The 72,089-nt window shown below is 44.4% G+C and overlaps 2 protein-coding genes across 5 annotated transcripts; one reads left to right on the top strand and one right to left on the bottom strand.

Annotated features, from left to right (window-relative positions):
• Positions 1–14,703: 14,703 nt before the first annotated feature.
• On the bottom strand, positions 14,704–53,215 carry TRMT61A (tRNA methyltransferase 61A). 4 transcript variants are annotated; one of them, XM_065593663.1, is made up of 4 exons: positions 52,812–53,215; positions 43,056–43,420; positions 26,870–27,136; positions 14,704–16,141 (listed from the first exon to the last, which is right to left on the bottom strand). In XM_065593663.1, the coding sequence occupies exons 2-4, from the start codon at positions 43,384–43,386 to the stop codon at positions 15,813–15,815; spliced, it is 927 nt and encodes a 308-aa protein (XP_065449735.1). In that variant the 5' UTR covers positions 43,387–43,420; positions 52,812–53,215; the 3' UTR covers positions 14,704–15,812. The 4 variants fall into 4 exon arrangements, with proteins under 4 accessions (XP_065449735.1, XP_042714174.1, XP_005285893.1 ...); XM_042858240.2 differs by lacking the exon at positions 52,812–53,215 and adding an exon at positions 46,190–46,232; XM_005285836.5 differs by lacking the exon at positions 52,812–53,215 and adding an exon at positions 45,398–45,655.
• On the top strand, positions 52,010–63,297 carry CKB (creatine kinase B). Its single transcript, XM_005285838.4, is given in 9 exon segments — positions 52,010–52,147; positions 53,779–53,994; positions 55,133–55,287; positions 56,781–56,913; positions 57,815–57,986; positions 59,785–59,908; positions 60,882–60,951; positions 60,954–61,070; positions 62,931–63,297. Coding segments are annotated over 8 exon segments (1,143 nt in total). The 5' UTR covers positions 52,010–52,147; positions 53,779–53,801; the 3' UTR covers positions 63,110–63,297.
• Positions 63,298–72,089: the final 8,792 nt, after the last annotated feature.

Genomic DNA, 72,089 nt, shown 5'->3' with positions numbered 1-72,089 from the left:
AAGAGGGGAAACTGAGGCACCTAGCGGCTAAACGACTGGCCCCTGGTGTCAGCGGCAGAATCAGGAATAGAACCCAGGCGAGTAACTGCCTTGACTGTGCTATAGTCACTTCTTCTGTAACACCAGTCATCTCAGAGGGCTGATCTCCTTTTCTAACAGCACAAGCTCATTTAGAAGATAAATACAGGGTAGAAAATAAGCCAAGCATAATTTGAATGTTTATGGATGCAGCTGAGTGAGCCCAGTGCTTTTCAAAGAGTTTTAAATGCTCAGGAAATCAAATAATAATGAAAAACCTCCCATCCTACAAGTGGGCAAATGTGCTGCTAAGAAGCACTACAATTTTGGTTCACAACAACATATTCTCTATTAGAGCAGCATGCCAGCCAACAGCCCTGGGACTTGATTTTCATAGATACCAAGGGTCTATTACCCTATTCTGGCATTGTCAATGGGCTTTAAAATGGCACTACCAGAGCCTTAGTGTAAATGGGAGCTGGGCCCACAGATTAGTTACATTAATTCATCTCTGAGCGTCATTAGGAAGTTTAAAATGGCAAGTGGGATGGGGACCTGAGAAGTTCTATCTTGGTACTAAGAGCCGGAATGGTTGTAGTACCTTGAGCAGCCCCACTGATTATGGCTACTCAGGGAATTAGGGTCTACAGCAGTGGTTCTCAACCCTTTTGGCCTCAGGACCCATTTATAAATATTTATGTCCTGTCACGACCCAATAAATAGTCTGGGGGTGGAGGCCTTGGGGTGATTTCAATCGGGTCCTGCCCAGCTCTCACCCCACAATGGCAGCTCCTTTGCTCTGGGACTGGCTGGCCTTGGCTTTCTGCTCCAGGCGTTGCAACCTGTGGGGTTGGAGCGCTGCTCAGGTTTGGCCCCATCCCCTTGACTGGTCCAAATTCATGTGAGTGGAGTTATGAGCTGGCTCATGGGGTTGCAGTGCCGCTCACTCAATTTGGTCTACCTGGAATCCTGTCATCATGATGGCTGGGTTAAACCCGCGTGGCGCTGGGACCCCATGGGTTACAGTGCCTGGAGCAGGGAGACGAGTCCAGCCAGCCTCGTGGGACAAGAGCCACAGGAGCTGCCACTTGACCCTTTGAAATATTCTGGTGGCCCAGTTTTGGGTGCAGAGGACATAGCAATCTGGCTTTATAGAGATGTCAACATTGTATGCTTCTTTTGGTGGTGTACAGAGGACATATACGCATAGCCCCCGCCCCAGCAAGGATATAAATAGCTGGGCAGACAGTAAGGTGTGTAAAGACATGCCTGAAGGGTGTGGATATGTAGAGGAGTACATAATTTAGGGCATGTCTACACTTGCCATTTAAAGTGTTCTTCCTGTTTTCAGAGCTTTTAGCCTCTGCAGAATATCCCACAGTGCCTAGTGACCATTCTGGACAGCAGCTTTGCGGCGCTGACGCCAGGTAAACAGACATCCACCCCTCCCCCTGTAAAGCCCCAGGAACTTTGAAACTCCCCTTCCTGTTTTCTCGGGCAGTCTATGGATTAGAGGGCTTGAAATTCTCTCTTCTCAGCATATCATCCTGTATTAGAGGTGGAGCTGGCAGCATCTCTGTATAATAATAAATAATTATATACAATAATAATAATAAAGAATGAAGGTTGCCTGACAATTGAAGCTCTGGGCTGTGCTGGATTTGGGCACTTGAACTGAGAGCAGGGAGCCTCTCTCTCTTGTGCTCTCAGTGGACCCCCCTGGTGGGCTCAGGCTGTGTGGAGGAGGAAGATGCCTGTTTTGAATGCAGAGGGGCCAAGAGCTGGACCTATTGGGATGTGGGGAGAGAGCAGATTGGGACAAGGAGCCTGGGGCAGGGAGGGAGAGGCCAGCAACTGGCATTGGAGATTAGCAGTGGGAGGAGAGGGAAACTGGGACAGGGAGTTGGGGTGTTAAAGTAGTATGGATTGGATGAATGGACTATAAGGTGGATAGAAAGCTGGCTAGATCGTTGGGCTCAATGGGTAGTGATCAATGCTCCATGTCTAGTTGGCATCTGGTATCAAGCGGAGTGCCCCAGGGATCGGTCTTGGGTCCGGTTTTGTTCAACATCTTCATTAATTATCTGGATGATGGGATGAATTGCACATTCAGCAAGTTCATGGATAACACTAAACTGGGAGGAGAGGTAGATATGCTGGAGGGTAGGGAAACGGTTCAGAGTGACCTAGACAAATTGGAGGACTGGGCCAAAAGAAATCTGATGAAGTTCAACAAGGACAAGTGCAGAGTCCTGCACTTAGGACGGAAGAATCCTATGCACTGCTACAGGCTGGGAGCTGACTGGCTAAGTGGCAGTTGTGCAGAAAAGGACCCGGGGATTACAGTGGACAAGAAGCTGGATATAAGTCAACAGTGTCTCCTTGTTGCCAAGAAGGCTAATGGCAAATTGGGCTGCATTAGTAGGAGCATTGCCAGCAGATCAAGATAAGTGATTATTCCCCTCTATTCGGCACTTGTTAGGTCACATCTGGAGTATTGCATTCAGTTTTGGTCCCCCAACTACAGAAAGGATGTGCACAAATTAGAGAGAATCTAGCGGAGGGCAACGAAAATGATTAGGGGGCTGGGACACATGACGTATGAGGAGAGGCTGAGGGAACTGGGCTTGTTTAGTTTGCAGAAGAGAAGAGTGAGGGGGGATTTGATAGCAGCCTTCAACTACGTGAAGGGGGGTTCCAAAGAGGGTGGATCTAGACTGTTCTCAGTGGTACCAGATGACAGAACAAGGAGTAATAGTCTCAAGTTGCAGTGAGGGAGGTCTAGGATGGATATTAGGAGACACTATTTCACTAGGAGGGTGGTGAAGCACTGAAATGGGTTACCGAAGGAGGTGATAGAATCTCCATCCTTAGAGGTTTGTAAGGCCCGGCTTGACAAAGCCCTGGCTGGGATGATTTAGTTAGGGTTGGTCCTGCTTTGAGCAGGGGGTTGGACTAGATGACCTCCTGAGGTCTCTTCCAACCCTAATCTTCTATGATTCATGTGTGGGGTGGGTGTAGGGTAGACTGGGACAGGAAGCCTGGGGCAAAGATGGGAGGGAGTGGGACTGGGAGCAGTAGTTGGGTGGAGATAGATTGGATGAAGAACCTGGGAATGGCAACTGGGATGGGGAGCCAGCAAGGATGTGGGGGAGGAACAGTGACCGGAGGCCAAACTGAGGGAGAGACCCAAATCAGATGAGGAGCCAGGAGGGGGGAAACTGGGACTGGTTGGGCAAGAAGACAAGGGCAAAGGAACTGAAGGCGGGGGTAAGAGCTGAGAATGGCTGGGCAAGGAAACTGGGACTAGGAATGGATGGCACTGGGACTGGTACAAGGAGTCTGGCTATGAGGAGAACCAGGACTTGCTGGGCAAAGAGACTGGGAAGATAAGCCTGAGGAGCGGTGACTGGAACTGGGTAGGCAAGGATAACAGGACTGGGATGAGGAGACAGCCTGGGGAAGAGACAAGAGAGGGACAACTTGGAGGGGATGGGCACAGAAAGCATCGTGTTCGCAGGGGCAATAGCGTAGCTAGCGGGGGTGCAGGGGAAGCAGCCGCTTCCCCTCAACACATTTTCCAAAAGCGGCACCTTAGTTAGGGGTTACCATGGCGCCAGCAGGCAAGGGGGGGCAGCACATCCGGAGGAGCCATGGGGAGGGGGCGGCACGGCTGGAGGAGCCATGGGGGATGCTCTGGGGTGTGTGAGGGGAAGCGGGCGGGTCCCAGGGAAGAACAGAGGCGAGCGGGGATGTCAGCCTAGCCGGGAGACTCTGGCTCTTTGCCGCCCAGCCTGAGCCGGGCAAGCGGGGGATGAGTTCGGGGCAGCCGGTGCTCAGCCTGGAGCGCAGAGACTCCCCCAAACTGCCCCGCTGCCCAAAGGGCTCGGACCCGCCAGGAGCTGCGTTCCCGGCCAGCCGTGAGGGGTCAGAACCTCTGAGCAGAGCCGGGCCCTGTAACCCTGATCCAGGCTGTAACCCCCTCTGTTCCCTGCACACACACGGGACTGGAACTGATGGGGGGGCTGCCGCACCCCAGGCTTGAAGGGGGGGCGCAGCATGGCCGCAGTGCGGCTGGAGGAGCCATGGGGGGGGGGCACGAGGGCGGCACAGCACGGCTGGAGGAGCCATGGGGGGGGCGCGGCACGGCGCGGCTGGAGGAGCCAGCCAAGGGGGGGAGGCGCAGAGCGGCTGGAGGAGGAGCCAAAGGGGGGCGCCTTTTTAATGTTTGCTCCCCCTGCTCTTAGAACCTGGCTACGCCACTGCGCAGGGGGGATGGGCAGAAGAATCGGTTCCCTTGAAAGCATACTCCCCTCCAGAGCCTGGAATGGAATCCAAGATTCCTGAGTCTCACCATTCCTCTGCTGTCTGCAAATACCTGTGAACCCCACTGGCAAAGCATCCCCTGCCCCCAAAGCTGCTCCACACAGAGAAGGACAATTTACTGCTGCTATCAGTTACCCTGCTAACTCAAGTGGCAGAGATCTGTGCACAGGATCTAAAGGTTCCAACCCTGCAGATGACTCCTCTGGCTGACAATATGGTGTCACATGATGGATTTTATGTTTTTTTCAGTTTGCTTTAGGGTTCGAATAGTGTGCAGTAAATAAGGCAGGGGGCACACACTGAACAACGAGGAGCAAGCAAAATATTGAATAGCTGCTCACGAAATGAGCGCCATCCATTCTGTGCATTGAATGTGGCAGGGGTCCAGTGGAAATAATTGTATGTGATCATGTAATTAAAGCCTGTCTCATAATATGTACACGCAAAGGGACCGAATTAAGGTTGCCCAGGCAACCTTCATTCTGGCATTTCCTCACTTTTGAATGCTTGATTTTGCAATCTGAATAATGTTCTTTTAACATAATTTTTAGTGTTTAATTTAATAGAGCTTTTGTTACGTGCCATAAAATAAATGGTGGGGGCGGTGGAATGGGAGTGGGAGAAGGAAGCTGCAGACTGCGTGAGGTTTCAAATCACTAAAAGTTTATTTGGTATTTTTCTGCTTCATTATTTTTACCTGAGGAAATTAAGTGCTGTCTATAAAAGTAAAACAAAATATGACCATCTGCTGTTGGCTTTATTATATTGGTCACAGAGTGTAGCTGAAACCAGGACCATGTCTCATCTGGCAGATGCTGTGAATTTAGCTTTACATGGAAAAAGAGTGGAAGCTATATATAGTCACTGATCCTTCTAATTCCTGGGGAATATTATTTTTGTAGCTCCAGTAAAACATCACATCACATAAGCTTCTTTAACTCATCTCTTCTGCTACAAGACCAGCCATGAACAGCTGATTTTTGGGGGGGCATATGTATTTATGGGCTTAGGAAAGAACATAAAATAAAAACATTTTCTGCTGCAAAGAAGAGATTGCCATAAATATTTTAATCCTGTGTTAAATTAATTCAGCTAATTAATGAATGTGACTATTGAGTAAAATGAATTAGAGTTTTAGAAAATCATGATGCATTGATATGGTTGTGTGTGCTGCTTTGGTAATGAGTCATGACACAGTGAAAATTGTCTAATTACATAGTTTCATTCGGATACTATAGGAGCTTGTGGGCAAAGCCATCCCTATTGTGGGCGAGTGGGAATAACTTTGCTTTAGAGGATGAGAATACTTGGTGGATATTAGAAAGTTGTAATTATTTAGGAAGGAGCATAATTGTTAGTGCACAGCCTTGGGACCCAGGACTCCTGGGTTCTGTTTCTGACCTCGCAAGTGACTCATGGTCTTGCACAACTAGCACTCCTGTGCTTCAGTTTTCCCTACCCTTAAAATGAGTATATAATATTATAAGTGTCTGTTGCACAGGGGTGCTGTGAGACTGAGACTACTGTTTCCAAAGGAGCCTATGAGAATTAGGTGCCCAACTGCCAGTGAAAGTTAATAGGAGTTGTGCTCCTGACTTTTTTCAGCTCCTCTGAAAATCTCCACCTCAATTCATATTTGTGAAACGCTTTCAGATCCTTGAGTAAAAAACACATGATATGAAGGACACAATATTATCCATGTATAACTATCTGTTTTAGGATTTCATTTCACCTCATCCCTTTACCTGTGCACCACCCAAAATATCAAGGTCTTATGACAGCTACAAACATTTCCATCTAAGGCCCTGATCAGGCAAACCCTTATCTAGAGGATTAAATGTTTGCAGGATCAAGCCCAAACTGTACTAGAAATTACAGCATGTTTCATTATGGATCAGAAATAAGCTGTGTGACAGAGAGATCTTTATCTTATTGAAATACCACATTTGGTTCTATTCAGGAGGAATGTTGCTTGATAATTCCCCGTTTACAGTTACATTGAGACCTGTCAGTTGACCAGTTTTTAATCCATGTAATGTGTGCCATGTTAATTTTATATCCTTCTAGGTTTTTTTTTAAATGAAAATGTTGTATGATACCAAGTCAAATGCCTTACAAAAGTCTAAGTATAGTATGTCGATACTATTACCTTTATCAAACAAACTTGCAATCTCATTAAAAAAAGATGAAGTTAATTTTCCATAAGCCCATGTTTATTTGCATTAATTACACTACCATCCTTTAATTCTTTATTAAAGGAGTCCCATATCAGCTGGTCCATTGTTTTGCCCAGGATCAATGTCAGACTGACAGGCCTATAATTGCCCAGGTCATCCCACTTGCCCTTTTAAAAATTGTACATTAGCTTTCTTTCAGTCTTCTGCAACTTCCCCAGTACTCCAAGACTTATTGAAAAATCAACATTTGTCCAGCAAACTTCTCAGCCAGTTCTTTTAAAATACTTAGATGCAAGTTATCTGGACCTACTGATTTTCAAAATGTTTAACTTTATTAGCTGCTGTTTAACATCCTCCAGAGATACCAGTGGAATGGAAGGAGTGTTATCATCTGATGAGACTATGTCATGTTTTTCCCAAAATATATAACAGAAATATTTGGTGAATACTTGTGCATTTTCTGCATTATTATTGATAATTACACCATTTCCATCTAGTAATGAACCAATAACATTGTCAGGATTCATTTTTACCCTAATATATTTTAAAATGTCCTTGTTGTCCATAACTCTGTGGCCATACATTTCTCCTTGTGTGCTTTTGCTTCCCTTATCAATTTTCTACAATTCCTAACTTCTGATGTATATTCATTATTATCCATTTCCCCTTTCTTCTATTTATTATATATAATTTTTATAGTTACCTTCACTTTCTCTCTAAACCAGTTTTTTAAACTGTACAGCCTTCTTCCTCAATTGTGGCTTTTTGGGCATCTAGTAAAGTGTTCTTAAATAATTCCCAATTATCATTCACATTTTTCTGATTAAAATCTTCCTTCCAGCTTATCTGGCTCATTTGTTCATCCTTCTCACCCTCCAACCCCAGCCATTGCTCAGCTCATGTCTCCACAGCTGATGTACTCTGAGGCATTCTGCTCTTCATGCAGTCTTCAAGATCCCCCAACTCTAACACAGCAGCAAACAGAGCTTCAGGGATCTGGACTCACTTTCACTTTGGTGTCTACTCATTCACAGAACAGCGCATCTGATAAAAGAACTAATCCAGGGGTTCTCAAACTGGGGGTCGGGACCCCTCAGGGGGTCACAAGGTTATTACATAGGGGGTTGCGAGCTGTCAACCTCCACCCCAAATCCCGCTTTGCCTCCAGCATTTATAATGGTGTTAAATATATAAAAAAGTATTTTTAACTTATGGGGGGGGAGCGCACTCAGAGGCTTGCTGTGTGAAAGGGGTCACCAGTAAAAAAGTTTGAGAGCCACTGAGCTAATTGAAAGGGTGGAAAAAATACAGCGTGGCAGCCAACTTTGAGTACACAGGAAAAGAAAAGAGCCAACAAGTGGGATTGCCATGAATATTTACTTTTGCTGCTGAGTTACAGGGAGGAGACAGTGGAAGACACAGTGTGCCTTACTCATTCCTGAAAGGGAATATCTGAAACAGTGCAATAAGTCTTAAGCAACCATACAGTGAACGAGCAAATGCCGATTGCTTAAGGAATAGCTTCATAAGCCACAGTAAACATGGATACCAGGGTTCACCCAGAAGCACTGAGGAAACAAACACTCTAATTGTCAATGAGTCCTTCTCTACCCCTTCTCGAAAAAGTCTAGACTCTGAACATCCTGGCATATTATACTTTGCTCAGCCACCCTTTGTACAAGCTCAGGAACCTGCCATGATGATCCACTAAGACCTGCATCACCAGTGGGTCCTGTTAATATAGTCCTGAACTTCTTGGGGGAACACACAACAAGCACATAGGTTCCATCAGTAGCTCCTGCGCAGCTCAAGAATACAAACCCTCACTGGTCTCTGGCAAGTTTGCTCCTTTGATAACGCACCTCTATGCAGCACACTAGGTATTTCCATGCATGTCTCCATGGCAGCTGCTCCCATTGTGGCTTTCCCTACCCTCAACTGATGCCTTACTCACCAATAGCTATCTGAGGCAGGCAGTTTCCACAGGCCAATCACCACTATTTCCTATGGGGACGGGAGCTTTCTTCCTTGTAAGCCTGATGCTACAATGACAAGGCTCATTCACTGGAGGATAGAAGAAAAAGTCTCCTTACCTGTACTGAAGTTATGCAGCAGCTACCGCTCAGCTGACACCTCCATGACAACTCAGGCCTATCAGCCGATGCTTGTGATTTAGACCCAGAGGCGATGCTCCATCCGGTGAATATAATCCTTGATCAACACACCTTGTTTGGTGGTGAGAGTGAGGAAGAAGGGTACCTGATCATTGCAGCAATAACTAGGATCTGCTGGCATTGATTGCTGCCAGAACATCCTCCATCACCTTGCTGCAGCCACCTAGGTGGCTCAAAACTTTTCGAAATCCCCAGCACAAACTTTTATTGCTGACCAAGAACATTCATCCAGATCTCTCTTTTGAGAAAATGAGTAGGAAACAGCATGGCCACCAAGGTGCTCATGTAAGTTTCCTAGGCTGTATGGAGCTTTTGAAATCTCCCATAGGTCACTGTGTTAGGAAGACCTATGTAACACGATCTATGGGATAGGTAGTACAGGGCAGCACAACTGCTATAATGTAGCACAGAGTTAAGGTGGCTGCTGGGAAAACCTGGAACCAAAAGAACATAGCAAGGGTAGACAATGCACCAGTGATGCTCTCCCACTGGTTCAACCCTAGTACAGACAGCTTGAAAGTCAAAATTGTAGAGGAAATCTTGGGGACAATTTACAGTAGTCATCTGAGAAAGAGACATGCCCATTGCATGTGGTTCTTGATGAATGTTTCATTGTAACCATAAACCACCATCAGTGCAGCTGGGATTAGACAACATGGTGTATAAACACTTAATGCCTGTCTACACTATGTCACATCTGGGTCATGGGTAGCTAGACCTAATAGTCAGAGCCAGAATCCACTGTCACAAGACAGGAATCAGCTGGGTCAGGATACCAGCATGTAAGTAGCAGGAAACAAATTGGAGGTCAGAACCATGAATCACATGCCAGGAGTCATGCAGGGTCACGAAATCAAGCCAGGAAAGGACAAAATCCAGAACAATGTGGAACCCAGTTGTTCAGACAGCTTCCTGTTCCTGCTGCTGGCTTAAGTAAGGCCAACAGGCCAATCAGCTACTCTAGAGCTCTGCCAATAGGATTGCAGGGGTGGAGCCACAAACTGGGGCTAGGCTTCATAGGTCCCAGATAAGCAAGCATCAGCAGGCTGCCAGATGGAGGGTTGGAGCTGCTCCTACAGACCCAGGTTTGAGACCTACAAGTTATGACACACTATATATTTCCAGCATTTCTACCACTGGTAGAGAATCACAGCTATCAAGTTTGGTAGTGCAGACATGGTCTAGTCTAGGGTTTAAAGGTGTGTTGATCACAGAAATGTAGGACTGGAATAGACCTTAATAGGTCACCTAGTCCAGTCCCCAGCACTGAGGCAGGACTAAGTATTATTTAGACCATCCCTGACAGGTGTCTAACTTGTTTTTACAAACCTCCAATGATGGAGATTCCACAACCTCCCTAAGTAATTTGTTCTGGTGTTTAACCACCCTTATAGTTAGGAAGTTTTTCCTAGTGTCTAACTGAAATCTCCATTGTTGCAATTTAAGCCCATTACTTGTCCCGTCCTCAGGGATTAAGGAGAACAATTTATCACCTTCCCCTTTATAACAACCTTTTACATACTAGAAGACTGTTATCCTGTCCCCACTCAGTCTTCAATTCTGTAGACTAAACAAACCCATTTTTTCAATCTTTCCTTGTAGATAATGTTTTCTAGATCTTTAATAATTTTTATTGCTCTCCTATGAACTTTCTCATTTGTCAACATCTTTCCTGAAATGTGGTGGCCAGAACTGGACACAATAATCCATTGCTGAGTAGAGTGGAAGAATTATGCCCACCCCCTTTTTTTGTTACGACAGTATTATATTGTTGGCCGATATTTAGTTTATGATCCACTATAACCCCCAGATCCTTTTCTTCAGTACTCCTTCCTAGGCAGTAATTTCTCATTTAGTATTTGTGCAACTGATTATTCTTCTTTATGTGTAGTACTTTGCATTTGTCCTGATAGAATCTCATCCTATTTATTTCAGACCATTTCTCCAATTTGTCAAGGTCATTTTCAATTCTAGTCCAGTCCTTCAAAATGCTTGCAACCCCTCCCAACTTGGTATTATCCACAGACTTTAAGTGTATTATCTATGCCATTATCCAAATCATTTATGAAAATATTAAATAGAACTGGCCCCGGGGCAGTTCCTTGTGGGACCCCTCTCAATATGGCCTTCCAGCTCGATTATAAACCATTGATAACTACTCCATGAGTACGGTTTTCCAGCCAGTTGTACACTCACCTTACAGTAGGTTTGTCTAGGCTACATTTTTCTCTAGTTTGATAGCTTGATCTAACATCTTCTAAACTCTAGTCAAGACAAAGCTCATTGCCCTTTAGCATGTGCTACGCTAGTTAAAACCAAAGGGGAGCCTAAGTTACAACTCTATCAGCTTAGCATGTATTAAAATCAACACTGCCTGGCACCACTAGGCTTTTAAAATGTGTTTAGTTTACAAGCTCTAGCAACACACCTTTAAATCCTGGTCAAGCCACGACCAAACATGTCTTTTGGGATGTGCATAGATGACTATCCATTTGGATAGCACTATGCCTGTTGCCAAGGTGGCATGCCATTTTAAAAGATAGCCAACTGCAGATGGATTCAGACAGCCAACCTTGCTAACACTACAAGTCCCATCTTCTCTGCAGGTGCTCTACTCTCCAACAGCAATGCCATCTGAGTCTTTACAATTAGACACATGGACACTGGTGTGTCAAATGACATCCCAACCCCCCCCCCCACACCTGGAAAGCAGATGAAAGGAAGAAGAGAGCACTTGTGGCTGCCAAAGAAACAGATTGCACTGTATTGGTCACCTGTGAAGCCTAGGAGCAGCACCTTGGACCTCACATGTGCTAGAAGCACATTCCTGCCACTCCTCTGCTTGAAGACAGGCTCCCGGCAGGCGATGTTGGGAAAGGAGAGCTCAGTTGCAAAGGAGGTGCAGTCATGACATCCACAATGGGCGTTCCATCCAAGCAACCAGCCAGCATGTGTTCATTTTGCATATGAAGTTACTTAACTATTTAGGGAACCATCACACTTCAGTGTTTCCAGCTTGCCCCTGCAATTATTTTTACAGGTTTCTCATAGAGTTAATCTAAAAATTCAAAACCATTTCCCAGTGGAATCAGAAGAACAGTGTTACATGCTGATATTGTCAACAAAAGGATACTGAGTCACAGGTGAAGGTAAGGGCTGCTTATGACGCCCACTAGATATTCATCATTTAGGATTATTTTTAAACCAGCTTCACGGACGATTCATTTGTTTCCTACGTTCATACTAACGCAGACTAATTCCAATCAGAAGAAATCATGTATAGAGAAAGGAAATAACACAATCTGGCTTTTTTTTTTCTGGAACTTGAACAAAACAATTATTTAAATGCAAACAAACGACCAGATCCGTTTAAATGCTCTCCTTTGTTGAGACAGAAGTACCATTTCCCTCTGATGCATACATAGACCTTTCTGTTGTGGTGGCCCTCCTACCCCCCTTATTTGACTTGCCACATTCATGTATACATTGTTGCAGTCTTATAGTTATACTGCAATGTCTCTCCCATTTTCCTCTATTTTTTTTCTCTTTATCAGGTTCCTGAAAAGTAGATACATTTTTTAAATGCCTGCCGCACGTAAAACCACTATTGGCTTCAACGGGAGCAGAGTTAGGCCATTCATGAATGCTTTTGAAATTCCTACCCTTTATCTATCTGCCTTTTAAGCTCTGCCCATTATTAAAGAAGAAGGAAGCTTAACATCATCTTTTGTCACCACAGCAAGTGATTGGGAGCAGCTGCAACAATCCAGGGGCTGCAGGAGACACAAGCGGTATCCCAGGCCTGGTTTGTCAGCACTTTGATAGAATCAGAAATGCAATACACTGGATTTGTGAAACATCCACACAACTTGCTGTTACCATCCCTGGACTACAGTCTTCCACTACTAGTGCTCCCAGTGCAGCAACAGCAGAATCAGTTTTTTTTTTTTTTTAAACAAATGACCTGATTTTTCAGAGCCCCTGCAACTCCTACTGACATCAAGGGGGAGCCTCACACGCACAGCCCCTCTGAAAAGCAGCCTGGCGGTGTCTAGTTATCATGTTCCGTCTCCTCCCAAAAGGAGCCTTGCATGACCCTGAGGAGAAGAATGCTCCTTGAAGATGGCAGATGAGCACTGCTTGCTGTGGGCAATTTTGCTGGCAGGGGAAGAATATTGACTCTAACTTTGTGCTGCCCTGTCCCTTCAAGACAGTTAAATGGCTTTTACGATCCTATTGTCTACAGCAGAGAAATTAAAAGCTAACTTGCACTTACGTGATAACAGCTAGGCAGGTGATGAGCTGTGATCGCGGTGCCTGACTGGCTAAGAATTGCACAGTGGGGTCCTGCTCCATGACCGACATTACCATTATTATACCAAAATAATAATAATAACAGTGCCCATGCTGCTATATTTGTTACCCCATATGCCCCAAGCTACCCCGTCCCACTTGTTCATCTCATCGACTTGATACATCCCATCTCCTAGACTGGGAGCTTTTGGGGACAGGACTGTCAATATATATTTGCACAGCACCCAGCATAATGGAGACCAAGCTGGTTGTGGCTGTTAGGTGCTACTGCAATATAAAAGTTCAACAATAATAACAAGTATCACCTCTGACAATCAGCGCACAAAGTGCAGGTGCAGCTAATGCCCACCTGAACTGCTCAGAATTGTGGGGAGGGAGACAAGGAATGAACACACATTTCGTTTTAGACAGAAGACTAAAAATTGATTCAAAACGGACATCAGAGCCTCCGCGTGTGGGACATAAACAAGGGGACACCAGTCAGATTTACCCAGAATGTGAGGCTGGACATAGGTTTGTGAGGCTGGACATAGCTTTGGCAGCATGGAGTGTTAAAAGAAGTTTATAATAAGGGAGATCGTAAGGATGTTTAAATTAGGGATGTTCCTTGCTGCACAGCGGATATCCAGTTACACAGCCCCTTATCAGTGGAAGCTATGCTGAATTTGCTCTACCTCTTTCAGCAAAAAGGACACCAGGAAGGGATATGGGGCTAGACCTGGCTTTCCAAGAGTTAACATGGTTGGTATCTGAAACACAAAGGCCTTTTACCATTAGAGCACCTTAAAAGGTAGAGAAGGTCATTCTCCTCCACTAGAGTATTTGCTCTTCTTCAATATGGGATCAAATCAATGTTCTGTGAACTCAATGTCAAGACTATGGTTGACTTCAAAGGGCTTTGGATCAGGATATAACAGAGCCAAGCTTGGTTGTCACTCTGTAAGGGCCTTCAGTATTTCCATTTCAAGTTTGCTTGTGGGACTGAAACTTGGCTTTTTCCTTTTTTGTTCTAACTTAAATGTTAAGTCATTAAAAATGTCTGTATCATTGGATCTTAGAATCCCATTCTTAACTCACCCTGCTGGTCCCAGGTATTTCAGCACATGTGGAATGTAAACTTTGTCACTGTTCAGAGACCCAGCACTACCTATGCTCAACAAGGTAGGGCAAGGACAGGCTTGCAATATTAACTTGGCATTTCTCTGGTCTTTTCTGGTTTAAGTTAGGTCCTGACCATTACTTCAATAGCTCTGTGTTTAAAAACACTCACACACACACACGCTCTACCACTACATAACTAAACAAATGGTATAGCAACTCACTTACTGCTTCCTCCAAGGCCATTAACATTCATAGGGAATAGAATCATATCATTTCAGGAGGAAAGCTACATCTGTAGAACTTCTTATATAACAGATTGAATTCAACAGAATTGCTTTCTGCCTTTAATCTGCTCAACAGTTTATCTGTGCTGTCCTGGTTGGTTGAGCTTTCTTTAAACCATTACAGATTAGTGTTCTGCTGTGACTAGTTAAAAGCTTAGCTTTGTTTATTTTTGTCAAGAAACCGGGTTCAAATTTTCATACATCAGTTTGCAATATAAAAAGAACATGCCCAGCATGGATCAATATATTTTGTTTTGCACAAAATACAACATACAGGGAAGCAATGAGCAGAGAGATATTACCAGTGGCTGGGAAGAACATAATAGAGACTTTATTAAAAAAAAGGAAAGAGGCATGTAGAGCCTCAGAAATATGTACAATAATTTTAATCCGTAAATACAAAATTTAATCTGGTGTTCAAAATAGATCAACCACACCAACCAGCTTTATATAAGAGACCAAATAATAAGTGGTCTAGTAAATTACTGCTAAAGAAGATTTATGTTTTTATTAAGTTTACATCACGGTTACAATTTATTAAGAGAGAAATCCTGCCAATAGTGATTTTTCCATCATTCAGTTGCAGCAGGGTCAAGTAACGTAGCACTTATTTAAAAAAAAAAAAAATAGAACTCAGATACATTGCTTACAAAGCGGTGTTTAGGTAACATTAAAACACTTTGTGGTAAATTCTCACAATTGACTTACGAAAAGTGAAAGCAGCTGATCGATCATAAGATATTGGCCTGAGTGAGCCATCATGGCTGAAGCCTCTATAATGATGTTCCCAATATATTCTTATGGACCAGATCCAACAGCTACCATGCTTGTGAGACTTCAGTGTAATCTATCTGATTACTAGATGCCAGTTTGGGATGGGAGAAAGAGACCATGTTCTTGAACACACTGCAGCCAAATACTGTGCAGCCAAATATTGTTCCAGGGAAACACCCATTCTATGACCGCTCAATGTGACTGCTGTATGAGCTCACAACTTCAGCATCTAAAATGAGTCAATGAGGATCTTTCCAAAGATCCAAAAATGACATAAATACTGAATAACTTAAGCAAAAACCAACCAGCCAAACAAAACCCCCCAAACAGAGTCTGATGGGGGTTGGGAAATCAAGAAAGGATTCCAAAAAGTAAAAAGAAAACAGCTGATTTTAAACAAAACTTATCAGCAAGTGGCTTTATTTTGCAAATTCCAATGAATTGCCATTAGCTATTAATTTATCTTTCCTGTCTGGCAGAAACAGAGTGCTGTTCCAGATCTTCAACTTTCTGTCTATGCTGGGCTGGTTAGTGCTCATGTGTTATTTAAACAAAGCATATTCCAAATGGATCTGACCATATATGGAATTCCCTGACGAGTAAAAGTTTGGATGACCTTAAAGAACAAACAAACCCAAAGTATGCTAAAATAGACTTTTAGTAGCAAAGGTCAGATATCCAGTATGACCCACCATTTCCTTGAGTGGCACACCACTTTTAAACTGGGCAGTTCCCTGCTGCAGAATACCATATAAGCTACCTTGATTTGATTGGTTGCTGCTGTCAAACCCAGTGCTAGAATTATCCTCGGCTGCTTTTCCAAGGTCAGGGATTTGCAAGCTAATTGTCCTAACATTGTATACTCGAAGCAGAATTTCCAAAGTGTTAATCTCAGTAAAACCATGTTCTTCCATAGCCAGGCAGGTTCTTTGAACTTGTTCAATGCAAGGGGAGAAGGAGCAGATGCGTCCACCTACAAAATAAGACAGGCAGTGGGGGAGAGAGGAAAACAACTTAATTAATCTTCGCCAAATTCTCTCAGTTATGCAAAGCATAACTCTTCGTACAGTGCACGTACATAATTAAAAGACCTAATATGCCTAAGAAATAAAGATCTCCAAGGAGATAACTATGCCGTTTATAGAGTCAACATAAAAATGGTGACGATTTTACAAGCTGTTTCAGCCCACTTTATAAGTACAAATATGATGACAGATTAATCCATTTTTGGAATACACACTTGTCCATGATTTTAGTTCATGGTTCGGCTGCAGAGTTGATCGCATTAGACTGCTGAATTTTTTTGGAATCAACACATATGACCCCTGGACTGATGCACTAAACTGAAGTTGACTCATGCACTAAGATGAAAGTTAGTTTCTAGCTCTGCTCCACATTACAGCATTGCCTTTATAATAAGAGCACACACACACACACACACACACACACACACACACTAACTAAACTGGCTGTGTTTATTTGAGTCAGAGATGGTATGTGTAGACAGAATAAAGTAATCTCTAGTCCATAGATGGAGTGTTATTAAAGCTTCACCCTTCTAGTCAAGCAAGCTCTTCTCATGTCTCCCGAGTATTAAATTAAAAACACATTGTAAAAGGCAACCCTGTGTGGGTTTACTGATTGTTAGCTCAGGCAGCTTCATGGCATATGCATCAAAACCTTTGCACCACAAGACAAGACTTTAAATTATATACTGTTACTTTCCTTCTCATTGAAGCACCCCCCAGCCTTTTGCTTTTAATTGCTGAGTATTTTTACCCCCCTCTTCCCCTTTCATTAGCCCCAATGTCACCTTTAGAGCTGGGAATAAAACGATTCAGATTTACTCTAAAAAGCCACAGCCAAATCAGATCAAGGAATTACAGAGACACTGTCTACCATAAATCCAGGTCATGTGGTCTCACTCATGATGTAATGTCCCATGATGCAACTGCCCTTACTGAAAACTTATATCGGGGGAGGGGAATGATGGAAGAACACAAAAACTGAAGCTATAATATTTTCAGATGAAAATGTATATCGATCTGCTTTGCATCCCTTCCCATCCCTCTCTCATGCTCCAGGTCTACTAATCCAGGCAAACCTCCTAAGCACAGTTATGTAAGCAGTTAAAGAACCCATGTATTTGACAGCAAAGCATCCTGCTAAAAATAGAGGCTAAACTGGTCCCACACGAGGACTGGTTTATGTCAATTTTTTTTTGGTTTTTAAAGCTACAGATCTAAAAAAGGGACAGTGTCAGGTTTGAATGCAAGTGCTGCTGTAATGCCCCAGTTACAGTGCAGCAATGATGTGCTGGATGGTGACTGGGGGAGCATTCTTTCCGTGACCATTAATCCATTCTGCAGTAAATAGGTTTCAGATTGGATTTTATTTTAGTCTTCTAATAGAGAGTCTTCCGTGCCAATGGTACTTAGCACACATCTTCAAAACAAAGCAGCCTTGTGTCAAGCAATTCCCCGAAGTCACAATTAAAAAAACAAATCAAATAATCACCTGCAAAAGTGACTTTGGGATACTGTGTATTCCACCAAGCTTGATGATTGCAATTTAGTTGCACATCCATACAGCTAGTACCAATTAAACAAAATGTTATATGGATTAACCTGCATGGCTACCAAAAGTACTCTGAAGCTGACAGGATTTTTTTTGAGGGGGGGAGAGGGGGGCAACTAGTACCTATTTCTACTACAGTCTTTGTAGACATTACAGCATAGAGGAGAAGCTGGGAGGGGAATTTCTGTTATATAATTAGAAAGCCAGTATGATATATGCATGTTGTAAAGAAAGACATTACATTCTCATTGTGTAGGAAACCAAACAAGTGTCTAACTTTGTTAAATGTCATTTCACAATAAACTCTTTGTCTTCAGAGAAAGAAGTTGCAGAGAAATCAGTGTTCTACTAGTGCTTCATTCAGTCTTTTCTTTTTTGGTGGTTTAAACAACAAAGCAAAAATGCTTTACATTTGTAGTAAGTAGATTCTGCTGACTTTTTGGACTCCGAAGATGGCTTTAGATATACAAATCTGCATTACTTGCCAAAAGCATGAAGCCTGCACGCAGCTGTTGCAATACTGGCCATCGGCAGTTCTCATCAAGCCTTGAAACCACAACATGCATTTTTGTTTCATGGGGTGGTTAGCTGACCACAGAATGTCTATACCAAATTTGGCGATGATTAGCAAAACAAACACTGACCGCCCACACACTAGACTGTTCAGAGACCAAGGGGATTACACAAATCGGGTGTTCAAACCACCTGGTGGTAAAGGAAGAGTTTGTTTGAAATAACTAAGATAACATGCAGAAGGAAGTGCAGAACAAGGGTCACATTGCTTAATGCACTATGGGAAGGCGCTCAGATATTACAGTCATGAAGGCGGTATAAGAACCTGTATGTTGTTTTCAGTTTTTCTACTTATTTTGGATTAAGTGTTTCCTCTTGTTATTAAATAGAAGGTGCACCCCGTAACACACCTAAAAATAAGCCTAAGTGCAGTAACCACCAAGCATCCTGCTTTAAGGCTTCCACTAGTTGGGAGAAGGGTCCCACATACTTTTTCCTGTACAGACCAGCCAGCAGGACAGATTTGATTTTTATGACATTAGACTTGCTTAGGGGGAGTTCAGCTGGAAGGGATTCAGGCTACTATTCTGCAAGCAAATAAGAGATTTGAGGGGTGGGGGGAAACAATATGAAAGACTGAGAAGCTCTGATTGACGTGGAATTTCTGGAGTAGGGAAAACACTGTTGCTTGAGACACAACTGCTCATCTGAAAACTGGCTCAGCCTAAGAAAGGATGTGAGGCTTACTGTCAGGACAGAGGTCGACAGGCTTCCCCCGCTACATCAAGCTATGGAAGTGCTGGGGATGGATAGTTTTGAACTTCCCCGACAGTGGGTTGCATTGTGCGTCATACCCTTTGGATTATCAGCTATGCAACACTGGGTACATTACAGTCGTCACACAGATGTAAATCTAGTTTCCAGCATTCACAGTTCTTATGAGCCCTGTTGTCCTTTAGGCAGCAAGAGGCATTTAGAGTTTAAGAGACTGGACTTTGAATTGCTTTGTTCGACCACGTTGTGGAGTCCTTCATGAATGGAGTAAAGACACGTGCTCCCCATTCGCTTGCATGTGCACTGCTCTGTTTCTAGACAACCAGGGATGGACTGGACCCAACAGTAGTAAAAACAGCTCAAAAGCTGAAACTTCTTAACTGAGTTTGGCTCATTTGAGTGCTTTCCTTTGAGAAAAATCTACTGCTACTACATTTGCTTAATGAGATCTATGTGTCATCATAAATTGATAGAGTAATTATCTGAGATTAATCCTGCTCACATTGGGAAGCTGTGTGAGCTTTTTGATCTGAGGCACTGTCTAAAAATGTATGTTTATTCATGTATAATGCATCTGACAAGTACTACAGTTGAGGGGAAGAGAATAATGAGTCTGTATGAAAGCGCCTCCCCCCCCTTCCTGTTACAGGCAGTGAATTTGTTGGAAATGTTTAACGCAGAGGTTAAATCTCACCAAGCTGTAGGCTGGGGATGAGCCCATAGAGTGTCTGGCAGCCACTATAAATAAGTAGGGGATTGAGAGTTTACAGAAGTCAAAGCACAGCTCAGGTTGGAAAGATTAGAGAGAGAGAGATACAAAAAGGGGGGTGGGAGTAAGAGATAATACTTGGCACCTGCATAGTGCTTTGTATGTTCAAAGCACTGGACAGACATCTAATTAATAATGAAGGGACACAGCTTAGTAAAGACCAATGTCTATTCTGGGTCACTTAAGTGAAACCTGAGAATAACTGCTGACTTGAAGAGTAATTCCAAATTTAGCAGAATTTGGCTCTTGGTTATTTGCCTGAGCAATGATGAACATATCCTTGCAGTCAAGAGGAATTTTGCTTAGTTAAAAACTGAGCTGGTACTTCTAGATATGACCCCAGTTAAAAAAGAAAAACTGGCAATGCCTCCCCTTTCACAAGAATTCTAACGCACACTTAATATTCAAAAGGATACATAATATAAACACAAATTATGCACTCTTGTCTTTTGCAAGTTCTCTCTTCTAGATATAGGTGCTCTGCTAGGTTAATTTGTCACTGGTGTGTTCTGAGACTACGAGCAGAGAATCTGGAGTTAGCAAAGCACCATTAAGTTCCACATGAAGGGGCCAATTATTCTGAACGTTGAAAGTGATTCTGTGATGTAGGAGATACAATACGTAATTTTATTTTTCTTAGGAAAAAAGAACATAATTCACAGTGTTTTGGGATTTCAGTGTAGTGTCACAATAAGAGCGTTAAATTACAAGGATCCCAGAAAAAAATAGGCACTAATAGTTTGTGGGGGCGAGGCAGCAGTGTCACAGAAAAGCATCACGATGGCATTTACTCCGTGCTAGTAGGGCACTAAAAATATTGCATTTCCAATGGGGGACAGAATGTCCTTTAAGCAAGTGTACATGTGGGTGATGCAATGAAATTAGAGGATCCGGTTGTCAGAGAAAATGAAAGATCTCTTGATTCAGAAAATATTCACTGAATCATTTGCCAGACTGTTAACAAGAGTTTTATGTACAATATTTTTTGGGGGGTGGGTGCATTCCCAAAAGGCATTGGATAAGAGTCAGCTGTGATTGCACCACTGTGTGCAAGGCTGGCCTAAGGAGTTGTGTGGGGGGTATTTCAGGTTTGTTCCATCCCTGTTTCTTACTGTAGGAGCAGCATAGCTCAACTGCTTTGGCCTTTGGTTCATACATAGTTACTTGTGTCTTAAGAAATGTCCACAGCTGTGGGATTGGCGCTGCTGTGAGGCTCCTACCTACTCGGGGGCTGTATGTGGAGTCTGCTGAATCTGAGCACTTATATAGGGCTTTACAATCACTAAGTGTCACAACATCCCTGTGAAGTGTGTAGAATACCTGTTTTACAAATGGGGTAACTAAGGCCAGAAGGCTATAGGACTTGACAAGGGCCAAAGAGGGAGGCTATGTCACAGCTAGGAGTAGAATGAAGGAGACTCTTGTTCTCCATCCTATGCTTGACCAATTAGACTACATGGGCTCTCACACTACAGCCTCTCCTCTGTGGCTTTGTTTATAGTATTTTTTTTTAACCTCAAGTTAATAGATTGCTATTTAATCCAAGACAGCTAACACATTTACAAAGGCTAGCTCTGACACTCTACAAAGGTTTATTCCAGGGGGCAAATGTTTGTAGTTGATCCTGGAACAAACTTACATGGCAACAAGAGCGTCACCAAAAGTTTGAGTACTGTGTGTCGTGGGGGAGGAGAGTCTTCCACTTAGGGTACCTGTCTTCTAGATTTAATTCCCTGCCTTGCCGCAGACTCCCTGTGTGACCATGGGCAAGTCTTTTAGTCGCTCTGTGCCTCAGTTCCCCATCTGTAGAATGGGGATAACAGCATTTCCCTACTTCACAGGGGTGCTATGATTACAAACCCATTAAAGACTGCAAGGTGCTCAGATACCACAACGACAAGGTCTTCAGTATTTATAATGCCAAGAGTGTCTGTACTAGCCTGTAAAAATGTGTTAGCGACCTCTAGTTAATTGGCAAGTGATTAACTTGAGGTTAACCAGTGTAGACAAGTCCTCTGTGACTCAAGTTCACGACTGCTCAGTAGAGGAATCAACTCAATTGCAGGTGATCAGCTGGGAGGGAGCTTGCAGCAAACCCTACTATTATTAGCATCAGTCCTTATGTCACTGACTTCTTCTCCCCACCAGAGTCTGGTCAGGAGTCTTCCCCACTAACCCCCAAATTGGGAAAAACCTGTGGCATGGTTTTCACTTCTCCCTAGGCCAGCCCTGGGTGGCTATAGGCAGGGGACCATAAATAACCTAGGAGGCTCAAGAAAGAAAGTCAGTGAAACCTTTTGCATGCTGGAAACAATGTACACTGAAGGTTTTTTAAAACTGAAAGCTGAGGTTAGCCCAGTGCAAATAATTCCTTACCCTCCTCACAGGGCTGTTGGGGGGCGATTATGTAATATTTTATAGACACTTTCTGAGAGAATAATGAGACCTAACAGATAATGATTACAACACAGCATTCTATATTGTTGTGCTGGGGAAAAATAGGAGCAAAAGGCCTGTTTTAAACCTATTTTGAACAAAGAAAACAAAGTTCTTGGGAAGAAAAAGAAAGAATACTCTGATGATGTGCAGAGCATCGGAGTTGTACTGTACTGTAGGTAGATGAACAGACACAAGCCCTCAGAGGAAGACTTTTAGAGGAACCTTTCACTGATAAGGCATAACCTCAGTGGACCAATTATCTGCCCTGGCCAAGCACCACAATAGGCTAACCTGCCAACACTGTGTCATCTGCCACAGTCGATATCTTAAGAGTAACTGCAAGTTTCTCTCTTTTAATTAATGGGTGTACGACACTTAAGTTGAAGCGGGAAGTCTGGATAAAAGGGTTAACGCTGCACACACACAGAAAAAGGGATTGTTTCTATAAGTTCAGTACTCAGACTGTTGATCTAAGCAGCACCAAAAATTGGTTTATAAGACAAGGGTCTTGAGTAAAACCCACTGAACATACAGCTGCACTTTGCCTGCATCGTTACAAGAAAATTTAAAAGCCTGCATGAACACAATTATAGAAGCAAGCTTCTGCCTAGTCTTCTGCAGCCTTGAAAGCATTGGATAACATTTACGATGGAGGGAAAGGAGGTTGGGAAATTAATATTAGAAAGCTTTGGTTCAACACTATTCAGCTGTGAGATTTCTGTAAGTAACGAGTTCCAGAATATCTAGGAACTATACACACAGGTTATTTTTGTTAAATTATGGAGCTATAGTGACAGATTTCTAGCTTTGTTGTTTTGATTCAGCCTGAAGGGATTAATAAGATCTTAGCCAAAAATCAAGGTCAGACACTGTGAACAGCAGCCATTACTGTGAAAAAACATCAATCAGCAGATGCTGCCGAGGAAAGAGCATAGGTCTGGGCATGGAAGCAAGACAGGCCGTGACGCTCTGCCGAGTCACTGAGATATTAGAAGGCAATGTTTTTTGCTGAAAGTATGAAATCAGCAGAGAAGGATGCAGCTAAGGTTCAGAGGAGTCTGAATGGGCACAGAGCATATAATTAACAACAAATAAGGGCCTTCGAACCACAAACCCACCAGCCATTTTATTCTCCAAGCTCTCTACAATATAGCAGTGCTTTAAATGGGAGGCCAGGACAATCTGAGGCAGGAACATGAGTGATAAATGTATCCTTTAAACAAGGCTATTAACCATCAGCCTATGAAAATAATGAATTACAGCTATTTAGAGCTTGGGACTGAGTAGAGGAGGAAAAATAAATACTTCTCTTAAGGCTTTGTTGACCATGTACTCTAAAAGTTAGCTCTTAATATCCTCCTAGGTGATATTTTTATTACAAATACTGTTTTTGTTGTGTTTCGTTTTTTAAGGAAGAGACGAGAGAATGGTGTACTTTGCACCTGCTTATTCCAGTCTTAATTTTAAGCATATATCCTTAAGACTTTAAGAAATAAAATGACTACTATCCAACAGCAATGTAGTAATTTTTGTATTATGCATTGTGGCCATCTTACTTAGATGAAAATCTCCTGTATGAACAGCTTATATGTGACCGCACATAGGGAGGGATGTGTGGGAATGCATTTTCTCTAATGATAATTACCACTCAACTCATCACTAAGAGTTTCGGTGAATAAAGACTCTAAGTGTACTCAGTATTCCCACTGCAGAATAGCTTTTGATTATGTGAAATCAGTCAAACAAAAGGCACATTCAAATATTCTGTTGTGGGTTTTCAGTCACCTTGCTAGCACTTTTTAGTTTTCCAAAATATATAAACAATCAGCATTGTTTCCAGTTATACTATACCCACAAAAGGAATAGATTTTCATCACTGATAATGGAAAAGCTACTTCAAGCATAAATCAGTCTTCAGCACAACAAGCTAGCACAAAACCCAAATGATGAGTTAGGGTATGTCTACACTGCACTAAGCCTGGGCTCTGACTCAGGTTTGAGTCCAAGCCCCCATTCTGTCCACACACGAATCAGTCTGACGCAGGTCAGCAAGCACTCAGGACCTGGCTCCTAGAACCTTGTTGGTGGGGGAAGGGAAGGGGTGTCTGAGCCTAAGTACTGCTGTGCCTCAAGTCCAAGCCTTGCCAGAGTGGACGTAGCACAAGCGACAGACCCAAGCCAGAAGGTCTGCGTAGTGCAGTATGCACACATTAGCATGGCTGAGAAACCCAGGTCCAACAACTGTAAACCCAAGTTTACAATGCAGTTTGGACACTCAAGTGCGGGCTTAGAAACACCGAGTCCACAAGCCCAGATGCCACTGATCCAGGCTTAGTGTGCCGTACAGACATACCTTTAGAGCACTGTCAGTTCTCAGGTACTGTGGTTTGTTTACAATGATCCTAACTACAAAAGGCGATAGACAATTTTGCCTTTCTACTGCTATGTACAGGGTGACCTATAAGCAACCACGTGACATTTGTTCTACTTTGCACTGGGTAAGTGGACGCTACATTACAGTACACAGTAAGGTATAGCTCCAGAGCTACATAAATAAATCAGCTTTCCAGGATCTCAAACACTGGAATGTTCCAAGGATTCGAAGCCTAGAAAGATTCAAGCATGGCTACTTAGCAGTCTCAACATATACTGGCTAAATAATTCAAGTTGTACTGCGCAATGCAGCTCCTTCATCTGAACCGAGGAGTCAGCTGAGAATTATGCTCACTGGATTAGATAATTTGAGCATGGGAAGGGCATTACACAGCGCAGTATGAATTAGTTTCTCTCTCAGCAGACACTGGAAGCAGCTATGAATGCAGCTGTAACCCTTGCAAGCACAGACCATTTATTATGGGATTTTTGTTTGTCATTTTAAAGTATATGTTGCTTCTGGCAAACCATTAGAAATTTTTCAGTGGCAGCTGAGGGAACTCCACACATAAGAACCTGGCTGAATCAGGGCCTAACACGTGCTGAACTTTAAGTATATGCTAAAGTCCCTTGTCTTAAATGTGACCTAAGAATGTAGTTAAAATTAGGCACAATCTTCCGTGCCTTAATGAACAGAAATGGACTTCAGCGTGTGATCAACTAAGTCCCTTGCTGAATCAGGGCCTAGCAAGGGGTGCTCTGCATCGTGCAGGAACAGACTCTTGATTAAGAGAACTCTCTTTATGGCTAAACTAGAGCATCTGGTAAGGACATCACAACTCATCCAAGGTGTTGTCTATACAGGAACATTTTGTTTTGTTTTGTTATAAGTTAAGGTGTGACTGTAAACCAGTGGTTCTCAACCTATACCTCTACCCCGATATAACGCTGTCCTCGGGAGCCCAAAAAATCTTACCGCGTTATAGGTGAAACCGCGTTATATCGAACTTGCTTTGATCCACCGGAGTGCGCAGCCCCGCCCCCCCGGAGCACTGCTTTACCGTGTTATATCCGAATTCGTGTTATATTGGATCACGTTATATCGAGGTAGAGATGTATTTACCATTGTGGGCCGGAAGTGTTGTTTAAGATCTATTACACACACACATCTTTCCAGTGAAATGTCAGAGATTTGCTTTCGTCAGTTATGTTACTAGTTCTTCCCACACACTCTTGGAGCTGTTAGAATATGTTTGACAGAGGTTCAAAAGCTTTTTATATGTGGCACATGACAACTGCAGCTCTCTATCTGTTATGTGGGCCACAACCACACAATATATATACACACTACCTGTATAGCCCTGAGGATCTCACATGGGCCGCAGCTGTGTGCAGATTGGGCCACAAGCAGCTCACGGGTTGAGAACTGCTGCTGTAAACCAACGAAGACTAGTATAACACACTTATTCCAGTATAACAGTGGCTTTATTCAGTTTAAGTTATATTGCTTATACCAGAATAAGAGTGTTTGTGCAGGGGCTTATATCAGTATAACTGTACCAGTGTAACAGGTAAAACTTTCCCATGAAGAAAAGGCTTAGGGTCCCACTCTCATTGAAGTTAATGACAAAATTCCCCACCAACTTTAAAGGGGTAGGATAGAGAAAGAAAGAAAGTGAGCGTGCTTAAGTAAAACCACTTCTCTTCAGGGATTATATACGTGGTGTTTATCGAATCTCTCCTACCCAAAACCTGCAATGATTAACAGGAAGTGTTGTTTAAGATCTATTACACACACACACACACACACACACACACACACACACACACACACACACACACACAAACACACAAACACACACACACACACACACACAAACACACAAACACACAAACACACACACACACATCTTTCCAGTGAAATGTCAGAGAATTGCTTTCGTCAGTTATGTTACTAGTTCTTCCCACACACTCTTGGAGCTGTTAGAATATGTTTGACAGAGGTTCAAAAGCTTTTTATATGTGACATATGATAACTGCAGCAGCTGTCACAGAAACCTGTGGGAGAAAGTTGTTTTTCTTCTGCTAAGTCTTTCTCTGTAAACGTGAAGACTTTTTTGTAGTCCGAGAAAGACACCAGACTTGACACCAGAATGGAGATCACACAACAGAATGGGGATACCCCTAACATGTAGGCTCAAAGACAGAAGCCATGCACCCACGCAAATACAGATCGATGTACAGAAGAGAAGATACCTTCAATTTTTAACGCTGATTGTGCATGTCCTATAGCTTCCCACGGTGACGGAATGTCTAGGAACACTGCATCTGCAACATTTGAGACCCCAAACCCGTTTTTACAGACATCCTGATTCTTCACTGTAACCAGGTGTTCTACTTGATGCTCCTGGAACTCCTCCTTCGCTTTCTCTGCCCTCTGTTGGTGGAACTCCACTGTGTACAGATGCCCTGTTGGAGCCACTGTCCTGATGATAGCATGAGAAAGGGAACCACTTCCGGTACCTAAACAAAAAAACAGCAGCTTTGAAACACTTCTTGACATGAAGCTCTAAGTGACTGTGGAATTGTCTTCCCAAGGAATCAGCATAAGTAGGACCCTACCAAATTCACGGCCATGAAAAACATGTCAATGACCATGAAATCTGGTCTTTTGTGTGCTTTTACCCTATACTATAAAGATTTCACAGGGGATGGGGGGGAGGGGGACCAGTGTTTCGCAGATCGGGGGTCCTGACCCAAAAGGGAGTTGCAAGGGGGTCACAAGGTTATTTTAGGGGTGTTGTGGTATTGCCACCCTTACTTCTGTACTGCCTTCAGAGCTGGATGGCTAGAGAGTAGCGGTTGCTGGCTGGACACCCAGCTCTGAAGGCAGAGCCACCGCCAACTGCAGCGCCGAAGTAAGGACGGCATGGTATGGTATTACCACCCTTACTTCTGTGATGCTGCCTTCAGAGCTGGGTGGTCAGAGAGTGGCGGCTGCTGACTGAGGACCCAGCTCTGCAGGCAGCAGTGCAGAAGGAAGGGTGGCAATACCATATCATGCCATCCTTACTTCTGCGCTGCTACTGGTGGTGGCTCTGCCTTCAGAGCTGGGCTCCGGGCCAGCAGCCGCTGCTCTCCAGCTGTCCAGCTCTGAAGGCAGCACTGCCCCAGTAAGGGTAGCAATACTGCAACCTCCCTAAAATAACCTTGTGACACTCCTCCCCCCCCCCCAAAAAAAACCCCTCCTTTTGGGGTCAGGACCCCTACAATTACAACACCATGACATTTCAGATTTATATAGCTGACATAATGAAATTTATGATTTTTAAAATCTTATAACCATGAAATTGACCAAAGTGGATTATGAATTTGGCAGGCCCTAGGCATAAACCCAAATTCTTAGAATATTTTAAAAACCAGAATGAATAAATCAATTAGTAAAATTTATAACAGCACACAGCCTTACGTTAGCGGGAAGACAGACTAGATGTTTAGAGTCTATGAACATTGATCAAAACCCACGTGGGACTTGAATATTTCCCTTTCATCTTTTCTTCATGAATTTCTCCCCTATCTTTCTGGTTTATTGTTCACAGAAGGCAATTTCCTCATGAGACCCCAAATCACTTGTTGAGCCAACAAGTAAGTTGAGAAAGAAAACTAGATTGTATGGAAAGCGCCTATCTATAACTGTGATAGGAGATATAGGAATAAATGGGTAAATAAAACAAACACTACAGGCACATGAATCACAGGTTCTCCAACCATTATCCAACACTTCTTTTTTGGAGAAAAAAAAAATCAAGAACAAATTTTTAAATCTCACTTAAGACTTGATTAAAACGAAAGGTGAAATTTTGCTGACAAGTATCAATATCTGAAAGCCCTATTTGTGTCCACACAAGCAAAGCCCTTCAGGACAAAAACGCTATCACTTACTGTTATTGCTTCTTAGTATTCAGTGCTATGTATACTCAAGGTGCTATAGGCCAAACAACTGTGAGGTGCTCAGTGCCCTCAATTCCCACTGAAGTACATGCCTGACTTTAAGCACTCAATGAAGTGAAATAGGACTACCCACATGCTTGGAGTCAGGTATGGGCTTGAGTACTATGCTGAACTAGGGTCTATATCAATGAACCATAGGATTTTGTGTCTTACTGATTTAGGGAAGGTTTTAAAAAATGACCCTCTGCCCTCTTAAATAAACAGATGAATGACTAATCAGCAATGCTTTAATAAAAACAACCCAAAACTACTAAACCTCTTCACACTACAGACTACCCACCTAAATTTTAATTAAAAACAAAAAAACCTACCACCTCAAACTTGTTTTTTCATTTTAATTTGACTAGAGCACAGTATTCCAAGTTGTACTTTGATTAGTAGTTCTGTAATCAGAACACATTTATCCTGCAGAAATTAAAGAAAATTCATACCCAGCCGCCTAATGGGAGTAATTTTGGACTGCCATGCAGCAAACCAGAGTTGAATGGTTGGTCCAGGGTTCTTGCTCCCTGGCCAGAGAGGGGTGGGAATATTGTGGTGGTATTGCACTCTCGTGACTGGTGCAGAAAGTGAGACATTAGGACTTTAAATGTAGAGCCCAGGGGCCAAATTCATCACTAGAGTAAGCAACTCCATTGCAGGTTCAAAGCTGCATCCCTGTTTATGCCAGCAAGGAATCTAGCCCCAGGTTTCTGCACTGCGACATAGAACTCTACCAACAGGCTTAAGGCGCATCACTGCACAACCCTTGTCCCAATCCTGGTGGTTGTAATAAGGGGGTGAGGCAAGGAGAGACAAGGAATGGGTGATCCCTGGCATTCTGATACAGACCCAAGCCACTGCCAAGGGAATAATACTACTTAGCTCTTATACAGCACTTTTCATTAGTGGATCTCAAAGCACTTTACAAAAAGGTGGTATCATTATACCCATTTTACAGATGGCGAAACTGAGGCAAAGAGGAAAATGATTTGCCTGAGGTCACCCTGCAGGTCAGCAGCAGAGCCAGGAATAGAACCCAGGTATCCTGAATCCCAATTCAGTACTCTATCCATTAAGTCACACTGCACCCCAAGGAAAGTGTCTGGTGCCTGAAGTTCTTCCCTGCAGACATTTATTCAAAGGAAAAATTAGCACATCCATGTCAACATTAAAAACACACCAGGCAAGAGCCAATAAACATGTGCACCTAAGAAACAGTACACAGGTATTTTATCTATGAGTTGTAGATGCACACACAAGCATTCCCACCTCTTAAAATGATTCTGATACGGTAAGCAGGATACTATTAGAACTCACTAACATATGTGCACAACAGTGTAATACTATCTTCTGTTTGATTTTTAGGACAATAGCAGTGAGCTATTGATCATGAGATGCTAAAGTGACTGAAATCCTGTCCTAATGTCTCCTGCCAGAAGGCTAGATTGCATGACAGAACTTTTGCAGCCCCTGGGAATGTAATTATTTTACCTTCCAACTGGCTAATGTTGCACCGTCTCTGGATCTATCCCCAATTTATCTAAAGAAGCAAACAGAAGGACTGTCAGCACAGCTGTGACATAAACAGAAAGGGAGGCAGCTTGTGTGTATCTCATTTCCTTCTTCATATTCTTTTACATTTTTAATGATCTTCCTTTTAAATCTGCTCTTAAAACACCACAGAAGATGTTTTTCTCCTTTCTCGAATCCCCCACAAATGCTTCAAGCCAAGACCAGAAAAAAACAGGATGTTAGATGTCGAATTTAAAGGGAGGCATTTGCAGATGCATATTCTGAATAGGGCAATTCCTTAAGTGAAGTTACCAGGAATCACTCTGTCATCACTTGAGTACTATGCGTATAAGAAGAAGAATACATGTAACCATAATTCTATTATACTAATGTCATCAACGCTCTCATTTCTAAAGATGCTCACAAGCAGCCCTTTCTGCCAACGTTCTCGGTTTCCCATTGTTATGAGAACAAAGTGTTTATGAGTCACAAAACCTTGTAGAAATGAGCTTTTCTAAAGGGACTGAACATTATGGACCCAATCCTGTGAAGTGCTGAGTTTCTGCCCCGCTCTGGCACTCAACACCACACAGAATAGGGCCCTTCACAGATTAGCATTTTCTCCTCCCCCCCTGCATTCACAGCAGTTCACTGTATTCAGCATCTATCCACAGGGTAATCAAACACAGCCACCGCTACCCAATCTGCAATATCTTCAGAATGCAGGGCATTAATTGTACGTTTCTCTGGTGTAGTGTGAGAGAGGTTTTACTTCTCAAAAGGTTATTTCCGCCTCAGCTACTGATCTGTAACAGTAACATTCCTTGATAGTTTCCTCCTCTCTCCTCTCCTCAATTTGTTCTTCAATTTCTTCCTGAGTCCCTCTAATCAGCAACTGAAGAGTAGAACTCAGCAAAATGCTGCCTACAATGGTTTCCAACAGCAGCACTCCAAAGTGGGCTTTTGCTAGGAGCAGGAAACTGGATCTAAATCAGCTCAGGCTGCTGTCTCTGGGATACAGGACCATCTAAGAAAGCAGCAAAATGCAGGGGGGCACTGGATTTCTGCGATCTATTGCACAAATTGTGCTACGATACTATCACATTGCAATAATGTCTCCAAAATAATCTCCCCCCCCCCGCAAAATACCCCCTCAACACCAGGAATATTTAAAATCAGAAGAGCTAAATTCAGCACTTGACTTCAATAAGATTTCATTGATTTCATTCCCAAACAGTAGCAGCTAATTTGTCCCAGAAGTGTGTTCGCTGGGTCTGTGCTGAAAGCAGAACAATTTCTGGGACAAATACAGTTTGTAAGTTTTACACCAAATGATTTGAGTTTTTGATCATTTTTAAGATCATTTATAATACAACCTAAGTGTGTTCTCTAGAAGAGAACAATGCCCATTTGACTAGAGCACATTACCATGTATGTATCAGGAATACAAAGACAGCAAAATCTAGGTTACTTTACCCTCATTAAAAAGCTGTTCTTAGCTGCTGCTTTAGAAATCAGGTATGCATACAAATACCATCTGTGAATCCCACTCAAGCCGCTGCAGGTCCAGGCTAAGCCTATGGTCATTATTAATGAGCTTTGCAAACCTGATGTTTCTCTTTATTGACTAAATATTTTATGATTTAAAAGTTCAGCCACAGAGTTACATTACTGCAGTGTGTGCACATAATGGCATCAGGCAGATTCCTGTTACATAGGGTTACCATACGTCTGGTTTTTCCCGGACATGTCCGGCTTTTCGGCAATCAAACCCCCGTCCGGGGGGAACTGCCAAAAAGCCGAACATGTCCGGGAAAATGCCGGCCGGGCACTTCCCCTCCCGCGGCTGCTCTGCTCCTCCCCTGACTCTTCGGCTCTGTTTAAGAGCCGAGCTGCCCGAGCGCTATGGGCTTCAGGCAGCCCCCTTGCCTCCGGACCCCAGCTGCCGGCCGGGCACTTCCCCTCCTGGGCTCCGGCGGCGCAGGGTCCGGAGGCATAGGGGCTGCCCGAAGCCGGTAGCGCTGGGGCAGCTCGGCTCTTAAACAGAGCCGAAGAGTCAGGGAGGAGCAGAGCCTCCAGCCGCGGTGGCTCTGCTCCTCCCCTGACTCTTCGGCTTTGTTTAAGAGCCGGGCTGCCCGAGTGCTACCGGCTTCGGGCAGCTCCCATGCCTCCGGACCCTGCGCCGCCGGAGCCCGGGAGGGGAAGTGCCCGGCTGGGGGCGCAGGGTCCGGAGGCAAGGGGGCTGCCCGAAGCCCAAGCGCTACCGGCTTCACGGTTTGCCGGGCAGCCTCCAGACCCTGCGCCCCTGGCTGGGCGCTTCCCCTCCCGGGCTCCAGCTGCGCTAGGGAAGCGCCAGCCAGGGGCGCAGGGTCTGGGGGCTGCCCGGCAAATCGTGAAGCCGGTAGCGCTCGAGCAGCCCTTTTCGCGTGGCTGGGAGTGGGAGGGAGGAGGGGGCGGAGTTGGGGCGGGGCCAGGACCCCGTGGAGGGTCCTCTTTTTTTATTTGTTAAGTATGGTAACCCTATGTTACAGATCTCTCTCACTGTGGGCGAAATTCATAACCCCAGCTACAGACATGGTATGAGGGGGACCAACCTAAGGATCAAGGAACCAAAGGCAGGGATTAAGCTCCTGTGCCCAAACCTCACGGGCTTTCTGGCTAGTGACTCTGCAGACCAATGGGCCGTGCTCCACCAGCTCACTCACAATCCTTTCTTCTCCCCTGATGAGCCTCAAGCTCTGGGGAGCTAGGTTTGTGCTACTCCCAGCCTCCCCTGCTGCAGGGCACTGCAATGGTTCAGCCTTCCATGGCTAGAAGGATTTGTGCCAAAAAAAATACCATGCAGTATGTCTGCATCTTTCAACTGCTCCCCTCACTGTGGAGGAAACGCAGTAAATTAGCTTGGTTTTCACCTTGCAAGGGATATTTAAATGTGACAATCTGGAAACCCACCAACTCTTGTATGTAGGAAGCCAGATTTTGAGTTGCATTAGCTTTTGTTGCCACAGACCATGTGCACAGGCAGGGGTGCTGGAACAATTTGTATAGTGGGAGTGCTGAGAGCCATTGAACCAAATTGTAAACCCTGCATATAATGGAAACCATTATATGCAGAAATTCTAGTTCCAGCAGCACCTATGTGCACAGGATCTTCCCCAGAATCTCTAATCATCGGATTCTGCTTTTTTTTTTAAATAAACAAAATATTTAATTTTTAAAAATATAGATGTGTGTGGCTGTGCAGATGTGAGTGTATCTGACTGATAGCCTATGCTGCCATCCCAGTAATTCAGGGGTTAAGGTTAGAGAAGCTCACAAGCCCACAGGAAATCTCAGATTGCTCCAAGGTAAGAAAAGTTAAAAATATAAAAAGCATTATCAAATACCATGTCAGTATAATATCAAACAAGCTATCAGTAGAATTGTGGTGTTGACTGCAAGATTTGGTCACATGCATCATACTTTTGGGCGCAGTAAATACAATAAAATAACGAAAGTGCAGTCACATTTGTCTGTCAACTCTCAAAGCTACCGAATAATAATAAAGTAGTGGCAGGCCATCAGTCAGCATTGGGAACTGATGGAGCCTCAGAGGGCAGGAAAGAAATAGTCTCTAGGCAGTACTAATGCCTCTCTAGATTAATGTTTGCCAAGAGGCAGGAAAACAAGAATAAGCACAATAAATGCAGGGAACAGGAGAATTATTATTCATTATTTTCAACACCCAAAGGCATGCTATGGACTTCACAGAAATAATTCAAGCCACAGTTCCTGTCCTAAAAAGCTTACTGTCCAAAGTCAGGCATGACACATGCAGTGGGGAATAATACAAAATAAAAAGAGAGGGAAGGAGAGAGAGGTTACAATAATACAGTCTCAGGGTTACTTCAGTAAGTTAAACACGGTTTCCTTCAGAGAAGAATAGCTCTCTCCCACACTCTCTCTTCTCTCATGGAGGACACAACTGATGTGGGTTTTTAGGAAGGGAGATGAATGAGGAGAGGGTTATTGCTTGGTAAACAGGTTTAGAAAGTGCATTCCCATGCATAAGGTCATACCTATGGCCCTACCAAATTCACAGTCCATTTTGGTCAATTTCACGGTCATAGGATTTTAAAAATTGTAAATATCAGGATTTCAGCTATTTAAATCTGAAATTTCACAGTGTTGTAATTGTAGGGGTCCTGACCCAAAAAGGAGGGGTTTTTTTTGGGGGGGGGGGGGGAAATCACAAGGTTATAGGGGAGGGGGGTGCAGTACCGCTACCCTTACTTCTGCGCTGCTGCTGGCAGTGGCAGAGCTGGGCAGCTAGAGAGCAGCGGCTGCTGGCCGGGAGCCCAGCTCTGAAGGCAGAGCCACTGTCAGCAGCAGCACAGAAGTAAGGATGGCATGGTGTGGTATTGCCACTCTCACTTCTGCTCTGCTGCCTTCAGAGCTGGACCATTGGTCAGCGGCCACCACTCTCTGGCCACCCAGCTCTTAGGCAGTGCAGAAGTAAGGGCCAACCCCCCTGCAACTCCCTTTTGGGTCAGAACCCCCAATTTGAGAAACGCTGGTCTCCCCCGAGAAATTTGTATAGTATAGGGTAAAAGCACCAAAAAGACCAGATTTCACGGCGGGAGACCAGATTTTATGGTCCGTGACTCATTTTTCACAGCTGTGAATTTGGCAGGGCCCTAGTCATACGGGAAGGAAGTGGGAGAAAGTGGTGAAGAAGGTATCAAGGCTGGCATCACGAGCAGACAGGATGGGGAACATGAAGACTGAGGTTTCGCTTTTAGAGAAGAGAAAGTCAGATTCTCACAGGAAGTCACCTTCTGCAAAATGGAGATGTTTGGGCAGTTCTTAAGCTATACAGCAATATCCCTCTTGGGCTACAGTACTGTCAGCAGGGGTAGCTTCATTAACTACAGTTGCCAAACACTCTGGAGATCAAGGGCCTTTCCTGAAACTCACTACTGTCAATGCAAAGACTCTCTTGACTTCAATGGGCTTTGGCTAGACCTACTTGTACATCAGCAGAGTGCCACGTTCTCTCGTGTGTTGACAGATGAGGCCAGGCTTATACTGCAGACGTTTTTAAACAGAGATCAGCTTCTCACTTTCTTTTCAGATTCCTTTTGCTCATGCAGTAGCCAAAGGATATATATGGCAGAAGTTATAAGCTTAGGTTTAGCGTTAATACGTTCCCAAGTTGAACAAATCATTACAGGGCTTTGAGTCATGCTTTATATTAGGAGTGCATTTATAAAGTTTATACATGATTAACAGATGTTATAATCATGTTACAGACATGCTAGTATGTGTTATAAGTGTTTATAAGCACATTAGTAGAAGGTGTTATTGAAAGTTTAAGCAGCCAATTGACCCGCTGGATTCTGAAACCACAAATTAATCTTGTATTAACCCTTTAATAAACTCTATATAAATGTATCCTTAATATAAAGGGTGACCAGAATGAATTTAAACATTTCCATAACTGATTTACAGCACCTCTAGAATAGGCTCGGGAATAGCTTGGTGTTATTCTTAGGATCTCCACAGTCAGCCAAACAAGAAGCCGTACTACTCTCAATATTGAGGAATCCAAAAATCTATTTTCATATGGCACTGAAGGAAGATTTAGCAATTCTGAATACAGGATGTAGCCAGAGAGAAACATAGATATTCCAGTGCGTGTTTGGCTCAAGTGGGTTTGAGTTTGTCCTAGGACTGCTGATGTTACATTATCATTGGTAGAGCTGGCCGGAACATTTTCAACTAAATGGCATTTCATTGAAGCTAAGATGTTTCAGAGATGTATCTGTTTCAAGGAAGTTTTCTGAGGTCCAAGACTGAATTCTGACCAGAGAGAAAGACCTTTATTGAAAAGCTCAGGTTTTCCATCAGAAAACAGCTGTTTTGACAATTCCATTTTGCAAAAACATTCAAAAGGTTTTCGTTTCATTCCAATGTGAAACAAAAATAAAATTTGGAATCTTCAAAAGCTGCTGCAAAACCAAATTGTTCTTGGGGCAGCTCTGGTCACTGAATAGAAAATAGCCATGTCTGGGATGCTGATGTCAAGAGTAGTTTTGGAGAGAGTGACATGAAAGAAGATTCAGTTCTATCCCTTAATCTAGACAGAGCCTACAACATGCAGCAATTGCCAAGTGTAGAGATTGATTGAGATTAAAGCTACCTGACAGAGATGGAAGTCTGAGAGCAACAGGCCACTTTCAACAGACAGGTATTTTAACCCTCTCAGGGCTATCTTGAGTCTCTTTCTTCTCCGCAAAGCTCAGGCTGTGTATCCTGTATCTGACTTTTTGCAGGTTTTCTCATTGTGAAGTTGCCCAATTCTGGGAGCAGTACTCTAAAAAGTACAGTACAACCTCAGAGTTACAAACTGACCAGTCAAACACACATCTCATTTGGAACCGGAAGTATGCAATCAGGTAGCAGCAGACAAAAACAAGAAAAAGAAAAGTAAATACACTACAGTACTGTGTTAAATATAAACTACTAAAAATAAAGGGAAAAGCAGCATTTTTCTTCTGCATAGTAAAGTTTCAAAGCTGTATTAAGTCAATATTCAGTTGTAAACTTTTGAAAGAACAACCACAATGTTTTGTTCAGAGTTACGGACAACCTCCATTCCTAAGGTGTCTGTAACTCTGAGGTTCTACTGTAACCTTAACTCTAAAAGATAGCGCTGGCTATAGTTAAAACAACATCATTTTTAAAAATGTAGAAAGCAGCAGGAGATGGGGAAGAGGAAAGGTTCACCCACTAAATATCACAGATGAGACATTAGCCAGATTCCTAGATTCTTCAAAACCTGGGAAGAGTGCATTTGTATCATTTTAATAGTCGGGCATATATCTGAAGACACTGGCAACAAGCCATTCTTTAAAAATAAAGTAAGTAGAAAAAGAAGCTGTAGTAATACTTTTATATCACATATGACTGCATTTTTAAATATCTAAACCCATTTCCAGAACTCAATGGTACAAAATTAAAGATTCTAGTCATCTTATTTTTTTCCCTAAAAGGATTTTTATTTTCTTTTACTTAAATTGCTAGAGATATAGTATTATGCAGAATTTATTCCATTTCATTTCAGACCAAAAGCATTATATCTTTCCCTCCTTATTTCAGTCTAATGGGTATGACACAAGAAATGAGGAAATTCAACACCAGCTGTTAATATAAACATTAAGCTAAATTCTACTCTGTTTCACTGATGTAAATGCAGAGCAATTTGCTGCAGTCTGTGAAGTTACTCTTAATTTACAGCAATGCAACAGAGCAAAATTTGACCCATTCATTGCTATTATGCCAGCAGTATAAAATAAAGTAAAATAAAAGCCCAATGCTCTGGATGGATATAATACCAGCATCAGTAGGAAGCAGGCTCAGAATGTCATTCATTGCTAGACTAGATTTCCTGGCTTGTTTCTGTTAATCACTGCAGGCTTGTTCCCAGTTAGGCCACACAAGGTTAATCTAGAACTAATTATTTAGGATTGCTGGAATATAGTCTGATTTAGGATCACACCAAAGCATGTTACATCATACCAGCCTTGGCCCTACTTGTCAACGCTTGTAATATTTTTATTCAAATTGTCATTTCTGGTCACTTGCATTGTGCTTCTACATAAATTCATTTATTTCAAGGAGTAACCAGATGAAGCCAGAGCAATGCTTTTTCTTTTATTAAAAGTCAACCCTTCAAGCACTATAGGCCACAGGTACAGTAGTTAGTTGTTATTAGAAAGGTCAAAATGTAATACTTTGTCTATAATAATATAGCCACTAAAACAGATCAGTGGAGAACTTGCCACAAACTATCCTTGTTTTACTTAATGGAATGATCTTTGAGTGAAACATTTCTAAGCTAAGTGTATTCATTTATTAGATGTACAGAAATACTTAAAGTGCCCCTCTCTTTTTTTTCTAGGCAGCTTTGACGTTACTTAAAATTCTGAGCGATAGGCATGTGTAGGACCCATGGATCTTGAAAAGTGTGTTGTGGGGGGTATTGATCATCATAGCAGTGGATCTCTCTCTGCAGGTTTTGCATCTGTTGTTTTGGCAAGGTCTGGTGCAGCTTTGAGTTAGTGGGTCAGGAGTTTGCTTCTGATGATGAGCTTGGAGGTGGGAGGGAATTGTCTGAAGGCCAAAAAAGGGGGTTTGGGAAACATTTGTTTCAGGCGGTGGTCCTCATAGAGTATAAGAACATAAGTATGGGTATATGAATATGGGTTGTAATTGTTTAATAATAGCCTGTATGGGTTCTGGTGTGGTGGTGGTGTTAATAGGGATGTACAGTCGGAGATTCTTCTCCCCTGTATTGAAGCAAGTTCTCAGGATATTTGGGTGGCCTAGTCCATTATACGATCTACTACTTTGGTGAAGTGTCCTTGTTAGATGAAGGCGGTTTTAAGTGGGAAATATTCTGTGGTATCTGAGTGCCTAACTGTAGAGAACAGATTTCTTGGTGTGTTTGGGATGGTTACTGGATCTGCGAAGATAGGTGTGGTGATCCGTGAGTTTCTTGCATAGTTGTCTGTAGCATTGTTGAAGCTAACTGGTGTTCAGGAAGGTGACGCTGGTGTGGGAATGTTCTAGAGAAAGTTTGATGGATGGGTGGGGTTGTTGAAGCTGTAGTGGAAACCAGTGAGGAATGTAGGTCATCTGTCCAGAGGATGAAAATATCATTGATGTACTTCAGGTATATAATTGATTTCATAGTGCATTTGTCCAGAAATTCTTCCTCAAGGTGGCCCAGGAATAGGTTGGCATATTGGGAAGCCATCTTAGTACTCATAGCTGTTCCCATGGTTTGGATAAAGTGTAAAATTGTTATGGGTGAGGATGAAACAGATGCAGGGACGCAGTTATTGTGAGGGATGTTGGTGTATAGGGAAGTGACATCCATGGTGGCAAGGATGGTGTTCTGAGGGAGGTTTGTTAATGTTGAGGAGTTTGTGGAGGAAGTCGGTTGTGTCCTAGAGGAAGCTGGCCCCTTGTGTGATGAGTGGCATGAGGATGGTTTCTGAGAGTCCCGATATTCATTCAGTAAGAGTGCCATGGCCAGACATGATGGGTCCCTTGTTTGTGTATCTGAGAAAGCATGTAGAAGGTTCTTGGTGTGGGATTATGTGTGATGAGGTTGTAGAGTTTCTCCTGGAGTTGTCTGGGGAAAGATTAGATGATATCCTTAAATTCCTGAGTGAACTGTGGTATGGAATCTTCGAATTCTTCATAACAGGTGGAGTCAGAGTTGTTGGTTGGCCTCATTGATGTAGTCATCATGGTTGAGAACTACAATGACCCTCTTTGTCTGCTGATTTGAGTTGTGACCCACTAACCCCAGTTTTTTGTTAACAGCCCACATCATCTTGAATAGTTTTTTAGAATGTGTGTTAACTACTTACTAAACAATCTGTTCCACCTTGTATTTAGCTGTGACATTGAGAATACCTTTCCCTGATCGGAGGGCTCAGAGACAAACTTTCCAGCTAAACATTCACCAACAGAAGTTGATCCAGTAAGAGATATAAAATTTTTATTAAAGCTAATGTTAAAAAAATTATATAATAGTTTGGGAAAAGAGTGTCTGTACATCTGGGTATAGTGCTTAGATTATCCACAAATACAAAGTTAGTTTTTAAAAGCCATATGATACATAGAGTGTATAATCAGCAATAACCCAAATTTAGGTGAATAGATTTAACAATACAGTTTAGATATTAGAAGCCGAATACTTGGGTACATCACTCATGAAAAGTTGTACAGAGATTTGGTTGTGGAAAGCAAAATATATCAACGTGGCACCCGCCGGGGCATCTAAGTGCGCCCATGTACTGGCTGGCGGACGAGCATCTGCCAAAATGCCGCCGACAAACAGTGTCATCCAGAGGCATCACCGCCAAAATGCCGCCGATTTTCGGTGGCATTTTGGCGGCGATGCCTCTGGATGCCGCTGCTTGTCGGCGGCATTTCGGTGGATGCTCGTTCGCCACCGCGGTCCTCCATGGCTTGTCGTCTGGCACCTGCCAGACGAAAAAGGTTGGGGACCACTGATTTAGAAAATACAATCCAGGAGGAAAGTATTTGTTACTTTCCTGACTGTGCTTCTCATCGGCACTCTAGCTCATCCCTCCTGGTATTGTCGATGTCCAGTGATGTCCCTCGACCACCTGATGGCGTCAGACATCATGAGTTGCTGCATCAGCAGATCATAGTGTTGACCGATTACGCATTCTCTCAGCACTTGCTCGTTACTGGGGTTCCATGAGCCTAAGGCTTTGAGGATCAGTGTCTGGACCTGGTAACCCTTAGCTCTGAAGATTTCAGCCAGAGGGGCGTATTTCTCTACCTTTTGAGCTCGGGCATCATGGAACGCCAGGGTCCTGTTCTCGAAGGGCACTGTGATGATCCACCATGATGACCGGTCCTTGCTGGTGATGATGATGTCCGGTCGCAGTTGGCTGTCAGTTCCGGGGATGGTGGAGTTTACGGCAACCGAGATGTTGGTACGCTTGCCCATCCTTGAAGAAGATCATAGGTTCACCCTGGATCTGAAAAGACGTTGCCTGGACCAAATCTCTTCTACTGCCATCGATATGCAGGGATGCACACTTCCAGTTGGCAGCCTTGCTGGTCATGTCAAGCATTTGTTGGAGACTCTCGGGGTTGTTTGCAATCAGGACCAGATCGTCTGCATAGGCCAGGATATTCACTTTGTTGTCGTATAGATCAAAACCACCTAGACTGCTGGAGATCGCTCGAATGAGTGGCTCCATGGCTAAGTTGAAAACGATGGGGCTCAGGGGGCAGCCTTGCTTCACACTGCTACGGATAGGAATTTTGGGCGTCTCTCCTTCCATGCAGCAGATGGTGGTGGTGCAAACTTCATGCAGTTCACGGACCAGTTGGAGAAAGTTTTCAGGCATCCTGAACTCTCACAGCATGGCAAAAATGTGCTGATGGGTCATTGATCCAAAAGCATTAGCCAGGTCGAGCCATTCTATGGCACATTGCCTCTGTGCCCTCCTGGCCGTGTGGATGCCTCATTCACCTTCTCTCTCTAATATCCTGGGACCAACACAGCTACAACAACTCTGCAATTCCAGCCCTAAGACTATCATTGTACAAACTAGAATCTGGACTTGTGGGGTTCAGAGTTTCAGCAGTATCAAGGACTTGCACAATAGTGCCTTATGCATCTGGAAATACCAGTTTCCAGCATTCAGGGGTTAAATATATACACACACACACACACACACACACACACATCACATTCCTGACCCACAGATTTGAAACAGAATGACAGATGAAATTTTAGCTGCGTGTGAAAAATAGCCATGCCTAAAAGGCTGCCAAATATTATGCAAGACTGGGAATGGGAAACGTTAACCAAAAATACGGCACAACAACATTGTGCACTCCTTTTATGCATCTGCTCTTGAGAGTCAAGGGACAAGCAGGTTTACAAAATGATTCAATGGAGGCAGACAGAATAAATGCCTCAAAAAGAAAGGCAGCTATATACATTAATAAAAATTATATATTTCCCTTACAGTACAGGACAGTAATCAAATGGCAGGAAATTGTTAATAATGCTGCCTGCAGTAATAAAAATATTAAAGATAATTATAAAATATATTTAACCAGTATGATAATGAACATTCAGTATAAAATATAAGAACTCCCCTTTTGCATCGCAAGCAACAGCCTAGCATTTATAATGTTTAAAGCACACTTTATAAGCAAAACAAAAACACACCAATAACCCATTCAGAGGGTTAAAATCATCTGCATGAAAAGCAGTGGAACACAGGGCACAGATCACCATTGGCATCAAACCACTCATTGTACATTCCATTGCAGCTGACCTTTGTGTGCCGTTTCAGTACTGCATATAGCACATACATAGTGTAAGAAGGGTCAAATATGTGGATTATGTAGCCTGGTGAATGCTCCCATTTTATCCCACATATTACCAGTTAACCCATACCATTTTGTTCTCTTTTTCAACCTGTGTAAGTTCTACCAATGCTCAAGTTATTTTAGAAGAACGTAGAGTTTATATTTGAGGTTTGTCAGACAAGCTGTTCTGTAGACATCTTCCAAAAGAAGAAAAGAGTTTCAACTCCCCCCACACCTAATACTATTTAAAAAAACTGAACTATTTCATCGGAAACTGGCACATTCCCAAAGACCAACTCATAATTTTAAGAGGAACCCCCCCCAAAAAACCCACTACTTCACCCTCCCCCCGCCAAAAAAGGGGGGGGGGGGGAGTATATATATATATTTTTTAAAAGTCACTAACCTTGTTATACACATTTCTGCACATGGTGCCCGCCGTACTGAGCCAATGTCACATAAGTGTCTTTTCAGTACAGAAAAACAGAGTATTTGCTAACATTCATAAATGAAGTAGAATTATTCAAGCTGTAGGCCAGGAAGATTCTAGCAGCAACAGAACAAAATATATCTATTTTTAAAGCTTAAAACAAAGTCTGTTGCTAGTTAAAGTGTTGTTGAGAACTGCTGTGTTAACTAAGGGGTCCCAGGCCCCCTGGGGGGGCCGCAAGCAGGTTTCAGGGGGTCCACCAAACAGGACCGGCATTAGATTCACTGGGGCCCAGGGCAAAAAGCCAAAGTCCAGCCACCCCAAGCCACGCCATCCGGGCCTGAAGGTGAAGCCTGAGCAGCTTAGCTTCGCGGGGTACCCTGTGGCGTGGGGCCCCAGGCAATTGCCCTGCTTGCTACCCCCTACTGCCAGCCCTGGCTTTTATATGCAGAAAAACAGCTGTTGTGGCACAGGTGGGCTGTGGAGTTTTTAATAGCATGGGGGGGGGGGGGGGGGGTGGCGCTCAGAAAGAAAAATGTTGAGAATCCCTGAGTTTATATACTAAAATCCCTTATTAAAAACTATTACCTGATTCACACACTATGGATCCTGGCTTCAATTCCAGCATCATGGTGATTAAAGAGATGTCAGTTGAATAAAGAATTTGTGTTCTGTGAGGAAGATTCATAGTCCACAACTCTGGGGTTGGATGAAGAATAAACACCCAGCCTCCTTTACTGCAGGTCACCTTTGAGCCGTACCTTTTGCCTATGAGATCAGTGGAATGTCTAATGACCCCATACTTAGTCTGAGTTTTACTGCCATGTTGGACTTTCACAGGAAACATCGATTCATGGCCCAAGAACACGATAGCTGTGTCTCCATCTTTTATTGTATCTCCGTATTCAACAAAACTCATTGTGATAATCTTCTAGTTGGCTGGATATTTTTACCTAAAGGAGAAGAAACATACAAGAGAGTTTTATACCTTTAGACCATGATGGAGTTTTATATGGAATTATGAATGATAAAAGCAAGAATATGTCATATTCTATACCTAAAGCTTGAAGAAACTATACACAAGATGGCTACTAAACTTAATGTAGTTCAAGAAACATTTAGAAGTGTCACAAAAGACACTGGACCAAATCCTTGTCCCACGAAAAGCTTTCATTGACTTCAACGTGACCAACATTTGTCCCATTGTACACTGAGCTGCATTTATAATTTTAAACAAGTTTAAGCAAACAAATTCTTTCTTCAGCTTTCAACAGTTCTTTCCACATTGTTACAGAGCGAGCTACCAGGAGATATGAACTGTAGCTGTCTATTAAACCCCACTGCACAAGTTCTCAATCTCACTGTTAGGTAGTGACTTCTGTTCTCTCTCTCTGGTGATTTATGACTTAAGACAACAAACATCCTATCCAGAGCAAGAGTCACCCCTAGAACTGGGCAAGCTTAACTGCTATCCATGGTGTCAAAAACTAGTGGGAAAATTTCTACTCAATTGGTTTCAAATTCTGGTTCACTAAGGCTTCAACATAACCAAAGGTTGACCCATGTTTGATTTTAAAAAAAGAGACTAAACGGAGTGAGGGATTCCCCTGGCATTAAGATTTCAGGTCAGGTCATCCAAGAGCCTTAATGTGATCCCTTTAAACAATTAAACATTTACAAATATGCATCTTTAAACAGTCTTCCATGAACTTAAAAGCCAGAGCAGAAGAGTAAAGCTTTGAGGGGCTGTTAATTTTCAGATACCAAATATCAATTAATTGTGGATTTTAGCTGATGTGGTAACTTAGATATACTTTTTACCCAAGATATTGGGTTATTTACTGTTGGGTTTTGGTTTCTACCTGCAACAGTAGACGTAGTTAACTCTCAAGTTGCTGTGCATACATTGAAGCTGCAGTTTTTCTCCCACTGTATTTATTGAGTGACTCGCTACTTAACTTCATAAAGCTAGAATAACCTGAGCTATGAAATGGAAAAAAATATTTTATATTCCTGTAAATCAAAAATCGTTCCAGCCCTCGAGAAATTTTTTCCCCACACAGACTTTGCATCTCCAGCTGCAGACTGGAGGGAAGCAGTTGTTTACACATTACTGCAGGGTTAAACTGTGCAATACAAAATAGAGAGTCCCCCTTATAAAGGCAGAAATCTGGTGCATTAATCAGGAGCAACAAAGAGAAGTAAGGCACAACATTTATGGTGCCTTGCATAGTTCCTCATGTGGGTTTGAAACACAGCGTTCTTTTACAAACACTCCTATAAAAAATATGGGCCACAAGATCCAGTATTTGGCTATCAATTATAGCGTTGATTATAATCATCCTCCTTGGCCTGTATGCAAAGGAAATCTTTGACTCGTGAACAGAGCCCTAGAGGAAGAACTGCTCTATCTACTTACTTTTTATAAATACAATAACTCAGCTGCTAGGATCTAGAGGCAAATTAGCCAAGTGCAGTTTTGAAAACCTAATGGTTGCTTTGAGGCCGCTTTAGAGTTAATTAACTTGATTATCTATTTACTAGGCTTAGAATTAGAAGCACAAATAAAAGAGGCAAGGAGGGAAGACAGGAAGATGCTCGAGGGATTAGAAAGCAGCAGCATTAACCTGTGAAGGGTCCAGCTAGTGACGACACCCCAGTGACATGCTTCTAGGCAGCTAGGGTCAAGCTAACCTTGGCCACTCAAGGGGGGCGGGAGAGACACGTGGGTGGGGTGAGCAAGGGGATAGATGGCCCAGAGCTAGGTTCACAGTCTCCCTATCTCCCGGCTCCCCGATGGCCCAGGCTCCTTGCCTCCCGCATTGTGTCCGCCCCTCTCCAGATGCCAGAGTCTCCCAGCCTAAGCCAGTGGGTGCGTGTGGGTAACACCCGCCTCCCCCAGCAGCAGCCGCCACACCCGATGCCTTTACCTGCCTGGGTTCCCCCCTCTGGGTGGGGACATTAAGGGAGCCACCGGACCCGGCTGGGTTCACACACGTGGTGCTCAAACCACCGCTTCCTCCTTCCGCCCTGGTCGCAGGCTGCTGACGCTCCTCTTCCCTCCCCCTTAACCCCCTGCGCCGGAGCGAGCTGGCACCTGCCAGCCCAGCAACCCCGCCAGGAGCAGAGTCAGCGCGGGGAGCCCGGCTCCCAGCTGCCTCCCCGGCAACGCTGCAATTCCGAGCCCCTCTCCCAGCCCCAGTGCCCCCCCCCCCAGCTCCTGACCGGAAGAGGGGAGACTCCCCCATTCTGGATTCCCTGTAAGGCGCATTTTTAAAGCTCTCTTATCAGCAGGAGGGTTTCTGCTGCGGGCTTGTCTCGGGGAGGAGCAGTCCTCAAATTGTGGGCAGGAGGGCTGAGCCCCGCACCTCTAGGCTTAGCAGGTCATAGCCCCTGCACTGCTGGGTTTGCCATGTAAGTTATGGAAGTAAAAAAATTGCTTGAGCCCTGGCTAGGGTGACCAGATGTCCCGATTTTATAGGGACAGACCCGATATTTGGGTTTTTTTCCTATATAGGCTCCTATTACCCCCCACCCCCATCCCGATTTTTCACACTTGCTATCTGGTCACCCTAGCCCTGGCACCTCTTTCATTACAATTTAAGCCGTGGTCCCAGGAGTCTCACTCACGTCAGAGTCTGAGCTGTCAATGCAGGGGTCTCTCCCTTATGCACACCCCTCCTCCAAACCAAGAGCCACAGGGATGTGGCACAAGAACTCACCCGAGTTGGCTGTGTGTTCGGTTCTACTCTACCCACTCTCGCTCAGCTGGGGGAAGAGGGAACGGGCTCATTCTGAATTCATTGAAAGGGCGTATTTAATAGTATCTCCTTGTGCTGATGAAGGACTTTGCATTGTGTTTCAATGAGACTTTAGAGGACATTGAATGAAAGGACATTGAAGTAGTCTGGATCCAAAATGTAGTGGGTGTGTTAAAACAGGTTTTACTAAACTTATTAGTAATAGATTTTTTTCATGAAATAAAAAAAAAATCAACAGGTTTTTGCAGCATTTTGCTAGTGCATGAAAGTGAATTTGCCTAGTCTGTTTTCATTCTGCTTGGACCATGAAATGCTACAGGACCCTGATCCTGTACTGAGCTCTGTGTAGGAGGCTTCCTGCACCCACACAGAGCCTCAGTGATTTATTCTTTCCATATTAATAACGATACTTACCTCCTTTGTAAAGTGCTTTTCTATGCAGCCCATTATAAGAGTTAAGGATTGTTATTATTACCAATAATCTGAGCTGGGAATAATAACTTAAAAACATTTTAAAAATATATATGATTTTTGTCTTGATGGTGTCTTTTAATGCACTTAGTACAGAACTAGCACAATCTTAAACTTTAAGGATGAAATCCTCGGCCCATTGAAGTCATTCAACTTTTGCAGTTGACTTCAGTAGGGTCAAGATTTCACGCTAAGTATCAAGGAAAATACGCAGAATTCAGAAATAAGTTCTCTAGCATACATTGCTATTATACAAAGGGTTTAATTCTGGAAAAGACAGATGAAGACAATTAGCCATTACATACAGCTTTTGTAGGCTATAGGGAAAAAAGACATTAAATCAGGATAAATAGAATCAGTGTTCTAAAGACCCAGAGTGATAAACTCTAACCATCACCTAAGCCCCATGTTAAAGATTTAAGTAGTGTGTAGACCAATGGTCCCCAAACTGTGGGGCGCATCCCCTTAGGGGGGCATGGAGGGAGAAGGAATTTGTTTGACTCCTACTCCCTCACCTAGGGAGGACACAGTGGGACCTAGGCCAGCCCCCAGGGGGGCAGGGAGGGAGTGCCACCCAGCCCCACTCTGTCCCGTTCCGCTCCTGCCCTGCCTCCAGCTTCAGCTCTGGCCCCAGTCTTAGCTCCCAATCACAGCACACAGGTCCCAGCTGTGGCCCCACTCCCGGCCCTGGCTCCTGACCCCAGCCCCACTCTGGGCCCCACCCATGGCTCTGGCCCCGCTCCCAGCCACGGCTCCTGACCGTGGTTCCTCTGGAGGGGATAAAGGGGGGACATGATGGAAAAAGTTTGGGGACCAGTGGCGTAGACCTATACATGGGCCTGTGGCATTGGGAAATTTCTCGGTAGAGAGGAAAGAGTAGAAGAATACTTTATTTTTTGTTTGCAAAGGAGCCCCAGAGACCTTGAATGGGAACATAAGAATGGTCAGACTGGGTCAGACCAAAGGTCCATCAAGCCCAGTATCCTGTCCTCTGACAGTGGCCAATGGCAGGTGGAAGGGCATACACAAATAGAAAGCACTTGAACCATCTTGAATTTGTAGATTCTTGTCTATGCTGACAAGGCAGATAATCCTATACATTTTTCTTCATTAACTGATAATGTCTAATACACGATAGTTAAGGCAAAAATATTTTAGGTGTCTTCTGCAATAAAATTTTGAAGCAATGAGCAGAGAATTGGACATTAAGTAAAAGGATCAAAGACTGCAGATGGATCTGAAAACCAATGAAATCATGATCTGTGCAAACTTGGATGGAAGCTCTGTCTATAGGAAAGAATTGATGAACCTCCATCCTGCTCCCTTTGAAATCAATGGGAGCTTTACCATTGCCTTCAGAAGGAGCAGGAGCAGTTGTCTGGTTTACCTCTTGAGTGAACTATGCCTGTTCACCCTACAAATACAACTGTTTTTTAATCAGTTTGTTACACTCTTCTCTGACCAGGACATAATAAATGCAGTTTCTTAGATTTCTTAGATTGTATTACCCCAGATATCCTGCAGCCTTTCTGCCTTACAACCATATGTCTGTGTGTCTGCACCTACCACATTGCCTAACCACTTTGGAGTAATGGCATTCTGGGAAAAGGTGGTTGTTCTAAGAATTGATCCAGCAAGAGAACTGACAGCCCTTGGCTACCTTTAACTTCAGTGAGAGCTGTTCGTGCTAGGCAACTCACAGGAGATGCTCAGCCCTTTGCACAAATGGGCCCAAGATGACAAAACATTGAAACAAATTGCCAATAAAGACGCCAAATGTGATATTCAGGCAGGTATATTTAATGGTTAAGATAAATTCATCCTCCATTTGTGTGGGAAGAGAAGTTAAGTTAAACAAATGCAGCAACAGCCAAATCCTTCCAGTATATTGATCCACATACATTCTGGCTTGTTTCCAAAGTACTGTTTTATGGCAATTTATACCCCAGCTTGCCAGCTCAGGAATTGGACACAAAACTGTTGGGGATAGTAGTTCACCATCTATTGCTGTCTCCTCTGTTCTGGACATTCTTCTGAATTCTCAAGGAAATGTTTACCCTGTAATTCTCCAGGCTCATCTTAGGTTCACCTGGGTCATTTCAGAAGATGTGTCCACTAAGTAACCCACATCTCGTTTTGCACTCATATACAGACAACATTAATAATTAAGCCACTTGGGAAGTTAACTGCATGGCCTGTGTCTGACTTCCCTTAAATTCTCCACCATCTAAAGCTCAACATGGAAATCTCTGGGATCATTACTCCACATCTCCATCTTGGGCTGCATCACTGCAACCTACTGTATAAATCAGCAAGCATCAGGACATTAATTACTCCATGATATAAGGCAATATAATGCTGCCATTATTGCAGCTGGACCAGCAAATAAGGGCTTACCTGAAGAAAATACTGTTTTTCATCAGATGAACTAGATATAATGGTCAGTCACTGTCTGGTGGCACATTAACTTTAGTCAACTGCACAACATTTACAATTAAGCCACCTGAGAAGTCTGGGGGTTGATGTAACAGAAAGACTATGGATCCAATTTAGATAAAACTCTCAGCAAATCTCAAAATTCTAGGTGAGCCAAAGATAGCTAAGTCAGACAAGACCACTTCTGCCATATTGACTACAAGAAATTTGCCAAATAATGATGGACAGAATGAGGGGCTATTGGGTACCGTTCATATGTATTTATTATACATGTGAATTGTACATAGCTTGTTTGACTCCTACTCCCTCACCTTTTGCATGTTGCTTGTCTTCTTCAGATGAAAGCTTTGTAGGGCAGGGATTGTCTCTCTCCCTGTGTGTGTTAATGATGCCTGGCAGATTGAGGGCTCTGATGGAATATAAAGTAATAATAACAGTGATATTCCTGCTTCTGGAATATTGGAAGGGAAAGAGTATGTCTAGTGATTAGAGCAGGGGCCTTGGAATCAGGATTTCTGGCTCTGCACTGAGTAGCTGCATGACATTGGGCAAGTTCACCTTTCTATGCCACAATTTACTTATCTAAAAATGGGTATAATAAAGGATGGTTTCTTGCCTAAGTGTTCATTTGGTGGAAAAACATCAGCATATACAGAGCCCACCAATGGGACCTGTATATGTTGATGTTTTTCCATTGTTGGTGTGGAAAGAGGGAATGAAGCCAGGCAATAGGAGATTGAATGAAAGAGTTATAAAATTCTTGCTGAAAATGAAAAATAGGGTTAGCAATGATGCAATGAAGATCATGTGATCTTATCCGGGAATAACCTAAAAGTGACCTTTGTAACATAATGGATGCCTAGTGGGATGCGGAGGCTGGAATTAAAGAGAATTATCACAGCTGGAGCTGTTACCAGAGGAGAAGAGTGCATAACAATTCTGGGAAGAAATCAGAGACCACATAAATACAATATTAAATTATTGGTGTATTATTATTTATAGTTATTATTATTAATATAGCACCAAACATGTTCTTGGCACTTTGCACCAAATGATCCAGAATCTGAATTGTACATGACATTGGGACATAATAACTTTGACAAAATTACAGAAGAAGTTGCTACTGAGAGCATCCATAGCTAAATGTATTATTTCAAGGACTATGGGTCTGATTTTGCACTCATATTCATTTTACCATAGTGTAACTTACTGTCATCACTGCCGATTTATGGTAGTATAATTGAGATCTGAATTGTGCACTAGAAGTCTGTGCAAACTGTGAACAAACCTAACTGGTACATACAGATGGGGGCTTTAGAAAGTTTGGAGGAGATTTAATATGGTTTGAAAGATAGAAAGGATATTGAGAGGATTTGTTTTTTGTTCCTGGAGACAAGGTGCCTGCCTGAGGACTAGCAGTCCCCAATGACTTCAGCAGTTCTGTGTACTCAGCACCTCTGAATATCAGATGGACCTTGATTAATTCAGATATTGTCCGTGCCAAACATAATGCGATTTTGTTTGTAGTGGACTGAGTTTTTATTTTATAGTCATGGTCTACGTTCATTCCTTATCCCAAATACTTTTTATTTGCAATACTTTGACTCTTCCTTTATCTGAATTTGGATAATGATGGTGGGGGTAGGAATTGGGAGAGGAACTAGGATTTATATCCCATGACAGTCATAATTTACATTAAAATAACAATCCTCTTATTTGAACCTATATAAATGTATAATCCCCATCCCATTCAGACAAATGTAAGGCCTACTGTAATAACTATGTTTCAGAAAGAAATATAAAGTGTAACAGTATAAGGTTGAAAGTAAAGTCATTAACTTTGCTTTGTCCTTAGCCTTAGTAGCATCTAACTTTAGGCCCAATCCTGCTTGTTGTACTCACCTGAGTAATCCCATTAAAATCAATAGCACTACTTTCATGAATAAATTGAGCAAGCTTTAGTCTTTTAATTTCTGTTTTCAACAGGGAATTAAGATCATGCCTTTGTACCATTTCAGCTACTCTCCAATGCAGCCTCTCCCCTACCTATCCCCCTCCCCCCTTTTTTGCACACAATAAAATAAGAGGCTTGGTGTACTTTATTAATTATTAGGAAAGTATACTTTCCTTCAAATTAAACTGTGAGATAAACTCTCTATTTTAATATTTCAAGGAGGCTGAGAATAGGTACTAGATTTTCAGCCATTATTTAAATTAATGGAGATATCCCATCTCCTAGAACTAGAAGGGACCTTGAAAGGTCATTGAGCCGAGCCCAGCCCCCCGCCTTCGCTAGCAGGACCAAGTGTATTTTGCCCCAGATCCTTAAGTGGCCCCCTCAAGGATTGAACTCACAACCCTGGGTTTAGCAGGCCAATGCTCAAACCACTGAGCTATCCCTCCCCCCTAGTTTCTAACCAGTGACTTCTTATCATAGTTTCTAACCAGTAAACACAGAGGCAGTTAATCACTCACATGACTCTTAGATCAGGCTGGTCCTAACATCACAAAGACCTTACTTTTATTACATCAGATTATTATAGTCATTGTTAAATATTTACTAAAGGCAGCAAGTCTGAATGGCAAAAACGCTGTGTGGGTCTAATAGTGCAGGGAAACACTGTAATAATGGGAAGTGGTTGTACATTAATACAGTATTTGCATTTTACCAGAGCATTGCAAATAAATCCCATATATTTTTAGATAGCCTGGAAGGAAAGTTGTAGCTCAGGCTAACACAGAGAAACCGGAGACAGCCAGCATCACCCTGCGACTAGGAGGCCTGGCAAAATGGAAGTAACAATAGGTTATAATAGACGAAGGGACTTCGCCACTCCCTTTTACAATCTTCCAGTGGAATGAATGGAATATAAATACCAGCCAATGGGAGGCCAGCTCCTGCTGTATATAAAACTGGTGAGGCTGTGGGGGTGAGACTCCACTTCATATAGGTCGCTCTCTGACAGCTTTGGGGTGTAAGAGCAAGAACAAGGGCGGTTTCTGTGGTGCCCGGTAAGTGCTGGGGGACCTGACTGGCAACACTAAAATTGGAGAATAATCTATTTAGCCTGTTTTAGACAGTTTGATTTAAAACCACTATTTCGAGGCCAAAAAAAAAAACCCACCCAAAATTGTAACCCGAAGGGTCTATATTGTATTGCAGCTAAATGTATTGTGTGTTAGTGCTAGCTACCAAAGGGTCCGGAGTGTGTCTCCGGACCCTGAAAAAGGGAGGGGAGGCATTGCGGGGGGGCTTATAGATAAAGGGAGAGATGGAAACAGATTATAATATGGACGCCCAGAATGCAACCAAGGAAAAACCAATTAAACCCTAACTCGATGCAGGCACTAGAGGGTTTGTTAAACTGGATCGGCTCTAACTTTAAAGCCAGGTTAAGCCGCTATTTAGCAGGGTATTTACATAGATATTCACCCCCCCCCCACTCGGATGACCTGAAGGGAGGCGTTTGTTGCATAATGGCTTGGTGTAGGGGATTGTTTAACCCTGTCCCCAAAGTGGGTGGGCAGTGCTATTGGGATGGGCGAGCTCTCCCCAGCGGGGCTCCCGCAGGGATGGGAGAGTGCCGGGCTCTCCAGAGCTTGTGCTGGGTATTTGGGATCTTTGTCTCCCCCAGGCTTGGGGAAGCTGGAGGAATTTCTCTTCCCCAGTCCTCACCTTCTCCCCTCCGGCGCTGGCTGCTCTGCAGCCGCCGGACGCTCCCTACGGGATTTGGTTGCGGTTGCAGCTGGGTCCCGGCTCCGCGCGGTGGTTGCGAGCTGCGCACAGCGAGCCGGGGGGCTGCATTTCCCACTCTTCTCCCCTCCCCCCAGGTGGGGCGAGGTTGCATCGTCCTTCTGGCCCCGGCGGCTGAGCCTGGGGGGAGGGGCTGCATTGCCTTCCCTCTCCTGGCATTGCACCCTCCCTGCAGGTGCTGGGTCCTGGGGAACGGTTGCCGCGCTCGTCCCACTGCCTCTCAGGCGCGGGCAGGTGCCGCTTCACCCTCCTGAGCCGCCTCCCGCCCCGCTTGCCTGGGGCCGGAGGGAGATAACCCGGCCGGGTCGGGAGCGCCGCTGCTCTCCTGGCTGGAAAACCGGGTCCCTGTGCTGCAGCCCCGAGTTCGCGGCTGCGCCCCCTGCCGAGGGCATGGGATGGCCCGGTGCATTGGTCTCCGATTGCGGCTGCTGGGTGGCCGCTGCCGAGCCCGTAACCTTTGCTGGGGGGGCAGGTGTGGGAGTAGCTGGGACGCGCGGCTCCGCAGCTAACGCGGGTTCCCCCCTCCCCGGAAGGGGCCCCGCTCCGGCAGGGCCGGGAAAGAGCTCTCCGCAGGGGGGCTGGCCACTGCCTGAAGCCCCGAGTGGGGGAGACCTGGCACTTTTCCCACCGACTTGTGCGTGACCTGCGGCAAGTCCTCCCCACCCCGGCTCTGCACCCTCCCCGTGTGTAGAAGGGGGTAGCCCGGCCCCCAGGGTGCCCTTGTTAGGAGGTTGTGGAAGGTGCCTTAGAGACCAGGCGGTTACTGGGCCGCAGGCAGGTGGAGTACATGCCAAGGTGACCTTGCTGCATGCCATGGCGTCCTTCCAGAGCCTGCCTGGAAGGGCGTGCCAAGCACTGAAGGTGAGGTTTCCCCTTTCTTCTCCCCTAGCACCTTGCAGTCAGGCATCAGTCATGCCCTTCTCAAACAGCCACAACCTCCTGAAGAAGAAGTACTCTGCTGCGGATGAGTTCCCAGACCTGAGTGTTCACAACAATTACATGGCCAAGGTGCTGACCCTGGACCTGTACAAGAAGTTGAGGGACAAACAGACTCCCAGTGGATTTACCTTGGATGATGTCATCCAAACTGGGGTTGACAACCCAGGTAAAGGACAGAGCCTCTTGATCCACAACCATCTGTTCTCCCTCATTACAGGAAGTGCGTCTTGATAGCAGCACCAAGGTTCCTAGAGCTGTCAAAATCTCTCAAGCAGTGAGTCCTGGCCCAAAAGCACTGCCCACTAAGAGTTAAAGGTGGCCTTATCCCATTGGGCAATGCAGAGAACACTATAAATGCATGCCATGTTCTGACAGACCAAACACTCAAATTATGTAACTGCTCTGCTAAATGCTTTGATCTGAAACAAAATCTGACTAAAAGTGTAACTTATCTACAAACACCATGATTAAAAATTTGACATTCTGAGGGCTTACTTGGCTGCTTTGATCTCTCCTATTCCAAACTGGCTATATGAAGTTCTGTGGCACTTCTTTGAAAAAAAGGGGGAGCAGATTTATTAATGTGTTAACATTCCAGTATTTATTTTTACTCTAGCAATATCAAAATGGCCCAACTAAATAATCAGAGACTGCCTCCTGATGAGGAGTACCCGGACCTGAGCGCCCACAACAACCACATGGCCAAGGTGCTAACCCTGGACTTGTACAAGAAACTGAGAGACAGAGTTACACCCAGTGGCTTCACCCTGGATGATGTCATTCAGACTGGGGTTGATAATCCTGGTAAAATGCATTGAGAATATTCTATGTGAACCAGCTGAAATAAGAGATGCATATGGTGACTAAGTTTGTGGAGGTGACTCTTGTGAGCAAACTACAACAATGCAACTCAATCAGTAGCAGTCTGAACCAAAAATCAAGTTGTCCATGAAGTCCAAGCCCAGCGTATTCTAATGGCTGCAATGCCTGAGCATAAAATATCTGATTAAACTATAGCTAGTAAAATTGACTATGAACAAAAATCTTGCCCTGACCTAGATTCACTTGTCCAAATATGGCTTATTGGCAACAGTTATGGGTTTTCAGTAACTTTACATTTCATCCAGCTAATGAAATGTAAAGTGTCTAAGATTTGTCTTCAACTGGTTCTTGTCGTGTGTGTGTGTATGTAGGAATGTGACTAGACCTACCATTATAAGGACAAACTTATCTGGCTAATGCTGTTCTGGGATACAGTTAAACATCACCCAAATCTGGCTCTTGCAATTCTATTACCACTCCAGGCCATCCCTTCATTATGACAGTAGGCTGCGTAGCTGGTGATGAAGAATCCTATGAGGTGTTTAAGGCACTCTTTGACCCAATTATCAAGGACCGACATGGAGGCTACAAACCAAGTGACCAGCACAAGACTGACTTGAATCCTGATAACCTACAGGTATAGAGTCTTTCATCAGCAATGGTCAGACATCTGACAAAAGTATAAAGCCTGGGCAAAATTAGTGCAGTTGCTTGTTCCTGTCAGTCAGAATCTGTTCCTGTGACTTGAGTGACCACTTGTTAGAATCTGTTGTATTCCTAGCTATTGCTCTCTGGAGTCTGTCTCAGTAAGGACTCTTCTCCACAGGCTGGGTGGAACCACTTCCGAATGACTACAGTACTCCTGTCCTATGTGACCTGAGATACTGCTGTGACTTAAGGCTTGCCTGCACTACCGCACAGGGTCTATCTAAGATACACAACTTCATCTACATGAATAGTGTAGCTGAAGTTGACGTACAGCAGACCCTCACTAAAATGCGCATCTTTATAGCGTGAATTCAGTTATAGTGCGGGACCGTGCATGGATCCCAAATTTAATTCCCTTCATTGGAATCCATGGTAATGCGGGACCGCGCATGGATCCAAAACCCCACGTTCTAGCGGGGATCCAGTGTACTTAGATTTACTTACCACAGTGTCTTCACTGCAGTAAATCGACAGCTGATGCTCTCCCATTGACTCCGCTTGTGCTTCTGTCGACTCAGTACTCCACCAGAACGAGAAGAGCTCTCAGCAGTCGATTTATCACATCTAGTATAGATGTGATAAATTCACACACGTGTGCGCGCGCACACACACACACACAGATTGATCTCTGCCTGCTGATCCGGTGGGTAGGGTAGACCAACCCTTAGCTCACTCTGCTCTAGTGGAACAGTTACTCCTGTCTCAGCTGTGTGGGCTTCAACATCCACATTTCTACTCAACTTCTGGGGCAGCCCTGTCTCACCCTGGAGGATCCTTAAGGATGGCTCTAGGCTGGGTCCTGGTACACAAGTGGATCTTACAAACCACTTGAGCTGTTGCAGTCACTACTATGTCCCATCCATTCCCAAGTTTGAGTTCAGGATCTTTCCCTGCCTTTCCAATTGTTTATTCTAGAAATATTAAACTACTAGGAATCCCTAACAACATGTGAACTATTTATAAAGTAGATTTTTAAAGTTGAATGGGAAGACTCTTAACTGTAGCAACCTGAGTTCATAACTCTGTTTGCCACCTACAAGACAAGGTGTCTTGACAAGGATCTAAACACAACAAGGAGCTGCATTATTTAGAGCCCACTTCTGCAGGGGAAATAAAACTCTAAACTTGGGGATAGGCAAACACAGATCTAAAATTCTGTTAATGAGTTGATCTTTTCCAACTGTTAGTAGAGGAAAGCAGCTCTAATGTATTAAGAGCACTGACATGAGGATTGTATGCATGCAGTACACTAGCTTATCCACAAAATATGAGATAGTAACATGGTGGCTTTATTGCGTTAATGCTAAATCCTACTCAAATATTGAAGGCTTTGGGGTCAAATCATGCTATGAAACTAATAGGGGCTGTACATAATTCAGGGCAGAACTTGGTGGCATGGTTGCACTTCTCAATCTCTTATAGGGTGGTGATGACCTGGACCCCAACTACGTGCTAAGCTCCCGTGTCAGAACTGGTAGGAGCATCCGTGGATTCTGCCTTCCCCCTCATTGTAGCAGAGGAGAGAGACGGGCTATTGAGAAGCTTTCTGTTGAAGGTAAAATGAAAGTTCTGATATTATGGACTGACCCTCAATATTTGTTAAACTGAGGCTGACAGTTGAGGAGGTGGAATATTTTTGCCTACCTCCTCAACTGCAAAAATCTCTCAAATATTAGGGCACCAAATGCAGAACTAGGAATCTGTCAAATTACCACATATGTAGCTGGATGACTAACCTAAAACTAGAGCTGCTTTCTCAACTGGAAGTGATTTGGAAGCAAGTAGAGGGCAATTGGATTGTATTAAGTAATGAGATTGTGACCTTGAAGGCTTAGCTGTCTGTGTGGGATAGCAAGTGAGCATGCACTCACCTAGAGGCGGGTGTTAGACTTTTCAAATTCTGTGATGTATTGTAACACATGCAAGAGCTGCAGTTAAGAGCCACCCATCTTTCCACTAAGATGACACCGTGGGAGTGGGCTGTGGGTTTCAGTGGGATGTATTTTAGGAGACTGTCTTGTACAGTGGCAATGCTGTCCTCGGTGCTGAGACAACTCTGCTCAGGACTCCTCAATACAGAAAGTAATGTTACTCTAACCTCTAAATGACTGAAGTGGCCTTGCTTATTCATGTACTATTAAAATAGCTTATTCCACTTCTGGCTAGCAATATAGGTCCTATTAAATCTAGTTTCATAGCTCCTCAGAAAACAAATGCCTTTAAAGAAATAAAGGCCACGGTAAACTCCCAACAATGGGCAGCAGGCCTGATCGATCCTTCAAAGCTGAAAGAACCAAACACTGCATGGTCCCTTACAGTAAGGGGAGGAAGGAAACAAAACTGATCAGTTTCAGAAATGCCACTAGGCTTGTGTATCTAGCCGCTCAATTGCTGGGAACGTATCAAAATACCACCTAGCATCCTGTTTGTGTACTAAATGTGAGTCTTGCTTTCAGCCCTGGCTAGCCTGGAAGGTGACCTTAATGGAAAGTACTATGCTTTGAAAAACATGACTGATGCAGAGCAGCAGCAGCTGATTGATGATCACTTCCTATTTGATAAACCAGTTTCTCCTCTCCTGTTGGCTTCTGGAATGGCACGAGATTGGCCTGATGGCAGAGGTATTTGGTGAGTATATGCAATGGAAACCAGAATCCTTTAACACATCTGCAGTGGGTACCACGCAGAAATCTGTGGTCCTGAATGATCTAGCTGAATGAAACCGCTTCTGTACTCTAATGTTCACTTGGCAGAAACTTGCATACTGTCTTTGCTTTCGCTCTCACTTAAATTTGAGGTTTAATATCTGCTTCAGTGGGCCACAAGATCAAGCCCATAAAGCTAAAATTAAAAAGCCCTCAAACTTTGTTTACCCTCATTGGCATGTCTGTGGCTCTCTGCCTCTTTACTGGGGATATAAGAATTGCAGAAATAATTCATTTAAGGGAGGCAGCTTAAAATCAGTTAATGGTGAACTAGTGGCATTGTCACTATGATGAGTAACTCAACCTAGCCTTTTGGGCTTTAAAAAAAAAAAAAACTGCAGTAAAAATGGCTTCACTGAAAACACATTGCTGCAGAAGGCATTGCTTTTCCTGCAATGTCAACCAAGCAAACCTAAAAGGGAACTAGTGCCTGTGTCTTTCCGCTTATGGTAAGGAGAAGACCTGGCCTCTTATGTGGCTCTCTTGCACTGGAAACATCAGGCCTTCCCTTTTCTGTCTAGACAGCTAGCAATATGTCTTGACACAGGAACAAGTAAAGGGAAGGAGTTAACTTGTCAGACCTCTAACACCCAACCAACTAGTGGAAAAAATGTTCTTGGTCTCCTCTACACTGAAGGTTGAACTCCTGTGAATGTTCCCAGGTCAACAAGAGTCACTAAAAGCTTCTTGCTACACTCAGTAGAATCCCTCCAGTCTCTCATGCAACAGTGGGATCTTGAACATGTTTGATTTGGTAGGTCACCTTTCAAGATAACTCATCACCTGCCTGCAAGAGATACCAACACTAGATAGCTTTGTCGACTGAGCCATGACTCTAAAACCTGAGTCTCCGATTAAATGGAAGCTTTTAACATTTTATGTAACCTTCATCTTGACAGCTAACTAATTCAATACCCAGCTTGATTGCTGTCGTGGACTAGCTTATCAGTATTGGGCTAAGAATTTTTTTTATCTGGCAGCAGCAACTAAAATCCAAAGGCAAGGGCAGATGGACCAATGGGTCATCAGGCTTGCAGCATTCTTCCTTCTAAACTGCAGCTTAAAATGAATATCCAAAATTTTGTTTCTTGAATCTACTCATGTGCTGAGTCATTGCTGCATGTAAGGTAACTTAATTGACCTTGACAAGACAGTTAAGTTGCACATCATGTTTCCTTGCATACCATTGGTGTGAGATAGTCAAGATGCAGAGTGCTGCCATCTCAGGAATATATGCTAATGTATTTCACCCCTTACACTGCTCAAAAGTGACACTCCATGGAACAAAGGGACTGAATCTTTCTGTCCCTGGGGACTTGCAAATTAATTTAAGACTTGACATGGCATCAAGGTTGAGCAGTAAGCTAATAGGAATGGGTGCATGCCTAAGCAGGGTGAAGGAGGAGTCAAATAACAATTATTCAGATTTTAAGGGCAGAAAAAGCTGAATTGCTTTGATGTTTCGGGAAGGTCTATATATGGAGTTGATTTGACCCTTTAACCTACAAGAGCAGATACAGTAGATTCAGTTTTAACTCTGAAACTGTCATGTAAGAGTAAATGACAGAGACTTTAGTGTCAATTTTCAGTGCAACATGAGCTCTTCAGATAAGAGTTGGACTGATTTAGACTTAACCCATTGTAGATTTACTCCCTTGGATTGCCATCTGGAAAACTCCATTCCAAATGGAGAAATGAGTTGTTTGGCTTCTGTCTTCTAGGCACAATGACAACAAGACCTTCCTTGTCTGGATCAATGAGGAAGATCACCTTAGAGTTATTTCCATGCAGAAAGGTGGCAACATGAAGGAAGTGTTCACCCGCTTCTGTACTGGGCTAACACAGGTGAAGTTAACATTTGTAACAAGAAGCCTAAAGAGAAGTGCTCTTGCCTTAAATGGTGCAGGACTTGATGCAGCGTTCAGAGTGCTTACTTAAAACAGGCTCTAAAAATATACTGCCATGTACTGCTACTGTGTGGCATGGAATCTCAGTGCTAGCACAAGTCCTGTATTTTACTTGTGTAAACATCTGACAATGTAGCTTAGGCATCTAGTAGCATCTTGGTGTATCTTTCCACAAGTAAATTCCAGGGGTCTATGGGCTCAAACACTTACTCTGACTAAGTTTATTGTTATGAAGTCTAGAGGAAGGTCCTTTAACATCCTGACTGGCTTCCTCCTCTTAAGTGGGGTTTAATACATAATATGAACTACCACTGCCTACAGACAAATAATGGAACATGTCTTGAGACTCAGTAAATGTGTAGTGGTGCTACACTACATAAAGTACCTTAGCTAAAACACTAGTGTGTGGGGGAAGTAAAACCAGTACTTCCTCCCTATGTCCACCAATGCAAAGAGGAACAAATGCCACTAAATCAAGTCTGACAACACATCACTAAATATCCGCTCTCTTCCCACAAGCCTGTATCAACAGATGGGCTTAGATGGTACCCTGAAAGCAACTAAATCTAACTTTGTTCCCTAGTGTCTGAACTAGTCAAGTTCTAAACATTTGGGTTTTTGTGTGTGTGTGTGTGTGGGGGGGGGGGGGGGGGGGGGGGGGGGGGGGGGTAGGAAATGCCCTGCTGCTTGCCACCACTTCTAAATCCAGGGAGCTTCAGGGTTTCAGAGGTTCCACTGATAGCAGCTGTTCAGCTCAGGTCATGCTACTATCTGGGGAGGGATGGTGAATCATGGAGCTAGATACATTAATGAGACTCTAAATAGTCATCAGATCTCAAATTCTCAAACCTTTAGAGGAGGAACAGTCCAAGCAGTCTCTCTAAAAGGCTTTTTTTTTTTTTCCTCTCTAGATTGAAACTCTCTTTAAGACCAAAAACTATGAGTTCATGTGGAATCCACACCTTGGCTACATCCTGACCTGCCATCCAACCTTGGGACAGGTCTCCGTGGTGGTGTACACATCAAACTACCTAACCTTGGCAAGCATGAGAAGTTTGGAGAAATCCTCAAGAGGCTGAGGCTGCAGAAGCGAGGCACAGGTGAGAAATGGAATGCAGTTCTGTATGCATCACTTCCTTTAAATACTCTGCTATTGGCAAGAGTAGTTTTGGGGCCTGGATTACCTAGAGGCAGTGTCTAGAACAGGGGTGGGCAAACTACAGTCCACAGGCTGGATCCGGCCCCTCGGGGCTTTGGATCCAGCCTGCGGGATTGCCCCCCGTGGCGCCATGGGCCCTGTGCCGCTCTCCGAAGCGGCCGGCACCATGTCCCTGCGGCCTCCGGGTGAGGGGGCAGAGGGCTCTGTGCATTGCCCTTGCCCTTGCCTCCAGGCACTGCCCCCCGCAGCTCCCATTGGCTAGGAACTGCGGCTAATGGGAGCTTCAGGGGAGGTACCTGGAGGCGCAGCAAGGGCAGCGCATGTGGAGCCCTCTGCCCCCATCCCCCTTGCGCCCCCCCGGGGCCACAGCGCTTCCTGAAGTGGCACGGGGCTGGGCCTGCCCTGGCCCTGGTGTGTGCCACTGCCACCCCGGAGCCAGTAAGTGGCACTGGGCCAGAGCTCGAACCCCTCCTGCACCTCATGCCCCCCCAACTCCCTGCCCTAATCCCCCTGCTGCACCTCACACCCCTCCCTGAGCCACCTCCTGCACCAACCCCCTTCCCTGAGCCCTCTCATATACCCTGCACCCTTCCTCTGCCCCAGTCTCTGGCCTTGAGCCCCTTCCTGCACACCGCACCCCAACCCCCTGCCCTGCATACAATTTCCCCACCCAGGTGTGGCCCTCGGCCCAAAACGTTTGCCCACCCCTGGTCTAGAAGACTAATTCCCAGCTCATGCAGTTAGGGCCATCCCTAGGGGGAGGTGCAGGGCCTGGGACAATCAGCCTCCCTGCTAGTCTCCTTGCTGTTTGCCCCACCTCACCACTGCTCACCACCACCACCCCCTGCCTGCCTCCCCCCACCCATGCCTGCCCACCAGTCTCCTGTCCATCCAGCACCTCCCCATCCCCCATCTCCTCCTTGCTGCCTGCCTGCCGCCTCACCCCTTTCCTGTCTGCTCGCCTCCCCGTTCACCTCCTCACCCCACTCCCTTGCCTGCCAGCGTCCCGCCTCACCTGCCTGCCTCCTTACCTGAATATCTGGACAAATGGCACTCTGATCATACATAGGTTGGGATGCAGGACAAAGAGCTAAATATCAGGATAGTCCCAATTTTTATCAAAGCGCAGGGCCCCACAAAGCATGGGGGCCCAGGGCAGTTGCCCCAATTCACCCTACCCAAGGGATGGCTCTGCATACAATAGAGGGATGGTCCTCCAGGATGACCTCATAAAAAATAGTATACTAGATGGAGGCAAATGGGATAGAGGTCAACAGAACTGCACTACAGCATTCTATTAGTAGCACCTTTTACAGTCCATGTCCAAATCATCCCCTTGTGTCTAGAATAGACAGCTTACTCACTGAGTGCCTACAGCTGCAGTCATGGCTAAGGAAAGTGTCTTTGGTGTGTGGGGGTTTTTTTTGTCCCTCAAGAACAGTTTATCACTTATATCAAAACACTCTCTAAAAGCATCAAGATACTTGACTTCTGTCCAGTAGAATACTATACCAATGATGCAGATAATCCTAGGCACAGAGGCTGAGTTACTTGCCAAGGGTCACTCAGACTGATAAAGCTGGGAGTGGGAGAGTCCTGTCTGCTAGAACTTGTACTGTACTATTAACTCAGCAGCAAACGGGAAGTATCCCTCTGTTCAAGCCATGCCCTTCCACCTCCCTGCCCATAACCAGGTATGAATGCAGCAAGGGAAACTATTTTGCTCCAAGTGGACTCTTGCTATGTGTATTGCTCATGTGAAGGACTTCACAACTCTAAACTGAATCTCCTCTTTCTTCAGGGGGTGTGGATACTGCTGCTGTTGGAGGAGTGTTCGATGTCTCCAATGCTGACCGGCTAGGCTTCTCTGAGGTAGAGCTGGTGCAGATGGTGGTTGATGGTGTGAAGCTACTGATTGAAATGGAAAAACGCCTTGAAAAAGGCCAGTCCATTGATGACCTCATACCAGCTCAGAAATGAAAGCACTTTAATTCCATGCTTCCTAACTTATTGGATGAATAAGAAACATCACTCCAATCAAAGCCCTGGGGTCAAAAACCCACTAGTAACACTGTAGAAAAGTCTTCCATCCATCTGTGTTAGAGTTTATTTTTTTGATGGCTGAGATGTTGCTGAAAAAAATGAAATAAACTATTGTTTTGGCCTGACATGTGTTTTTTAATTAAACAAATCTGTCTGAATCCTAAAATCTAGCATGGCAGCACAAGGCAGGGGGCCATTTGGCTGTTTCTTCCAGCTGTTTGGAGTGGCAGGACTCAGTGTTTGTAGTATCATCCTAGCTGTGCTGCTTACCTCCAGAAGTGAATTCTGAAATTGATACACCCAGTTGCAATTCTTGGGGAACAGTCTTTCCACCTGTGATGTTAATTGTTTGCTGTAACTTTTTTATAATCCTATTAAGTGGCATAAAGAACAAATGTTCACACTTCAGTTAAAATACTGTCCTGTAAAAGTGCCACATCTCTAAGACTTGAGCATGTGTAGTCAGCCCTTGAATTCACTTGCTGTACTGTTGGTAAAGTCTTTCAATATCTTGACAAGAGTAAACTGACTCTTGTGGCTTGTCATACCAGGGCCACCTGACTGTTAAAGGGGCTGATTGCAGTCACAAATAGATGTGCAGCCAATATGTTGCGTCTCATGGCCTAAAGCTTGCTGTAATAGATCTACTGATGTCTAGGTCATTAGGAATTGAACTAAAGAATTAATGTTCTCAAAGACTACAGATAGTAGGAGAGCTGGTGTAATGGAGGGCTCCAAATGTAGTCACCTGTTACCCCCCCCCCCCCTCCCCAAGTTCTTGGTTTGAAGGGTTAATCCATTACATGTTGAAGGAATCCTAGAATATCAGGGTTGGAAGGGACCCACAGGAGGTCATCTAGTCCAAACCCCTTGCTCAAAGCAGGACCAATCCCCAGACAGCTTTTTACCCCAATACCCTAAATGGCCCCCTCAAGGTTTGAGCTCACAACCCTGGGTTTAGCAGGCCAATGTGCAAACCAGTGAGCTATCCCTCCCCCCCCCCCCCCCCCCCCATGCTAAAGGAGTAATCAAAAACCTGCCTTAACTACATTACTTAAGTACTTTTCCAAAGGCATGAATACTTTCTTCTAGTTTAAACATGTATCCGACTTCTCCTACCCAAACTGTTGGAGATGGCAAACAAAAGAGAGCTGCTGACTCAAGTGTCAGCTGCTTGTTAATACTGCCTGCTATGGCATTGTTCCCTATTCTTACAAATAGCTCTCAGATGAGAACTAACAAGGAGCTTGGGCTTCAGTCAGCTTCCTAGGCCTGAAACAGATCAAGACACCAGACTAAAACTATCTAGTCAAGCTGGATCCTGACACAGCTTGTTGGTTCCACAGCCATTCTCAAGCTGTGGGTGAAAGCATATTGTATGTGGTAGCAACTGAGTCTCTCCTGCTATAGAATTACTATAATCAACCTGCATTTATAATTACTCTAAATTACTCAGACAAGCAATTATCCCAGAGATGATGGTAGTAGGGTTGGTACTGGCCCTGGAAACAATTGCTTCCCAGAGCTCAAATACAACCTCCAGAGCATGAGCTCATGGCTGTACTCCCTTCTAAACCAACAATTGTATCGAGGAAGCATGCTGATAGCTTGGGCATGCAAAGTAGTGCTTCATAGAGTGCAGTATGCAGGGTTTTAGATCATTCGTGTTGCTGATTTAATCTTTACCTTGCTGTATCTTTAAATGTCATAAACAGAACTTAAATCCCACACTGGAATAAGCTAAGCTGCTAGTCAGTGTACATGTAAATCTCAGCAAAGGAAGGCTGAGTGGCTTTCTTATTAGGCCATGTCTACACTACAAAATTGTTGACCTAACTTATGGCCACATACAGCTATTACAGTTATTAAATCGTGTGTGTGTGTGTGTACACTTGGCTCCTTGTGTCAGCAATACACATCCTCACTAGGAGCACTTGTATCAATTGTATTGTCAGTGGGGGGCATTGTGGGATGGTTCCTGAAAGCCAATAACCGTCAAAGCTGTGCCACCTCTGGACTGCCAGATGCTTTTGAATAGACCACAATCTTTTTAATTTTCTCTGGAGTCTGGACCTTGGCTAAGAAATTTGGACCTTGACAGAAAATAATCAACTATCCTGGTCTACACCGACGCTGCATCAACCTAATCACGTCAAATGTGACTCTCTGCTGCTCGGGGAGCTGATATTACTAAATAGGCATAGAGAGGCACTTAGGTTAATGGGAGCCAAATTTAAGTGAAGACACTTCCACAGCTAGGCTGCTGCAAGGCAGCTTACATCAACCTAACATTGTAGTGTGGACCAGGCTTTAGATGTGGTATTTCTTTATTCTTTCAGCATGGTTAAAATGCAATGCTGTAGATGGGGGGAGCTTCTTCCCAAGAGCCTTGATGCTATGTACAAAGTGTGACATTTACATGTTGGAGGCATTCAGAAAAAGAATGTTTTCTTTACAAGGCTATAGAAGAGAAGGGGGAGATAGGGTAAAACCCACCTGCTATTTCTGTACATACTTGGGATACTTCTGACTTCTGTCCACTTCATGATTCACACGTACTTGGCAGGTGGCTGGAGTCTCATGGAGTTTTAATTTAATAGTGCCTGTCAGCACTCCACACAACAGCATTGCTGCAATCATTGCTAATGTAAATCTAGTTATAGTACCTTCATTGTAGCAGCCAAGCCTTATTTTTCTTCTGTCTCCAAGAAGCTAGACAGAATCAGTAGGTGAAGCAAATAAATCTGTAGTCAAAATTGCAGGACAGTTCTTATTTCTTATATTTAGTTAAGGAAAATAATTCTCTTTAGTCTTCTTTTCCACTGCTAGACCATTAGCTGAATTCTCATCTGGCTGCAATGAGGAATAATAGAGGATGATTTTAGTTTGAACTTGTATAAAGCAACTGAGAATATCCTAGAGAGTAATCCTGTTGTGGCAGAAGGCTGGGCACAATGACCTAACGGAACTGGTACCCACCTAATGCTTATGAGTCAGAAAAGAAATAAAACCTACTATCAAATTATCTTAAAAGTTGTAACATAGTTTTATTCTTAGCATTACTCTGAATAAGCACTGTTCTACCTACTTTTATTTTCATGGATAAATTGTAAATGAACTAATAATTGGTTAGGCCTGCAAATATTTTACTCTTATGCTGTGGGTCAGCTAGTGAAGGTGATTGAATCACAAATGTAAACACACACTCCCTTCCCTCCCTAGGCAACAGTGGCTTCTCATGTGAGTTGTTGGGACCTGCACTATTCAAGGGGAAGATCATAAACAGCTAGAGGTTTTATAATGTAGCAATGCAAAAAGTGTTTCTAATGGATTCATTAGTATCACTTAATTTCCTTAGACTAATGGTAATCAAAGTCTCAGTATAGTTGGAGGGGACCTCCAATAGGTTGTTCATTTAATTCCCTGCATCATGACCACAGTGACAATTATTTTTAGAGACCAAGTGGGTAATGTCTTTTATTGGACCAACTTCTGTTGATGAAAGCAAAAAGCTTGAGTTACTTCTTCGGTTCTGCATAGAAGTTGGTCCCATAAAAGATATTACCTCACCCCCTTATCACTCCACTATCCTGGGACCAACACAGTTACCACAATACTGCGAATGTTAATTAGTCTTAGCTGTTCCTAATGGCTAGGTGCAATTTCTACCCTCAAGTATCTCCAGCTGGTGAGGTCACAAGCTTCCTTGGTTGCTGGATGCATTGCCTGTCATTTCCCTAATATTTAAACTAATTATTCTTTTCTGCAGATTAACAGTGATGCTTGTGGTGGTCTCTCTGCTAGGAAGAATAATTGATTCCCTGCTCTCTTTATGGCAGTCACTTCTGTATCGATAGACTGTTATCCTGTTGTCTCTCAGTCATCTGTTCTCCAGACTGAATGTGCACACTTCTCAAAATCTTTCCAGATAGGTTTTTTGATATTCTTTGTTCTCTTCTGAAGTTTCTCTGGTTTTTCTTTTTTGAATTCTGCAGCCCCAGTCAGTGTAGGACACCTCTTCAGGGCTAACACATGCATAGTAAAGTGGAACAATTACATACCACTTCTATTAAATACAACCAACTCCAATATGATATTTGCCCTTTGTGCAAGTTGCATTGTTGATTCATATTCAATGCAGCATCCACTATAATCCCAGGATCCTTATCTAGAATACCAGGGCTGGAAGGGACCTCAGGAGGTCTAGTCCAACCCCCTGCTCAAAGCAGGACCAATCCCCAACTATTTTTTTGCCCTAAATCCCTAAATGGCCCCCTCAGGGATTGAACTCACAACCCTGGGTTTAGCAGGCCAATGCTCAAACCACTGAGCTATCCCTCCCCTCTTGACAAGGCATTTAGCCCCACTTTGTATTTATTAGATCCAGAAAGCACACACAGTGAGCTCCCCACGGAATTTGTCTTCCTGCCACGTGACTGAAGATTGCTCATGATTTTTAACCAGTTGTGTATCCAATTTATAGCAGTGCCGGCTAATTCACATTTCTCTTATAGTCCTATGAACCTGTCAGGGGACAATATGTATAAAATGCCCTACTAAACTGAAGATTTGTCTGCATTGCCATTATCCATTAAGATTATACCTGGTTTAAGAAACAATTATATTAAATTGGGTTGCCATGATTTATGGCTTTATTAATTGTTTTAATCCTTTACCTAGTATCACAGATAAATGTCCTGGTCTGTAATGCTTTCCAGTCATAAGAGTTTTGCTTGTTTGCCTTTTCCCATTTCTCTGGCATTTCGTCTGTCCTACCCCCTCAAGCATCAGAAACAATTGGCAAAGGTTCTGCTAGTATTTTGTATCCTATGACTACAGGGGTGTGCTACTTCACCTTGAATGGTCCCCTGAAATACGTGCTAACTATTTATACTAAACTATATGTTTGAGCTTGTATTGAGCTGGGACATGCTTAGTACCTTTCCCAGCCCTGAAGAAAAGTTCTTGTGTAGCTTGGAAAGCTTGTTTTTCTCACCAACAGAAGTTGGTCCAATAAAAGATATCACCTCACCCATCTTGACTCACACAGATTAATTGGCATTGGTCGTTCGGCATCTTGTTTGCTCTTGCCCTGTTAAATAGGTCTGCAGTCTCCTGTGGCATGCTCTTGCTTCTTATGTATTACCTTTATGGGCAGTGTGTGAACCACGGGCTGGGAGGCTAGCCCCCAGCCCCACTCCTTCCGCCCAAAGCCCCCCCCCTTCTTCACTCTCTGCCTGATCCTAGAGCAGCCCCCCACTGCAGCCACCAGCCACCGCCACAGCTAACTCCCCCCCAGCCCCAGAGGATCCCCAGCCTTGGAGCGGGCAGCGTGGCTGCAGCCCACCCAGCTCCAGAGCACCGGGAGAGGGGCCACCCCAGAGGGAGACTGGAGCGGCTGCGTGGAGTGGAAGCAGGAGTGGGGGGGTCCAGGGGCAAAGTGTGAGTGGGGCCACACATGGCTGTTTGGGGTGGCACAGCTTACGGTACCCACCACCCATGATTACCTTTGTCTTCTACTCATCCTTTACAGCTTGGAATCAGTGCTATTAGAATTGGAAAAGACCTATGTAATCATCTAAGCTATTCTCCTGCCAATATAGGATTGTTCCTTACCATACATTTTCTAGTACTTTGTCCAGTCTAGTTTCTAGTCCTGTCTCAAGAGACAGAGCTTCCACCATTTTCCTTTGGATTCCATTTCACTGCCAGGATGATTTTTCTGATACATAGTAACTAAAAATAACAGTATCTACTATTAATACCACCTCCCTCACCTTCAACTATTTAACAGAGAGGTAGCATGGTCCTGGTCCAGCAGACAGAGCACAGGTCTGGGATTCAGGAGATGCAGGCGCTGTCCTTTGCTCTGCCACTGACCTGTTTTGTCAGCTTGGACAAATCACTTCATCTTTGTTTCCTCTCCCACGTGTTGTTTGCCTATTTAGATCAGAAACTCTGAGTTGGGGACTGTTTCTTACTGTGTGTTTGTTCAGTGCCGAATGGGGCCTTGATCTTTGTTGGGGACTCCACTTACTACTATAATGCAAAAATAATAATAATAACAACAGGTATTTGTCTTACAGATGTTTTTACAGTGCCTAGCACAAAGGAACTGGTGCCTCTAAGTGCTACAACAGAATTAACAAGACATACTTCTGCTTTTTCTGGTTTTTTTTCCAGATCCCAATTACCTTTTAAGTCTTCAATTGAAGACCTCCCCCACAGTTATTTGACTTTAAACTGATCTTTCATTTTTCAGCAATTGCAGGCCACTGAGAAGCACGGCATGCTGCTGTTGTGGTGTCTAACTATCCCTACTTCTTGGGTTACAATAACACATTTGGAGAAATGGTTCCCTTCACAGTAGACAACAAAACGTTCAGGTGGTGTGAGTGTTCTTTGTGTTCTTTCCAGGTGAGCAATGCATTTCCTTTTGATTTAATTCCTGCATGAATTAAATAGGGTTCCCCTGCTATGATGCACTGGCCCAAGATGTGACAGACAGGTAAGAAGAGGTATCTTCATTCTACAGTGTGATGTCAATGGTTAAATTAGTCCCCCTGCCCCAACCCCTCTCCCCAGCAGGCACACCGAGCGGGTTGAGTGGGGCAGGCCCCCACACCCAAACCCTGCCCCCCGCCTCTGGCAGGAGTGCTGGGCAGGCAGGGGTAGCGCCCTGACACCGCTGCCCAGCAGGAGCACCAGGGGGAAGTTGTGGGGAGACAGCAGGTGGAAGAGGTGGGGAGGGGCCCCCACTTGCTCTGGTCCAGGGCCCTACAAAACTGTAATCCACCTCTGGTCTCAGAGAATTCTAATAGATTGGTAAGGTATGATTTCTCTTTACAAAAGCCACATAGATGAACACAATTTGTTGGGGAAGAGTCAATGTGTCTAATAAATTCTGTTCTTTACTACAGTTTCAAACAATTTGCCTGGTACTGTAGTTACAATTACTGGCCTATAGTTGTCAGGATCACCTTTGGAGCCTTTTTCAAAAATTGGTATCACATTATCTAGCTGCCAGTCATCTGGTACAGAAACTGATTTAAATGATAAGTTGCATACCATAGTTAGTAGTTCTGCAATTTCATACCTGAGTTCCTTCAGAACTCTTGGGTGAATACCATCCGGCCCTGGGGACGTATTACAATTCGATCGATCGGTTTGTTCCAAAACCTCCTCTATATACTGCAACAGTTTCCTGCGTTACTCAATGAGTGAGATTCTCTATTGCAAGAGTGTCTCACTCACATAAGGCTGCTTTATACAAGGAATCTTATTTTTAATTCCTCAAAATTTACTGAGCATATACATGGTGTTTTCCATGGTCTACAAATATCATGATACCAGAAGGTCGATCCTTGCCCTCCAAAGCATTTGAGTCTATATGCCACTTCTTTGATGGAAGGGGACGTTGTCAGGGTCTGAAATTTAATTTTGCAAGAGGGGAAAAAGCTTATGCAAAAATCTAGGGCTACCATACGTCTGGATTTCCCTGGACATGTCCGGCTTTTCGTTCTTTAAATAGCCGTCTGGGGGTGGGGGTGGGGTTCTAAAAATCTAAAAATGTCCGGGATTTCCCCCTGGTCGGCTATTTATAGACCAAAAAGCGGTGGCCAAGCGCCGCTCGGCAGCGAAAGCCCTTTCCCGGCTCCCCCCATCCCCTGCAGCCTTAGCAGGCCGCCAGCCCCACAGCTGTCCACCCCTCCCCCAGCTCACTTCCTCCTCCTCCCCTCCCCTGAACGCTCCGCCCCCCTGCTCCTCCCCTTCCCCTGCTTCCTGTGAATCAGATGTTCGCAGGAAGTCTGAAAACAAGCAGGGGCAGGCAGGCAGCAGCAGGTAAGCTGGGGCGGGGGGGGGACGCAAGAAGGAGGGCTCTGGGGAGGCGCAGCATGGCCCAGTCCGGCCCTGGCCGAGCGGCTCCCTCCGGCCCCGGCCAAGCGGCTCTGGCCCCAGCAGTTCCGGCCCGGTTCAGCTCTGGCCCCGGGGCTCCAGCCCCGGTTCCGGCCAAGCGCGCCAGCCCCGGCCCCAGAGGGCTCGGCTCGGCTCGGGCCCCAGGGCAGCGGCCCTGGTTCCGGCCAAGCTGCGCTGGCCGAACACCCCCGGCCCCAGCAGCTCTGGCCCTGGCCCCAGCGACTTCGGCCCGGCTCAGCTCGGGCCCCGAGTGTGCCGGCCAGGCCCCAACCAAGCGGCACCAACCAAGCACCCCCGGCTCAGACCCCAGCAGCTCCGGCCCGGCTTGAGCCCCCAGGTGGCGGCCCTGGTTCTGGCCGAGCGCGCCAGCCCGGCCCCAGCCGAGCACCTCCGGCCCAGCCCCAAGCCCTGTGACCCCGGCCGGAGCTCCAGCCGGAGCGCAGCCCGATTCTTGGGCTCTTGCTAAAGCCGGCCCTGGTCAGGGGACAGGGAGCGGGGGTTGGATGGGTCGGGAGTTTGGGGGGGCTTTCAGGGGGACAGGGGTGTGGAGAGGGGTCGAAGCAGGCAGGGAGCAGAGGGGGGTGGATGGGTTGGGTGTTCTGGGGGTCCTGTCAGGGGGCGGGGAGTGGTTGGATAGGGCGTGGGAGTCCCGGAGGAGGGGGTGTGGATATGGGGCAGGGGTGTGGAGAGGGGTCCAGGCAGGGAGCAGAGGGGGTTGGATGGGTCGGGAGTTCTGGGGGTCCTGTCAGGGGGCGGGGAGCAGTTGGATAGGGCATGGGAGTCCCAGGGGTCTGTCTGGGGGCAGGGGTGTGAATATGGGGTGGGGGTGTGGATAAGGGTCGGGGCAGTCAGGGGACAGGTAGGGTTCTAGGGAGGCAGTTAGGGTGGGGGGTTCTCAGGAGGGGGCAGTCAGGGGACAAGGAGTGGGGGTGGGGGGGGTTGGGGGCAGTCAGGGGGTCGGAAGTGGGAGGGAGTGGATGGGGGCGGGGGAGGGCAGGGG

The sequence above is a fragment of the Chrysemys picta genome, chromosome 4 (genome assembly GCF_011386835.1).
Source record: "Chrysemys picta bellii isolate R12L10 chromosome 4, ASM1138683v2, whole genome shotgun sequence".
In the NCBI taxonomy this organism is placed as follows: domain Eukaryota; kingdom Metazoa; phylum Chordata; order Testudines; family Emydidae; genus Chrysemys; species Chrysemys picta.
The sequence above is the reverse complement of the archived record's forward strand: the minus strand, read 5'-3'. Positions and strand labels throughout refer to the sequence as shown.

Bases quoted from the DNA above. Each gene is read 5' to 3' on its own strand.
- TRMT61A (XM_065593663.1), bottom strand. From the start codon at position 43,386: ATGAGTTTTGTTGAATACGGAGATACAATAAAAGATGGAGACACAGCT. The intron at 27,137-43,055 runs GTAATAGTTTTT...TTTTTTGTTTAG, and splicing joins ATCCATAGTGTGTGAATCAG to GTACCGGAAGTGGTTCCCTT. The intron at 16,142-26,869 runs GTATCTTCTCTT...CTTATTTTGTAG, and splicing joins ATCAGCGTTAAAAATTGAAG to GTGGACGCATCTGCTCCTTC.